Source organism: Emys orbicularis, chromosome 1 (assembly GCF_028017835.1).
Source record: "Emys orbicularis isolate rEmyOrb1 chromosome 1, rEmyOrb1.hap1, whole genome shotgun sequence".
Lineage (NCBI taxonomy): Eukaryota > Metazoa > Chordata > Testudines > Emydidae > Emys > Emys orbicularis.
Window position 1 is genome coordinate 12,126,727 of NC_088683.1, and position 60,948 is coordinate 12,187,674.

The window sequence follows — 60,948 nt, forward strand, 5'->3', positions numbered from 1 at the left end:
GTGGGAACCAGACAGTAAGATCCCTGGAGCGGAATTGTTTAGATACTTTCTTAAAGCCCAGCTCCCCTGTGGCTGTGAGCGGCAGCCAGATTCGTGAGCCAGCTCTTGAGAGGAACCTGGGCGTGGAGTTTGCAAACCGGCCAACTTCTCTGAAAGAAAGATGGTGATAGTTAACCTTGGGTGGGGGAGATGTGCCCCTCCATTTCCCGTCCTCTCTGTCCCCCACCCCACGCTGCCCCCATAGCATTCCTCCTACGGCCCCATATCCGGGTGGGAAGGAGAGGAATCTAGGGGGCAGGGCGAGAAGAGAAGCACTGCGCACCCTCTGGTGCTGACCCTGTACGCCCTCATAGAAGGCTCCAGAATTGCCTTGGGGTGGGTGGGTGCCTGTGTCTCAGCCCACCTCACACTGCGCTGTTCCTAGTCCCCATTCATTCACCCGTCTCCCCTGCCTCAGTGCTCCCTGGACACCACTTAGCTCCCCCTGCCCCACCCAAAGAGATTCTCCTGATGCCCAAACTTTGCCAGGCTGCCTTTCCAACTGTCCAGGTGATGTGCTCATGTAGCCTCCCTCCCTGCACTACCTAAGCCCCCTGTGAGCTGCGTCTAGATCTCATTTTATATTGGGTGGAGTGATGCTAGGCCCTCCATCTTCCATGAAAGCTAGAATCTCGCAGTGCAAAACTGCATCATTAAAATCCAGCATCTGCCCAGGAACCCACTAGCACCAAACTTGGGTGCTGGATTCCCTCATGAACGCGACTGCCTGGAACCCTTCCCAACTGCTGTGTGCAGTTGCCCTGTATGTTTCATTCCTCTGATGACTCATGACAACAGGGCAGGCAAGCTGGAAGGAAGATGCCATTCAGGAGCCAAACACAGCAGCGAAGTCTTATTTTTAGGTTCCTCCGCCTTGTCAGAGTCACAGTTAATTGAATAATTAAAACAATGGCTGATTCCTGGGTAGGATCTATCTTGGTAGACGATTCAACATTTTTATTGGGCCATTATTCTGGCCTGTTGGTAGGCAAAGAATGAATTAGCAGCCTCTTCCTCCTTCCCCACTACCTGTTGTGCAGCCCAAACCAAGACCCTCGTGGTCTATAAGCAGCAGACCAATCGGATGAGTCAGAAAGGCTCATCGTTGTACCTCTGGCTTGTCTCAGCTGGAAGCCCCTCTCTGCACCTCTCGCAGGGGAGGCGAAAGGCATCAACAGGCAGCAGAGGCTGTTCAGAGCAAGAACCTGTGTGATTCTAGGCTCCTGGGTTTTATACTTGCTTCTGCCACTGATCTTGGTGTGACCTTTGGCAAGTCACCTAACTTCTAGCACTTACCCGCCTTTGTAAAGTACTTTGAGGTTCTTGGATGAAAGGTGCTGCATGTGTAAAATATGGATAATGATGCTGACCTTCTTTGTAAATCGCTTCGAGAGCTACTGATGAAAAGCATTACCTGAGAGCTAGGGATTATTATAATTCATATATAGTGCAGTAAACCTGCCCTGAAGGCACACCCCAAATTATCCCCAAATGCACTGAGTACAATTCTGAGCCACCTTTATTAGGACCCCACCTCTGTTAAACACCCAGTTTTTCTCGAGCCTTTAAGTGGTTGCTTAAAACAGGTTTCACTCTGCACATTGCTACTGCTGATCAGGTCCGTCTGAGCATGAATATTCTGGGCCTGTGTTTACCAAGGCTGCTGTCACAGCCCTAAAGCACCGCGGCAGCTTCTCTGTAGGGTGTACAAAGCAAGGAAGGGGAGCAATTGTTTGGGAGGACGGGATCTGCCAAAATGCAGTAGCCTCCTGTCACAGTTCCTGAGTTAACTGCCCCTCGCTGATCCCTTTGTGGCCTCTTAAAGAGCACCAGATTTAGGTCTCCGGCTTTTAGCCATCACCTTTCTTGGGGTTGGGACCTCTCTCTCCAAACTAGGGACTTCAGCTGCAGACTCCTGCAGTTGACTGATTATCTGTGCAGGTCTGACTTGAGCTCAGCACCTGCAGTCCTGATCTCTCCAGGGCAATGACAGGGTTAACCAGTGACCGGCCAGTCTTCATAAAGCAAAGTACTATTTATTCAGAACAAAAGTCTTGCAAAGAAAACCTCTTTAAAACTATACATGTCTAGCATACCAGGCAGTCACCCCTCTTCCACATGGAGACCCCATAGGAGTTACAGACCCGTCTCTCTTGGTCACAGTTTCATGTCCGTTGTGGATCGAGTGTGAGTGACCCTCTTAGCTGGTCGGGGTGGATATTTTAGACCGTTTCAAGTTCTTTCTCTGCCAGGCCTCTTGAACCAAGTCAAACCAAATCTCTGCTCTTTCCTCATGGGACAAAACTTTCACAGACTTTGTGACCTGCCTTGTTTCAGCATTAGGGATTTGCAGTAATTACCCCACACGACTGGCGCTCACCCATCAAGCCAAGAATACAATCCTCAGCCAGCCCATCAAGATGTATCCAACATTTATAAAGTTGACATCATAATCTTAGAATATTCCAAAGCACTGCATCTGTCACGTGGCCTAAGAGATTGTTTTATTAATGATTTGTATTTCAGTAGCACCTAACCAAGATTGAGGCCCCATTGTGCTAGGTGCTGTACTAACACATAGTGAGAGATAGTTCCTGCCCCCCATACGCTTACAGTCTAATTAAACAAGACATTATCTCTCTCCCCCCCCCCTTTGTACTGATGGGGCACTGGGGCACACGGGGAGAGGTTAAGTGACTTACCCAAGGCCTTACAGGAGTTCTGTGGCAGAGTTGGGAACTGAGCCCAAACCCTAGTTCAGTGCCTTTACCACAAGACCATCCTTGCTCTTTTGGGGTAGGTGGCGGTTGCCCCTTCACTTGTGATATTTGTACATAGGCTGGAGAAAACACTGGATGATATTGTCATGCTGTCTGGAGTGCTTCATGGCCATGAATGCCTACCTCAGGGCATACTGTCAAAAACAGGGCAGACACCCCAGACTGGTGGTATGTTCTGTAATTAGATTTCACCAATCCAATAACATGAATTCCTGGATCACTATATCAGTCTTACCACAGACTCAGAAACAGTCCCCTTGGGCTCTCCAGTTGATCTTGCCACCCAGGCAAGTTGGGCTTAGTGATAAATGGTCACTTACACCAAAAATCACAAAATATTCAGGTTGCGCCCAGTCCTAAGAGACCAATCACTTGGTACCCAGGATCTTACACCAAAGACAACGCCTGTAGCCAATCCTGTAATAAACTATCTAAAGGTTTATTAACTAGGAAAAAGAAATGAGTTATTTACAGGTTCAAGCAAGCAAACTTATATACAGCAACGAGTTGCAATCTAAATCCGAAGAGTGTCGGAGTTGTAGTGATGTGTCAATTCAAAATCAGTATTGCCAACTTCAAGTGATCAAAAATCATGAGCCGGACCCCCTAAAATCATGAGATTCTAAAAAGATGATATTGTGTTTTTGGGTCAGTCTCTTGATATTTGAAGTCCCGCTGCCTGTCCCCAGGGTGTGTGCATGTAGGTGTCGCCCGCTCTCCCATATGTACTGGATAAGGTGATTCTGGCCCCAGCTGCAGGAGCGCTCATCCCCACATCTGCCTGTCTCCTGCCCAGCAATTAATCCTGCCCCCCAGACCCCCATCAGGTCTGTCCTCACCCAGCCTCCGTCAATTCAGCCCCCCTCAGTTCAGTCCCCCAGCCCTCATCATCACCACCCCATCAGTTCAGCCCCCCTGACCCCATTGACTCCCACCGCCCTCGGTTCACCCTCCCCGCACCGCCCCGCCCCATCTGCTTAGAACCCACCATCAATACAGCCCCCGATCCCTCTCACTTCAGCCCCTTGCCATCGCCAGGCATAGTTCAGCCCTGCTGGCCTCACCTCTGCTCCTTTTAGGGTTCTTCACAGTCCCCAAGTTTTGGGGGGCTGAAGTGGGGTTCCCACTTCCCAGGCTGGCAGGGTAGCCCTGGGGCTGACAGCAGCCGCCCCAGCCACCCGGGGCCTCAGGCCGACAGGGGCAGCCCCACCTCCCCTGAGGCTGGGGCTGAGAGTGGGAGCCACTGCCCCTTGGACTGGGTCTGAGAGCAGGAGACCAGCAGCTGAAAAATAAATCCTGACATTTAAGAGTTCTATCACAAGATCATGAGTTGGGCTTAATTTTACTTAGAAATTGCATCTCTGGCGATTAATTCAGAAGAGCTGGCATGTCTGCAAACTGTTTCAGGGCAAACCCAGGGATAACCCTAGGGGATCTCTGAGTCTCTGGACCTGTCACAGGTCCAAACAGCAAAGAGATGAAAAATTCTTCTGTGACCCTGTTTTAGCTTTTACATTAAGGCCAGGCCTACACTGCCACTTACCTGGGTATAATGTACATCGCTCAGGGGTGTGAATAATGGCTCATTTAGTCTGTGTCTACACTACAGACTACACATATGCTGCTGTAAGGTCTCCCATGTAGCTGCTGAACTTCTCCTGCCGACAGAGCAGCACTTTTCTGGTGAAACTTACGTTGGTCAGGGGTGTGGTGTGGTTTTTTTCACACCCCGACTGGCAAAAGTTTTACCGACAAAAGTGCAGTGTAGACAAAGCCTGAATCTTGATAGGCCTCCTGAATGGGCAGCGGGGACGATTCCCGTACCTGGGTTCACAAGTTCAGAACAAACATTTTCAAAGTTATAATGCAAAACTGACATATTTCCTTATAGTCTGGAATACAGAAATTATGGGTGGGATTAAAGAGCCGAGGTGGGTGAGATAACATCATTTATTGGACCAACTTTTCTTCAGGTCAGGAAGAGGGACTCTGAGCCTCACAGCTAAATGCAAGGTGGAACAGATTGTTTAGCATAAACAGTTAGCACATATTCTAAGACAGTGGCTCTCAACCTTTCCAGACTACTGTACCCCTCTCAGGAGTCTGATTTATCTTGCGTACCCCCAAGTTTCACCTCACTTAAAAACTACGTGCTTACAAAATCAGACCTAAAAATACAAAAGGGTCACAGCACACTATTACTGAAAAATTGCTCACTTTCTCATATTTACCATATAATTATAAAAGAAATCAATTGGAATATAAATATTGTACTTACATTTCAGTGTATAGTGGATAGAGCAGTATAAACAAGTCATTGTCTGTATGAAATTTTAGTTTGTACTGACTTTGCCAGTGCTTTTTATGTAACCTGTTGTAAAACTAGGCAAATGTCTAGCCGAGTTGAGGTACCCCGGAAGACCTCTGCGTACCCCCAGGGGTACACGTACCCCTGGTTGAGATCCACTGCTCTAAGAGACCATTCAAGGTAGAGTGGCTTGTTAACACCTCTGCAGCCGTAGCACAAAAAGAGGGGCCGAGGGGGTTATAGACTTGTAATAAGTCCACAGCCCAAAAATAGGGGTTTCCTATTTCTGGAATGTCTATCACAAGAGTTAAATAATGAAGCCATTATGAATTTGCCAACAATAGAAGTTGATCTGATTACGCAGATTTAAAGCGAGATGGTCACTGGAGCCATTCATTGGGAAGGGACTTTTGTGCCAGACAGTCTTTAAATAGTTTTGAATAGGAGGGAGAGTTAGCTGTGTCCTTCCCTTCCCCACCTAAAGAATGGTCTCTTGCCAAGCCAACTGTGTCCTGTCAATGCCTGAAGGTTCAGCATGCATAGCCTTTAAATATATAGCTATCAAAACCGCCCGGGTAAAGCCCACTGCGAGGGAGTGGTGGGTGGGGGACTAAAGGCAAAAAGGTGGGACCTTAAATAGCATCCACAGACAAAAGACTGCACGGAAACGTACAGCCCTCTTTGAGACACTAACAGGAAATCTCCAGGCTTCTGGCTGAGTAACCCCCAGCTACCAAAGGTCATTAAACAATGTGACTGTAGCAAAGGGCCTGATCCTGTGGATCCAAGCAGGCAAAGCTCCCATTGACATTTGGCTGCAGGGTCAGGCGTGGTAGTTTACGTTTGGGTAGAACACCTTCAGTCGTAGCATATCCTGAAGAGCTTCGTAAACTCTCTGCGGGGAAACCTGTCTCAAGTGACTGCAGCAAAAATAGGTGGCCTAGTAGAGCTGGTATTTTGCTCGGAATTAAACAACATTTGACTGAGAGCCTTTGAGGTACTTTGAAATGATCACTTTGCACAAAGATGTCTATCCGATGTAGTTCCTACAATATCTGTCACGCTGTGTATCTTTATTAATCACTGCACCCACCACGGAAATGCAGCCGCCTCTGGGGTAGAGCACAGCAGCTATTTAACAGTGCACCCCGCAGCACTACACAACAATGCAGGGCAGGAAGTGAATTGTTCTGTATCCAGTCGGAACTACAGGAATTTAAAGTAAATACACCAACATTAGAATATGGCCAGGACACCAGAGATCCTGCCTCTTAATCACAGGACTTCCTTAGTGTTGTGGAAATGCCATGGAGTTTTAATGACCAAAGAGGAACAACCTTCCCAGGGAAACAGTGGGGGTGAAAGACCTCTCTGGCTTTAAGATTAAGCTTGATAAGTTTATGGAGGGGATGGTTTGATGGGATAATGTGATTTTAGTCAATAGGTCAATAACGTGCCATCGCTGGTAATTGGTAACAATGGTCAATGAGGGTCTGGCTGGAGAATCTTGCCCGCATGCTCGGGGTTCTACTGATCGCCATATTTGGGGTCGGGAAGGAATTTTCCTCCAGGGTAGATTGGCAGAGGCCCTGGAGGTTTTTCGCCTTCCTCCGCAGCATGGGGCAGGGGTTGCTTGCTGGAGGATTCTCTGCAACTTGAAGTCTTCAAATCATGATTTGGGGACTTCAACAGCTGAGTCAAGGGAGAGAATTATTCCAGGAGTGGGAAGGTCAGCTTTTGTGGCCTGCATCATGCGGGAGGTCAGACTAGATGATCATAATGGTCCCTTCTGACCTTAAAGTCTATGAGTCTATGAGGATCAGTTTGATTTTTAACTCCAAAAGACAGTGGGGGCATGACAACACCCTCTGCCTTAGGACCTGACTCAGGGGACAGAGCACAACCTACTGAATCACCCACGCCACTTCCTGCAGGACCCGAGTTAGCAAGCAGCATGTGCAGACAAAGATGAGAGGGGAAGGCAGAAATGTTTCCCATTCAAGCCTACTGCGGGGAGAAGGCTACGAAAGCATTTTCTGGCCGTAGCTGAAGGCTGGGGAAAGCACAGAACTATTGTGCGTAATTTGTAGAAGAGAAACGCTAAGGTGAAGTCTCACGTAGGGACAGGGCCCTCGGCTGGTTTAAACCAGCGTAACTCCATTGAAGTCAATGTACTCCACCCATTGACATCAGCGTTCACCAGGAAGATGGATGAGATCAGTGTGAGAACGCTAGGGGGGCCAGCGTCATTCATCAGGGCTCAAAACAAAGCCAGACGGTGGGTGTGACGGATAATGGGCTGAGTGGCTCGAGTTGAGGATGACAGCACTGTTAGTCAGAGGCAAAGTGCGTATTGGTGTATGGAGGTCAGGCCCTTTCTACCTCCCTTCCCTCAGCCAGGGGTGACAGAAGGTCTCTAAAAGTGGGGGGGCCACCGGCAGCTGAACTGTGGCCCCGCACCCTCACCCCACTCCTTCCCCCTGAGTCCCCGCCCCTGCAGCGGGGTGAGGGCGGGGCCAAAGCAAGTACAGGAAGGCAGCGGAGAGTCAGGTCCCTTGGATGCCAAACCACTGCAAAGTGACCCTGCTTTGTCACGGACACTGGCCAGCTGACGGTAGACGTGTAGCTCACCTCAGCATTTAGGTCCCTGCTGAATTTCACCCAGACACGTCAACGGGCGTTTTACCTGCCTATGGCGCTCTAGATCCAGACTCTTCTCCTTTTCCTCTTGTGCGATATGATCAGGCAGCTGGGAGTTGTGAAGGGAACGGCTGCTGCTGGGGAGCGATCCCTGCCCATAAATCTGCGGGCTCAGGGAAGGAAGGTACGAAGGGCCGGACCTGTACACAGAGTTACATACACATGCTCGGCTCGGAAGACAAGTGGGTTTTATTCCATGCTAGGATCTGCTAATCTCAGTGAAGCTCTCCCCCCCACCTCGGATTTTTTTTCTGCGTTTGCGCTACTAGCGATAGGGCATAGCTGTGCCGGCTTTATATGTGTATTGTAACTCTCCAGTCGTGTGTGGTCATTTCCGCCTCATCCGTGTGCTGGAGCTCAGCTCTCCTTTGTGCCAGGCCATGTTGCCTCCCCCCACCCCCACTGTAAATTCTGGACATCAGCAACACTGAATCTGGGACGCTTACAGACAAACGCTTCCTGTATGAAGCCAGTCCCAGCGTGTGACGTTTCCTGCACCGTTGTTTTCCAGCGCTGATTGAAAATGAAGAATTCCCTTTTGCGAAAAATTCTGAGGTTGTGGGTGAGACCTTTTGAAATTTGTCGCAAAGAGAGAGAGAGAGAGAAACAGACACACCCACCTGCCCAGCCAGTAACCCAGTGGCTGGGGCACTTACCTGAGATGTGGGTTCAAGTTCGTGGTCTGCCTTAGTCAGCGTAGGGAGTTGAAGCTGGGTCTTGCTCCTTCACTCTAAGCAGAAATTCCATCCTAGGCTCCAATTCCCTTCATTTATTTTCTCTGTTGTTCCCTCATCTCACAGATGAGCCGTTAAGCAGAGGTCCCCTCTGCCTTTCCGCAGTGACTGCTGTCCAGAGTCCAGGATGGCTTTTGGAAGGGAGACAGCGCTAATTCCAGTGCCATTACCTCCTCCATCCCTCTTGGTCTAACCTCCCAGGCTGCGTGTGGGCGTTGTCTTGCTGTGTTTTCTTCCATGGTCTCAGCTCTGCCAGTGCCTATTGCAGTGTAAAGCACTCTGGGATAGTGCATGGTAGGAGAAGCACTCAGTGTACAAACCCAGCCTTGGAATCTCTCCGTGGCATGGGAGTTGTAAATGTCCTTTAGGATGAACTTGCCCCATAGGAAAAACCTCATGGCAAGTGGGAGGGAAGTACATTGAAGACGGGAAGAGGGAGCCTGAATACAGGGGAAAGACAGGCAAAATGCATGCTATACGGGTAGGTTTGTACAGCCCTGCATTTCCCCATCCCATCTAGCTAGTTGCATCCTGAGTACAGGAATATACAGTATACTCTCCAGGCCAGATCCTCCACTTGCTTACATTAATGGAACTCTGTGCCCCAGCTGCTTTGCTTCTTGAGACAGCAGCAGGACAGTTGGGAGTTTCCCTAAAGAGGCAGCCAAAAGCAGGCAAAGCTGCCTGGCTGACCCCCCACCTCCCACTTTCAAGGCTAGGTACAGGGAGGGGTTAGGACAGAGCATATTGCACTTACCTGCCTCCTCCTCTAGCTGTAGCTCATGTAACTTAGAGCAACCCAACAGCTGCTCTAAAGTCTGCTAGGGGCCGTTTCAGTCAGGCGTTGGCCCAGGATTCGGAGAGAGGAAAAGTAGCTTAGAGCCACCTTCCTTAGCCTGGCTGAATATAAACTTGGCCCATCTGAGGGTTGAGTTCAGTGAGTTACCCTGGTGTCAATGAGGAGTGAGACCAGATTTGGTCTCTTTCTCTGTATGTAGGAGTAGGTCTCTGCAGGTGCAGAGCTGAGGAAGTATGGTGCATTTAGCTCGAAAACGCGTTCGCTTTTCATTTTCTTTTCTTTTCTTTAGAAAAACAAACCAGGACATTAAAACACTGCACAATTGGTTAATGTGACATTGAGACCACTGTTTCAACACACAAGAGCCAGGAACTGCCAGCGTTAATTACAGAGTGCAGAATCCTTAACAAAGGGTACGTCTACACTTACCTCCGGGTCCGACGGCAGGCAATCGGTGTTCTGGGATCGATTTATCGCGTCTTGTCTAGACGCGATAAATCGATCCCGGAAGTGCTCGCCGTCGACGCCGGTACTCCAGCTCGGCGAGAGGAGTACGCGGCATCGACGGGGGAGCCTGCCTGCTGCGTCTGGACCCGCGGTAAGTTCGGACTAAGGTACTTCGAATTCAGCTACGTTATTAACGTAGCTGAATTTGCGTACCTTAGTCCGAAGTGGGGGGGTAGTGTGGACCAGGCCAAAGAGACCTTTCCTCCCAGGCGTTTGAGTTAAATAGGTGTTAGCAGAAACAAACCCTGAGTTTGCAGGGGTTGCAAATCAGGGTAGAACTTGGCATTTCAGCCAGTCTGAATGAAAATTGCTTCCCATCTCAGTTAATCTGGTCAGGCTTCAATGGTGACTCTGTATGTCCTATCCCTACGTCTTCGGTCTTCCATAGAGTCCTCTAGGCCACTGGTTCTCAAACTGTGGGGGGAGGGATAGCTCAGTGGTTTGAGCATTGGCCTGCTAAACCCAGGGTTGTGAGTTCAATCCTTGAGGGGGCCACTTGGGGATCTGGGGCAAAATCAGTACTTGGTCCTGCTAGTGAAGGCAGGGGGCTGGACTCAATGACCTTTCAAGGTCCCTTCCAGTTCTAGGAGATGGGATATCTCCATTAAAAAAAAAACAAAAAAACTTTTGTACTGGTGACCCTTTCACATAGCAAGCCTCTGAATGCGACCCCCTCTTTTATATTAAAAACACATTTTTATATATTTAACATCATTATAAATGCTGGAGGCAAAACAAGGTTTGGGGTGGAGGCTGACTGCTCGCAACCCCCATATAATAACCTCGCGCCTCCCTGAGGGGTCCCGACCCCCAGTTTGAGAACCCCTGCTCTAGGCAAAGCAGGATAGAGAGGAGTTCACTTTCTAACATAAAACCAAGCAGAAAAACCCACCCAACTGCCTCATTTTTAAACAGATCAACCTTTCAGGCCTTTCTTGTGTATCATGAAGAAGTTCCGTCATATAGTGAGTGGAACTGGAGAAAGAGGGTCAGGTTTCCGGAGAGGCCCAGTTTGGTGTGACACCCCAGAATGCAAACTGGTGGCCGGGTTGCTACCGGATAAACACAGGTCTAGGAGCGTGTAACATTGGCCTCTGCATGCTTAGCACAGATCTCTTTCCCACCACTTGGCCTGCCTGCCTGCAGCATAACCTATTGCTACTGAAACAGGCACGAACTCAATTGCCTCTCCCCCTTTGGCTGGTCTCTGTTAAGCCTGGGGCAGGAAGAGGCAATGAGGCTGAAGCCGTTGGCCTGCGGAGCCGAGACAGTTTTATTATTTGTATCACTGTAGCGCCAATCTCCTGATTTTGGGGGCCTGACTCATGATTACTGTAGAGGGAACCTGGGTGATGGAAGTAGCCCGGCTCTACTCTGGTGCACTGAGTCTTTTTCTGATCTAAGTTCTCAATAATATTTTGGTTTACTTGAAAACTCTCTCGTTGGCCCAGTGTAGCACTTGCAGGACTCCAAGGGTTTCAGAGATCATTACACCAGCATCATCGTCACAAACTTCAATGGCAAAACTCCTCGGAGGGCTTGTTTACATGAGGGATATTTTGCACCAGTTTGAAACGGGGATACATTGCATCAGCACCAGCCCTGATTATATGATCTAATCGTAGATGCAAGGGTCATCTGGTCCCATGACTCTCAACCTTTCCAGACGACTGTACCCCTTTCCGGAGTCTGATTTGTCTTGTGCACCCTCAAGTTTCACCTCACTTAAAAACTACTTGCTTACAAAATCAGACATAAAAATACAGAAGCGGCACAGCCCACTAGTACTGAAAAATTGCTGACTTTCTCATTTTTACCATGTAATTATCAAATAAATCAGTTGGAATATAAATATTGTACTTGCATTTCAGTGTATAGTGGATAGAGCAGTATAAGCAAGTCATTGTCTGTATGAAATTTTAGTTTGTACTGACTTCGCTAGTGCTTTTTATGTAGCCTATTGTAAAACTAGGCAACTATCTAGATGAGGTGATGTACCCCCTGGGAGACCTCTGTGTACCCCCAGGGGTACACGTACCCCTGGTTGAGAACCACTGCTCTAGTCCAACCCAAAATGGTCACTTCTGGCCTCAGACTGTGAAATTATGAGAGGCTGGCACTGCTCTGGCTACATGGGGGAAAACCCCTTAAAATGACAAGCTCTCAGAAGGGTTTCAAGCCTGGGTCACTTGTCTTTACGGAGCTGCAGTGAGAGCAGTAGGATCAGTAGGGACATGCTGGTTTGTTGGCCGGCAGTCCCTGCTTTTCCGGTCCCAGCAGTTCCGCTGTCATTTCCTGAGCGGTGCAGTTTTAGGTAGACAGGATTTTTATTGTGAGCGCGCAGCATCCCTTACTGTTTTGTTTAGCAGCCTGGGAATGGCGATGGGCTGGAATGGGGGAAGCTGGATCAACTCGGAAATCGAATCACAGCACCGTGGAAGCTTTAAAAGCAAGCTCCCACCACATTATCCCCCCAGGATCCCTCAACTCTGACCTGAGGTTCAGTTCTTGGTCATGCCACTGAGGCTGCCATCAAGGGGGCCAGGTGAGACACCTGTCATATGGACCCTGGTCCATCAGCTTCTGAACAGAGACCTACACGTGACTGAACAGCCGTCTGAGGATGATGCTATCCAGTCCCTGCCCATCTGGGACGTGTCACAAGGCAGGGACCTTCCCCCAGCTTGCTAAGGCCTCACTGCCACATCCCCAGGCTCTTTCATGCATTTTTATTGTCCAAACTTAGCCTAGGTCAACAAAACCCAGTTCCTCAATTGCCCCAGGCTACAGCTCCCAGGGCATTCCCCCTGCCCTTCTGCACCCACTCCAAGCGCACTCTGGCAATCTCACTACACCTGCCCCCCCCAGGGTGGGGAGGGGGACTCAGGCATTCCTGCTCTCTAGGGCTCCCAGGGAGCAGGCAGTGAGAGCCCCATGCCCCCCTTTCTGTGCCCCTTTCCTGGCTGGCTCTCAGCCTGTCTTACCCAGTCAGGCAGAGCCTCTCTCTAAACCCGGGTGCCCTCTTTTAAAGCTCAGCTGGGGTCAGCTGACCAGTCACAGGTGCACCGGCCCTGCTCCCTTTTAAAGGGTCACTATCGCCCTGTGACAGGCAGGATTTGAATCCACAACTGAAGAGCGAATGGCTCCGTTTTCCATTAACAATCACCTGACTCTAGCGAAATCGGAGAAAGGTCAAGCTTGATATTAAAGAAAATTGAATTGCCTTTTTGTGGGGAGGGAGGGAGAGAACTGAGACCAGCTTTCCCAGGCGCAGAGAAGCCAAGCTAGGCACAACGCCCCCCCTATTTTGCAAATGTAAAAGCAGGATTACCTTTAAATGGCCTGTGCTGAGGTACCCCATCAGCCTAGTATACGGGCACCTCACCGTACTGCTGCAAGGCAGGGAAGCGCTATTCCCATTGGAGAAGCCGACCCAGAGGGGCGAGTTGACTCACCCAAGGTCACACACAGAGTTGTAGTGGAGCAGCGACTCCAACCCTGGTTTTCTAAGTCCTAGGCTACAGCCTTTAGCACTGGGCTGTCCTTCCTCTGCCTACAGCTGCAGTCTCTGCCCCCTGGGTGCTGAGTGGTTTTCATAGGACCCGCTGGTCAGAGCTATTGCCACACTAAGCAGACTCTGTGCGAAGGGGACTCGGGAAGCTAGGAACACTTCTCCCACAGAAGTACCAGAGAATTGGTGCGATGAGGGGAGGCGTCCGGCTGAAGGTGTAAAGTCTATTTCTTTTGGAGCAGTGTTTGGCTCGGGGAATCGGTGATGGGCGTGTAGCTCTGGGTCATTGACCTGAATGCAGCCCAGCTTGGGGGTGACCGAAAGTCCCTGCCGTCTGATAGGGGTTTGGTGACGATAAAAATAGTTCACACTTACACAGTGCTTTATAAGCTCACGGTGCTGCATAAACATGAATGCATCAGGTCACCCAGCATCCCTGAGAGCGCGCTATTATGAGCCCCATGTTACACAGAGGGAAGCTAAAGTACATTGACTTTGAGTTGCCCAGTGCCACACAGAACTCATACAGCGGAGTTCCTGGCTCCCGGTCCCACGCTCCGTCCACGCTGCGACCCTCTGTCAAACAAGCTGAGGGTCTAAGTCTGGTTTAGGGCCCACACGTTCACCCAACAAAACCCACCATTGCAAGCCAGCCCACAGGTACCGACGCCAACTCTGTGGGGGGCTGGAGCACCCACAGGGAAAAATTAGCGGGTGCTCCGCACCCACTGGCAGCCAAGCTCCCCCCTCCTCGCCTCCTTCTCCCACTCCCCCAGCGTGCCGCGTCCCCGCTCCTCCCCCTCCCTCCCAGCGCTTCCCACCCCCCCTGCCGCCTAGCAGGTGTTTGGCGGCGCTTAGGACTTTCCGGGAGGGAAGGGGAGGAGCAGGGATGTGGCGCGCTCAGGGGAGAAGGCGGAGAAGAGGCAGGGCAGGGACGGGGACTTGGGGGAAGGGGGCGGTGCTGGGGTGGGGCCGGGGGGGGGGGGGGGAGTCGGCGCCTATGAGCCAGCACCTTGTTGCAGTCTTGCAGGGTGACAGGGACTAAAGTCCCCAGTCCATCCTAGCAGAGACATCGCTGTTGATCATAGAATCATAGGGTTAGAAGGGTCCTTTAGTCTAACCCCCCGCAAGATGCTAGATTTAACCCTGATGTTGGTTCACAGTAGCGCACTGTGCTAAGGACTGTACAAACACGTGGCGAGAGACAGTCCCTGCTTCCCAAGAGCTTGCGGTGCAACTAGACAGGACAGGCACCGGGAGCAAGGAAGGATGCTTAGCCCCATTTTACAGATGGGAACTGCGGCACTGGGAGACAAAGTGACTTTCCAAGCTCACAGAAGAAGTCAGTGGCGAGGCTGGGAATTGAAGCCCTCTGAGTCCCAGTCTAGTGCCTTAACCACAAGGCCACCCTCTAGGGAGCGACTTCTCTTTTGCACATGTGGAGATTGATTGGGGAGGGCTGGCCGTGCGGCTGCTTCCTGTGGATAAATGTCCCTTCTCGTGATTGTGGACATCGCTGGTTTAAATCATTCCCGCGGTGGCCTGGAGCATCCATCAACCTGTTTGGGGGCGGGGGGGCAAAAAGAAGGGAGACAGTCACTGCAGCTGGTGCCCATTGAAATCCGACCCACTGAGAGCCCTTGCCAGGCTCTCCATCTGAACTAGGGCGATAAGAACAGGACATTTTAGGATCGGAAGAATGCCCTGCCTTTATCTCTCCCTTGATTCAGACAGTCAGGTCTTATCAGATGGGACCTTCTGGGCACAAGCTTTGGACAGAATGCACTCCCCCCCACACGCACACTTGTTCCTATCTGATAACAGAGACGACGCAGCGTGTTTTATTGCTTTGATTTGATTGTCTCTGTGTCACTCACACACTAGCTCTAAACAGCTCCGACTCAAAAGCCAGTTCCATAACAATGAGTCCTTGTCACAGTTGGGGGGGAGGGGTAAACAGACCCCCCCCCCCCCGAAACCAAGCCCCATTGCACTAAATCTGAATCCAAGCATGGTAGCTTCCTTCCCAGAGATGTTGTACTTCTCATTCTATCTGGGTGCCAGGCCCTGTCTTTAATATTGTAAAATGCAATGATTGGACGGATGAACGACTGTCTGTAAAGTGCTTTGACAGTGGTTGCTGTGAGTGGCCAAGTATCATTGCTTGGAGGACCTCACATGCTGTGATTTCTCTTTGGGGCAGAGTAGAAGAGGTGAGGGGATCAGTTCATTCTCCATGGTCTAGCCACCTCTTAATCGCCGCTCGTGAGGCCAGCCGCAAAGGGATCCATTAATGCCAATTAGTGAGTGGTTTTTTGTCATGTGGACACCTGCTTTTCCATGGGGTAAATGGCACTGGGTTATCGTCTGCACCCATTGTTTGGCTTAGAGCCCTGATATTCAGGAACGAAATGAGCGATCGACGTTACCTCAAAGAGCCACAGCAAAACGACTGACCAAGTATTATTATTTTATCAACTGGTTAATAACATAGTAAAAACATCCTGATTGGTTAATAATTACATCACGCCGTGTTTGAATGTCATGTGCTGCAAAGGAGACACATTACAGAGCCACTTGCGGCTCCCGAGCCTCAGTTTGAGTGTCACTGGCTTAGCGCATGACTAATAGAACTACCGTGACCAGTGTGCTAGCAGGTCAGTAGGGGGCGCTGTGCTAGATACGCCGTCTTTCCACAATGCCATAAAACTGCGGCCCTGCCCACACGTGATCAGTAAATATCCTGACTCGTTAGTCAGCAGTTGGAGCACTTGCCCAGGTCGCCTGACCGCATTCCAGCGTGAGGGATTATTTTCTGTCTAATTTCCCTCCCGGTTTCAATGGGAGATGATGTTCTTCCTCACTTCCCTGCCCAGCTGCTGCCCAGCAGCGGCTGCTTTTCAGTGGCAGCTGGAGTGACTCTTTGTAACTAATGTTTGCAAAGCACTTTGGGATCTTGCCTGATGAAAGGGAAAGAATTGAAGACTCTTGACTCCCACCTCCCTGTTCTAGGCTACACTCTCTCCCCTAGTAAATGCTACGCCTGGGTTCCCAAATCCCATCTTCCCTGTAATGATGTCAACCCTTTTCCCTTATTTAAGCAGGAAAGGCTGCAAAGGGGGAAATAGGCATTTCCAAAGGCCTGTTCAGCCCCAGTTTGTCTCTCCCCTCCCACTAACTGCACGACCTCATGTCCCTCGGTTTCCCATCAGATCTCAAGAGAAGCAGGGGCTCTTGGCCAGCGACTCTGTGAGCGGGACTCAGCCACTGCTTGACAGGCTGAGTGGGGTGTTGCCCACAGTTTCCTAGGTTATTCTTCTGTGTTTCCTTTTCCCACTATTAATAGACTTGGAGCCAGTCTGAGCTCTTTCGAGAGGTGATTGGGGGGAGGGGGAGTTACAGAGATAGGAAATGAAAGGGCTTGGACAGGGAGTGAACCTAGCAGCAGGAGCTGCGAGGGGGGTGGGGAGAGGTGGCTTTAGATGGTGTTGGGGGAGGAAGAAGAGGGACGTTCCTTTTCTAGGCACTTTGCTCTGGTGTGTTTTTTCTCTTCCCGCACCCAGAGCCGGGGGCCCTCCTCTTCCCGCACCCAGAGCCGGGGCCCCACCTCTTCTCAGAGCCAGGGGCCCTTCTTTTCCCATGGCCAGAGCCGGGGGCCCTCCTCTTCCCGCGCCCGGAGTCGGGGGACCCTCCTCTTCTCAGAGCCAGGGACCCTTCTTTTCCCATGGCCAGAGCCAAGGGCCCTCCTCTTCCCGCGCCCGGAGCCGGGGGCCCTCCTCTTCCCGCGCCCAGAACCGGGGGCCCTCCTCTTCTCAGAGCCAGGGACCCTTCTTTTCCCGTGCCCGGACCCAGGGGCCCTTTCCGAATAAATCCTGCCACAGTTTCTCCTCCTGCCCCTCCACCAATCTGGAGCTTCAGTTTTAAAACTCTGGGCCAGATCCTCAGTTGGTGTACATTAGCATCACTCTGTGGACCTTAGTGTAGCTATGCCGATTTACAGCAGCCGATGATGTGGCCCTCGGTTGGGTTTGGATAAACGGAACAAGCCCTAACAACGTGAAGCGCAGAGGAGCAGGTTCTCCATTGCCCAGCCCCTCAGATGGTCGTTCATGCCACTGCCAAGTCCGATCAGATCAGAACAGGAGCGTTTCACATCCACTTTGTGCTGACAGGAATGACTACACAAGACAAGGGGCAATAGAGAATCAGGCTCAGTCATCAACGAGGATTGACCCTGGCACTTTCAGCCTTGCAACCACAGACCTGCCTCATTTGCTGTGAGGGGGTAACTCCTGTTGCTAGCAGTTGGTATGAGGCTCTTATCCACGCTAGGGCTTCCCTCGAGGGAGGCAAACAATCTCACATGCACACTGACATGATTGTGTTATGCTCTTATTCAGGGCTCTTATTCCTCCCAGACTATTTAACCTCAAACTGGTGCGTGTGTGTGTGTGAATTTTTAATTGCCTTTTCAAAGCGTCCCATGCAACATGCCTTTGCTTTCAGGATTTGGATTCGTTGCAACTGCCTGACAATTCCTCCTCCGAGATACTGTCTTCCAGCAAACCTGGGGACTAGCGGGGTACCTCTTAGTTTTCCCTGGCATGCTACAAGAGATGAAAGCCCAGTTAACGCAGTGTTACTAACTTCACCCTGATGCTACCACCCCGGAATGGGGGGAGTTAGATAATTTTCCACCTTACCAAAAATTGGGTGTGGGGAGCGTGACCCTAGTTGAAACCCCAGGTGAACTTTCCTCCTCAGACTTTCAGGAAGAGTCTTTCCCTAGGGAGATGATGGGAATCATTTAGCATTGCGTTCCTGCAAAAATATATTCTTCCCCTTAGATGAACCCAGTGTCCTTGGGGATAATTTGTTCCCTGACAGGGCGAGGGATGGTGAAATCTGTTTGTTCCTCTCTTCAGTAAAATCGTGCTCTCGTTACTATGGGAGGAGGCAGGGAAGGGACCCTGAGCAAACAGGGACCCCTGGGAGTGCAGTTGCAGAAAGTTGTCCAGCCTGGCCCCCTTAGCAATGTCTGTGAAACAGCAGCGGAAGGACTGTTTAACCTGGTCGCATGGTGGCAGTGAGGTGCGTCCTCACTGGCAGTCCATCAGTTGAACTAACAGTGATAGATAGGAGCTTCCTTGCCCCGGCTGGGCATCAGGGTAACTTTCTCCAATAGACGGATGGCAAAAAGTAAATTAGCGCAAACGTGGGTATGGACACGCTGGCTTCCTACCAGTGCAAGGACTCGGCCACCGGCTGGTCTTTCTAGCCGAGGCTTAGCCTAAGCCGCACTTTGCTGGCAATACGAGTGTAGTGATAAGAGAGCCCACGACGTGGTGTGTGTCAACTGAGATGGGGAGAAGCGACGGGGTTGAGGACTTCCTCTCCCCTGGAAGCTTAAGGACCTGCATACCAGTTAGGGCATCTGCTCCATTCCAGCTGCCAAAAATTGCTCTTTAGAAGAATCTGCCTGAGGCCCAGAAAAAAGTTGTCTTTGGATGGGGGTGGGGTGGATGCCAGGGCTGAGCTGAGCTCCATCAGAGGTTTAAAAAAAAAAAAAATCACCCCCACCTTCTGATGAATTTGGGGGGAGGGGTGTTTAACAACGGGCTTCCCAAGGGTCCTCACCATCCCGTGACTGCATTACAGGGTTTGTGCTGAAACAATGGCCTTTTGTCAGGGTTGACGGTCCCACCTAACAGGTGCCTCTTAGATAGATCGCTCCTGCCAGGGGCTCCGAGTGGGCGGGAGATCTCGATCTCCGCTCTCTCTGTCTCTGTTATGCCTTTTGATATCAGCTGCAACATGGGGGGGGGGGGGATTCCATTGCTTCCATTCCAGCCCGCGTCTCTCTTGAGCCTGCTGGCCCTGTGTGAGGGAGCCTGGATACGTAGGATGGGCAGTGGGAGTGAGAACTGCAGCTCTCATCCATCCAGGAAAAGTCACAGGTTGCAGATTTTTGTGGCTGGGAATTAATTAATGGAAGCTCCCCTCTGTGGAGGAGCATGCGAGGGGGTGGAGGGTATGAAATCGCTGCAGCTGGAGGTGACACGGACACAGGCCATTTGGGATCCAGGCGGACACCTAATTGGCTCTGGCAGGGTCAACAACCACAGCTTTGGGAGAAATCAGATCCCCAACATATTATTATTCTTTAATAACACTGCTCTACAGCCAAAATGCTTCTGAAATAAATGTAGTCAAACTTTACTAATTCTGGGTCACTGAGAATGAAAATGATGCTTAAAATTGTTGATTGGCTCTAGTTTTCAAGATATGCTATTGGGTCAGTATATACGACCCTTGACTTGGGAATGGCGGAGGATAAGTGAGTTATAAAGGGAAGGGATCTCAATTTAAACCAGAAATGACTAAAATACATCTTTGACTGGATCTATGAATAAATCTATGACTGGGTTTGGACAGTACTTGCTTTTTAGGCAAAACAATGAATGATGCAATCTGAAGCTGGTATTGCGTCATACATGATATGAATTGCATCATGTTATTCCTAGAAGTCATGGATGATGCAATCATAATGAAGCTTACATCACTCTGCTGAACAAATTGCCCTATATCAGCTCTAGAAATCAGACAGTGTCGTGCTCTCTTATTTGTCAGTGTTTGATTTGCAAAGGGACACATTTCTGTTTAGCCAAAGTGAGCAGAGATGCCTCGTACTTGTGTGAACAGTGCAGATAACTTCTGCTATGTTTGTGGTGAAGTGACTTTTGCATCACAAAAGCGCAGTATAACCACTATGGTTAAGAAAGCCTATCACCTTTATTTTGGCTGCAAAATTGGAGATCAGGACAAGAGGTGGGCCCCAAACATATGCTGCAACACTTGTGCAACAAATCTTCGCCAGTGGTTGAACAGGAAAAGGAAATCTATGACTTTTGAGGTGCCAATGATTTGGAGAGAGCCAACAGATCATACCAGCAATTGTTACTTCTGCATGGTGCCTCCAGTTGGGAAAGGTGTGTCAAAGAAGAAAAAGTGGACTGTGCATTATCCAAACATTCCATCAGCTATACGCCCAGTACCCCACGGAGAAGGACTGCCAGTTCCTGATGCACCAGAATCATTCTCACTTGAGTCAGACGAGGAAGAGGATGAAACTTCTGGTCCTGAACCATCAATGTCACAGGACCCACATTTTCTCCCATCCTCCTCCTCTGAACCACACCTCATAACACAAGGTGAACTCAATGACCTTGTCAGGGATTTGGAACTACCCAAGAGTAAGGCAGAGCTGTTGGGCTCCAGACTACAGCAGTGGAATCTCCTGACAGGTGATGTTAGGGTTTCCATGTTCCGTGACCGTCAAAAGGATCTTGTCCCATTCTTCTTCATGGAAGGTGATCTTGTAGCCTGCAACAACATCGATGGTGTGATGGCAGCCCTCAACATCGTTCACGATCCAGATGAGTGGAGACTGTTCATTGATTCATCGAAGACAAGTCTTAAAGCTGTTTTACTGCATAATGGCAATGTTTTGCCATCAATTCCAGTTGGTCATGCAGTCCATATGAAGGAAACCTATGACAACATGAAACAACTTTTGAGGTGCATAAACTATGACCAACATCGGTGGCAGCTTTGTGGCGATTTGAAGGTTGTTGCTCTCTTGCTTGGTCTGCAGACTGGATACACAAAGTACTGCTGTTTTCTCTGCGAATGGGATAGTCGTGCAAGAGATTCCCACTACATCAAGAAAGATTGGCCACTCCGACAGTCATTGGAGCCTGGGAGGAAAAGTGTTCAGCATCCACCACTTGTTGAATCAAGGAAGATTTTGTTACCACCCTTACACATCAAGCTGGGTCTGATGAAGAACTTTGTCAAGGCCATTGACAAAACACAAGCAGCTTTTAAGTACCTCCGTGGAAAATTTCCAAGGTTAAGTGAAGCTAAGATAAAGGAAGGTGTCTTTGTTGGTCCTCAGATTCGTGAACTTCTTCGAGATGATGCATTTGACCATGCACTGCGTGGCAAGGAAAAGACGGCATGGAAAGCCTTCCAGTTAGTGGCAATAAATTTTCTCAGAAACAACAAGGCAGACAACTACAGGTTGTTGGTGGAAAACCTCCTCAAGGCATACAAAAGCCTTGGTTGCAACATGTCACTAAAGATACATTTTTTGCACTCTCATCTAGATTTTTTTCCACTGAACTGCAGAGCAGTGAGCGACGAGCATGGCGAGCGATTTCACCAGGACATTGCAACAATGGAGAAACGCTATCAGGGCAAATGGAGCCCATCAATGCTTGCAGACTATTGCTGGACAGTGACAAGAGATGCTCCATTTAATGAATACAAGAGACAAGCCAAGAAGTGACGAGTAGACACTGAATAGGACTAAACTATGTACAGAATAGTTTTTTGCCTTTTGTTTCATAATAAATTTTGTTTATATAACCCTTTTGCTGATTTTTAAAGTGTTACATAAACAGGACAGGTGAAATATTATCATGTAACGCAACCATAAACACATGAAAAGACCTAGGTTTACAATTTATGATTAAAACTCTACTATCTACACAATATACATAGACATAAAATGTAAAAACTTAAATATCTTAGAAACAGTAGCCAATCAGTTGTTTTAATTGTCATATTTGAAGTCAGCACATCAAAATACATAATAAATAGCACATTTTATCTCTGAAGCAGACGACTTCTCAAAAATTGTAGACCAGTGTAATTATATAATACCTAGAGGCCCCCAGCGGAGATCAGGACCTCATTGTGCTTGGCACTTCACATACACGTCATGTCCCAGCCCCAAAGAGCTAACAAGACAAGTCAGACAGAAAGCTGGGATGGGGAACAGAGGTGGCACAGGGAGGTGAAGTGACTTGCCCAAGGACACTCAGCAGGCCAGCTGGGAACTCAACCCAGGCCCTAATCCATGAAAGGATGAGAGTGAGCAGGACTGATGGCTTGGAGGGTGGCGCTTTTACTGGTGGGGAGGCTTTTAGTGAGACCCAAGCCAGCAAACTGTCTGGGCGTGAGCCTATGTGTAAAGCCAATTGGCTAAGAAGGCTGTCAGTCAAGTAGAGAGCTAAGGGAGGGACTTCCTTTCTCTCCATATAAAACACCCTGACTGACTGTCCCCCAGCTGGAAGACTGGGGATGTCTGTGTTTAGAGTTGGGGTGCAATTCCTAGCTAGCGTGCTAAAAATACATTATATCCGTGGCAGCGTGAGTGGGGCTAGCCAGCCCCTATGTATTTGGGATGGGCAGCACCTCGCAACACCGCGACTCCACTCCGCTTTCAGCATGGGTATGCCTACGTGAGCTGGGAATCACACCCCCAGCTCGAAAGTGTAGACATACCCTAAGTCAGGCAGTTGGAAGCATAGGTGCTGGAACGAGAGGTGTGGGGGTGCTGCCGCACCCCCTGGCTTGAAGTGGTTTCCATCATATACAGGGTGTACAGTTTGGTTCAATGGCTCTCAGCACCCCCACTACACAAATTGTTCCAGCACCCCTGGTTGGCAGAGGAGAATGGGTCACCTGCAGGAACCATTAGTGAATGTATAATATGCAAGGTACCCTGTCTGGTTTGCTGCTTGGTTTTTTGTTTTTTGTTTTTTTTTAATTTAAATCAATTTTGGTGTTATTCTTTTGCTCACCCCTCTGAACTGGGTTTTTGTGGTTTTGAGCTGTCTTGCTGCTGCCCTCTGCCACAGATCCTCTCTATAGACTCAGTCTTCAACTGGGTACTTTTGAAGATTGGGTTGGAGGTGACGTGGGAACAAAATGCGGAGGGGTGGCAAGAGGGAAGGAGCCTTCGGGGCAAGTCTCACATGCTCCTCCATTGGCTCGTTACGTGGTTTTTCATGTATCACAGTCTAGATGATAATATGAAAGGACTCAATGCTTGTAAAATTCAACAGTTCAGTAAGAACTATTTACAGAGATGCTGTGTCTGCACCTAGGATTGTGGCCATGTGCACACAGACTGACTTCCTGGTGCCTCCTCCACACTCTTCCCTCCTGCAACCTGTGCTCCTCCCTCCAAGATCCATGCAGTTTACCACACTTGTGCCCATTAGACTTGCTTCTTCACTCCTTTTCCTTACCTCGTCCTCAGCCCTCCCCTCTGCCACGCTGCTCCTCGGGGCATTTTCTGAAAATCCCCCACAGTGAGCTGGTCCTATAGGGGCTGCAGGGGAAGTGCTGAGCGAGTGTTCTCAGCAGTGGGCAGGGGCTGGTTCCCACACATTAGCTATTTACACAAGTGTCCGCGCTGGACATGGTGCATATGAAGAGCAGGTGGAGGGGGGGGGGGGAGGGGGCTGGATGGAAGCCAGGAAACCTTTCCTCTGATTTTGTAACCATTTGGCCCTTTGTGTTTTTTAGGAGATGTCATTGCACAAAGTGACACGACTGCAGCTTCCACCACAAGTGCCCCGTCTGCCGATGCCTCCTCCCAGAGCAGCCAACCCCGCACTGAGACTATGGGTGCCCCGACCCCCACTCAAACCTTGACCCCCACCAAAGCTGACACCTCACCCTCCACTGGCACTGGCATCCTGCCTGCTGCCTCGACTTCCACCAACGCCCTGTCTGGTGCCAGCACCCTGCTCCCCACCACCTCTGATACACCAGGCGGTGCCAGCGTCCCATCCTTCACTGGTGCTGGAACATCACCTGGCACCGTCCCTCCATCCCCCGCTGGTGCCCCATCCCACACTAATGCCACCACTCTGACCCCTGCCACCACTCTGACCCCTGCTGACACCGGCACCCTGCCTACTAAAGCTAGTGCTACCTCTCAGAGCACAGCGGCGATCAACACCACCACCGGCTCTGCAGACTCCCTCACCGTCGGTGCCCCCAGCTCCCCGGCCGCCCCTGTTGTCCATACTCTCAGCTCCGCAGCCACCCTCAGCTCCGTGGCCACCCCAGCTGCTCACACGGCTGTTACCCCGAGCTCTACCATCGCCGCTGACGTCCCCAGCTCTGCAGACACTGGTCCGGCAGCCGTGTCTCCATCTCAGAAGCCCCAAACAACAGAAACCACTACAGGTATGAGCAGGACTGTGTGCAGTTTTTGGAGGCTGGGGGAATGCTGGCTGACTCTGGAATAGAAAACGGGTTATGGAGTCTTTCCGGTCTAGGTCTTGGGTTCGTGTCGAGCTCAGCCTGGCCATGGCTGACAGTTGCTGCCACCCAGCCGCTGTTCAGCGGCCTGCGTGAGATCACCTGGTGGCTCGCAGGCCAGTGGCCAGGGGTCCCTATCACAAAAGCCACCCTAGCAAGTGGCCCCTTTGTTGGCAGCCTTGGCAAAAGAGGCTCAGGACCAAATGGAGCATAGAGGCCGAACTCCTCGCTTGTCCCTAGCAGGGCCCTGTCTGTGCTGGTTTGAAAATTTAGCAGGTAGGCCATGGAGGCCAGCTTATGTTTGACACGATGGAGAAGGGGGAGGCAGGGGAGGTATGGGCTAGGAAAATGATCGTTGCAGAAGCATTCTGGATACGAACGGGGCAAGGCTGTATTTGTCAAGGCCAGAAAGAAGGACGTTGCTCTAATCAAGGTGAGAGATGATGAGAGCCTGGATGGGAGTTGTAGTTGTGTGGATGGACAGAAAAAGCTGCAACTTAGCGAGGTTCTACAGAAAGAACATAAGAACAGCCACACTGGGTTAGATCAAAGGTCCATCTAGCCAGGGCCATCCCTAGCCATTTTGGTGCCCTCCACAGCCCCTCCGCGGGGGGGCTGTGTGGGGCCCCAGGCCTTGGCGGGGCGGGGGGGGGGGGGGGAAGCTGGCCACAGCAGCGTGGCTGGGAGCCAGGGGAGCGGAGCAGGCTGGGGCCGGGTCGCTGTACTTACCGGTGAGTGCAGGGAGCCCGACCCCTCCTGCGGTCCTCAGGGGAAGGGCTGGCTGGAGTGGGGGAGGGACTGGGGCGGATCAGGGGCAGGAGCCATGGGGAAGCGACGGAGCAGGGGCTGGAGCAGGACGCAGCTGCGCAGGGCACCAGGAAATTTGGCGCCCTATGCAGCTGCGTACTTTGCGTATGGGTAGGGACGGCCCTGCATCTAGCCCAGTGTCCTGTCTTCTGACAGTGGCCACTGGCCAATGCCAGGTGCCCCAGAGGGAATGAACAGAACAGGTAATCATCAAGTGATCCATCCCCTGTCGCCCATTCCCAGCTTCTGGCAAACAGACTAGGGACACCATCCCTGCCCATCCTGGCTAATAGCCATTGATGGACCTATCCTCCATGAACTTATCTAGTTCTTTTTTGAAGAATCAGCAAGCTTTAGACATAGCCTGGATTTGAAGACCTAGACCAGGGGTCGGCAACCTATGGCATGCGTGCCAAACACGGCACGCGAGCCGATTTTGAGTGGCACGCAGCTCCCTGCCACGGTCCCGGCCCCCAGCCCCACTCAGCACCTCCGCCCACCGCTCTCCCCTGCGGGGGCAGGAGGCAGAAGCTTGGTTCTGCGGCAGCCAAGCTTCCCCCCTCCCCCGCTTTTCCCCCCAGCGTGGTGCTTTCCTGCCCCTCCTCCTCTCCGTCCCTGCGCCAATCAGCTGATGGCCCTAGCGAGGGGGAGGGGGAAGAGCGACAGCGTGCCCACAGCTCCGTAGAGGAGACAGAGAGAGGTAGGGACGGAGCCTGGGGGAAGGGGGTGGAACAGGGCATATCCCTTCCAGCCCCCTGCTATGAGCCGCTCAGGGCAGGGGGCTGGGAGCACTCCCATGAGCCGAGCACCCCAGCCTTCTGCCCTGACCCCCCCCCCACACACTCAGCCTTCTGCCCTGAACCCACCCCACCCCAACACACACCCAGCCTTCTGCCCTGCACCCGCACAGCCCCATCCCTCTGCCCTGAACCCCCCCCCACTCAGCCTTCTGCCCTGCACCCCCATACCCCCAGCCCTCTGCCCTGAACCCCCCACACCCCAACACACACCCAGCCTTCTGCCCTGCACCCGCACAGCCCCATCCCTCTGCCCTGAACCCCCCCACACACCCAGCCCTCTGCCCTGAACCCCCCACACCCCAACACACACCCAGCCTTCTGCCCTGCACCCCCACAGCCCCCAGCCCTCTGACCTGAACCCCCCCCACACTCAGCCTTCTGCCCTGCACCCCCATACCCCCAGCCCTCTGCCCTGAACCCCCCACACCCCAACACACACCCAGCCTTCTGCCCTGAACCCCCCCACACACCCAGCCCTCTGCCCTGAACCCCCCACACCCCAACACACACCCAGCCTTCTGCCCTGCACCCCCACAGCCCCCAGCCCTCTGACCTGAACCCCCCCACACACACTCAGCCTTCTGCCCTGAACCCCCCCCCCACCCCAACACACACCCGGCCTTCTGCCCTGAACACCCCACACACACTCAGCCTTCTGCCCTGATTCTTGAACTCCCCCCCACACACCCCAGCTTTCTGCCCTGAACCCCTCCCCCAGCCCTCTGCCCTGACCCCTGAAACACCCCCCCCACCCCCCCCCAGGTCTGGGGTCCCGGCCATAGGCCCTGCTCAGCCCGCTGCCGGCCTAGGTGAACAGAACCCCAGGCTGGCAGCGAGCTGAGCAGGCTGGTGGCATAAGATCAGCATTTTAATTTAATTTTAAATGACACTTCTTAAACATTTTGAAAACCTTGTTTACTTTACATACAATAGTTTAGTTATATAATATAGACTTATAGAAAGCGACCTTCTAAAAACGTTAAAATGTATTACCGGCACGCGAAACCTTAAATTAGAGTGAATAAATGAAGACTCGGCACACCACTTCTGAAAGGTTGCCTACCCCTGACCTAGACAGAGATCTGAATCAAAGATGATACCCAGGTTACAGGCCTGTGATCAAGAGAGGAGGTTACGAGGAGATTTTCTCTTTTGGGGGGGGGGGGGGAGTTTAAGAGTTCTTTTAGCCATGTTGAGCTTGAGCTGAAGGCTAGACATCCACAAAGCATCAGAAAGGCAGGCTGAGATTTGAGTTTGAATAGAAGGAGACAGGTCTGGAGTAGAGAGGTAGAGAGCACAGAGACGGTGGTTGAATTTGTGTTTACGGATAACTTACCCAGGGATAAGGTATAGAGGGAGAAGAGAAGAGGACCCGGGACAGAGCCTTGTAGAGCCCTTGTAGAAAGTCGGAGGGGGACACACTTAAGGAGTGATTAGAGAGAACCAGGAGAGGACAGAGGCATAGAAGCCAAGGGAGGACAAGATCTCAAGAAGAGCATGACTGACTGTGTCGAAGGCTGCTGACTGCTCCAGGAGGGTGAGGATGGAGAACTGACTGGTTCTGAGCTTTGGCTAAGAACAGGTCATTAGAGACTTCGTCAAGAGCGATTTCAGTGGATTGCAAGAGGCAGAAGCCAGACTGGTGAGGGTCTGGGGTGGAACTGAAGGAGAGGAACTCCAGACAGCGCCTGTGGACAGCGCATTCAATGAGCTTCGTGATGAAAGGGAGAAGGGAAATGGGGGGGAGTGGGTTGTTGGAGCAGCAAGTGGGGGCAGAGGTGGTGGTTATTTTAAAAAAATGGAGAGACCAAAGCATGTTTGTGTTGTGATCGGAAGGAGTCGGAGGAGAGAGGTTAAGGAGAAGCATAAGGGAGAGGATGAGAATAGACTTGAGGGAGATCAGGAGATAAAGTGGGAGGAAGCCACTGGGGCAAGTGAAGAGGTTAGGGGAGGAGAACAGATGAGAAACTGCTGTGTCTGTGACAGGGGAGAAGGAGGAGAGGGTTGTAGGAGGGGAGGTGAGCTGAGGGGACGGGGAAGGTCACGTGTTTTATCAGTTTTGTCTTGGAAGAAATCAGCGAGATCCTTCTATAAGTGGGATCTGTGGGGGCATTCAGCTGGCACCCTCCCCCCATCACAGCCCCTGGCATAGGCGCCTACTTTTCGCAGCGCCAGTGGGTGCTCAACCCCCCCCGGCCCCACCCCGACTCCACCCCTGCCCCGCCCCCTCCTGCCCCTGCCCCGCCCCCATTCCAGCCCCTTCCCAAAAGTCCCCGCCCCAACTCCGCCCCCTCCCTGCCCCTATTGGACTCCTTCCCCAAATCCCCGCCCCAGCCCCGCCTCTTCCCCCCCGTGTTCCCCCTCCTCCCCTCTCCCTCCCAGCACTTGCCGCCGCAAAACAGGTGTTTCGCGGCAGCAAGCGCTGGGAGCGAGGGGGAGAAGCGGAGCCGTGGGGCGCTCAGGGGAGGAGGCGGAGGTGGAGCGGCGGCGGAGGTGAGCTGGGGCAGGGGGGCGGGGAGCTGCCGGTGGGTGCAGAGCACCCACCAATTTTTCCCCGTGGGTGCTCCAGTCCCAGAGCACCCATGGAGTTGGCATCTATGGCCCCTGGGAAATCCCCTCAGAGCGTGGCTTTAGCCTGGCATAAAGCAGGGCAGCCTTCAGGCCCCGGTGTGGTGAGGTTTCATCTCAAGGAAATATAACTATCTACAGCAAGTTTTTACATATCCGTATTCTCTAACCTGCCCCCACCCTGCCCACCCCTTTTCTTTTATTTTAATAAACACCACTAAGGAAATTCCTCGGCAAAAAACTTCAGGATACAGGTAGGGCTGCCAATAAATGTCATGTAAAGTTTAGGCGAAAGCTTCCTTTTGCAGTTCACCGTTCATCGCTCCTCGTGGCGCCTGTCTGCTCTTCACATGTTGATGAGGCTTCACTATAACTTATCAATGTCTTGTTTGTTTGTGTTCTGATGTCTAGGAAGCAGCTTAGGTGTTAATACAGACAAGGAACGTACCACCCAGAACCAGCCAGTGAAACCTGTGGCAACTACGGAAAGTGCTACCAAACCTACGGAAGCTGCAGTTGCAACCACACAGCAGTCTGGTGTTGTATCACAGCCACCAGCCTCAAGCTCTGGAACTGTGATCTCCATTATAGCCAGCACTTCACCGAGCCGCCACACTCCAGCTCCTAGCAGGGAATCCAAGCCCAGTGATTCTCTGCCCCAAAATAAGGTAACAGGGGCCTGGGTGTAGGTGAGCAGGCCCAAAGCCAGCAGGAGAGAAGGCTCATTCCTCTCGGGCAGCCTAAGCCTGTCAAGCCTTGTGGCACTGGGACATGCCAGGTTCAATATGTGTGATCAGGTCTCCCTCTGGTGGCTGGACCACGGAAAAGATACAAGCCCTACTACTGCTGCTGACAGCAAATAGAGATCCTGTTTCTGCTCAAGGAGCAGAGGCTTGTGTTTTATTCCTAAAGCAGCTTATTCATTTGAAGCAGCACCCAGTGTGTGCATAGGTCAGGGGTTCCTTACAGCATGTGTCATTGCTTATGTATCTCTGTCGTCGTCAGAGGGTGATCTCTTGCAGGGGAAGCCTCTACAAAGCCTCTTGAGCCTGCAAGACAGGAATGGACAAACCCTCCCAGTGTATAGATTTGGAGAGAGGGGCGAAGGAGGACTACTGTTGGGAAGCTGTTCAGGAAAGACGTCTCGTTTCAGGGGTGGGATGGGGAGTATAATGGAGGGCGCGAGGGCTGGAGTCACAAAGGTCCTTAGGCTTTGTGACACCAAGCAACTCAGTGCTGAGAAAATCACAGGAGGTAGGTGCCCAGGGTCTCTATACAATGAATGGGGACAGACAGGCGCCTTAGACTGCCATTCACAAAAGCCAGCGTGCTAGGCATGGAGCCGCCTAAGCTAGCTGCCAACCAGAGGGGTGTGTGCTAAGCCCCACCCCTGCGTCAGAGCTAAGTCTGGGCTGCCGGGAGGTGCCTAGCTCCGCTTGTGAGTCCCAGCTGTGGGGTTAGCTACCTATGTTTTTTGCAAGAAGCCAGGCAGCAGAGGGGAAGGTCTTACCTCACTCATTACTCAGCCCAGCAGTTGGAACACTCCTCTGGGATGTGGGAGACCCCCTGGTTCAAGTCCCCCCTCTGCCTGAGTGGGAGACTCCCACATCCCAGGTGAGTGCCACTAACTATTAGATCATAGAATAGAATCATAGAATATCAGGATTGGAAGGGACCTCAGGAGGTCATCTAATCCAACCCCCTGCTCAAAGCAGGACCAATCCCCAGACAGATTTTTACCCCAGTTCCCTAAATGGCCCCCTCAAGGATTGAACTCACAACCCTGGGTTTAGCAGGCCAGTGCTCAAATCACTGAGCTCTCCCATCAGATACTCTGATTTGGGGATCCCTCAATCTCTCCTGTTGCAGCTGTTACGTGGGAGCTCTTCCTTTTCCTTCTCCTTCCTCCGCTGAACTCACCTGATGGGCCCAGTCTGGTAGGCGATCTCTGAGCACACCTCTCGGGTTGGCCCTACAGATGACGTAGACAGCCAAACGCCTGCCTTCCCCTGGTTTGTGAATTGCTCTGGGGTTTAAGTGGGAGATAGGGGTCCAGGTGCCTAGGATGAGGCATCAGTGCCAAGGCCCAGAGGCAGGAACATAGGCACGGAGGCCATTTTTAAGACAAACACAGGTGCCGAGGGAGGTTTGGCATCTCCTGGGTTCAGCGGGAGTTTTGAGGATTGCAGTGGAGCCAAAACTGGGACTTAGGTTTGTAAATCTGGGGTTTAGGCACCTAGGTACTTTTGTGAATCCAGCCCTGACTGACTTGGAGAGGAATTAGATTGTTATGGCTTTGGACAGAGGCCATATCTGGTGTTTCTGTTTGCTCTAGTAATTGGGCATGCTATAAACAACAACAGAAATTAGATGATGGGGCTAGGACATGAGCTGCATCAAGCACAGGAGAGGGGGCCGTGGTAACAGGAAGCCGGGAGAGGGAACTATTTTGGAGGTTTGTTTTCACAGTGGGTGGGCGTGCATCATGGCTGACTCCCATAAATCACGTGACGGAGTGTCTGACTCCAACCATTTATTGGCAGGAACACGCTGGTGAGACCCAGCTCTCTCCCGCTGACCCCTTGCTCTAGGTCCTAAGCCCGTTTTGGCACATGCGCTAGCAAATACAGGTCAGACAACAGTTTCCTGGTTAGAAGTGCCCAGACTGTTCAGGAGACTTATCTATAAAGGGTTGGGAGATGGGCCCTGGAGACCTGTCAGGCCTTTGCCATCTCTGCCTCTTGATTCATATTCGTGGATTCTAAGGCCAGAAGAGACCATTAGATCATCTAGTCTGACCTGCCTAACACAGTCTATAGAACTGATTGGAGTGTTTGCAATCCTGTGTCTCTGATCAATCTGCTGTATCAACGACCAGCTGTCCTTCCACCATGCAGAAATGACTTGGGTTGGGTTTTTTTTTTTTTTTCCAGATCCTTTGTGAGGACCAGAACCTGTCCAACGACTCAGCAATCATTCTAACCCTGAACAAGCCTATACACTGTGTGAGTACCCTCCTTTGCATACAACACCCCGTTGTCCTTGGCTACAACAGCAACTTCCCTGCAGCTTTTAACCCACGGATCTCAAAGCGCTTGACAAGCTGTAGGCACAGGAATGATTTCACCAGCTATTGAAATGCAATCGCTTCTGGGGTGGAAAATGGCAACTGCTTAACAGTACACTGCAATACTACCCAATAAGGCAAGAGACCGTATCCAGCTGAAACTGTTGCAGGAGTTAAAGATAGGCAGACTATAATTACCAGAGTAGGAAGATGGTCAGAAAACAAGCATTAACCAACCCAAGTTGGTTGGGAAAAGTGCAGATGGAGCTTTAAAGTCCAGGGTGAAATCCTGCCTCCGTTAAAGTCCGTTGGAGTTTTGCCATTAACTTAATTGGGGCCAGAATTTCATCCCAGAAGTGGTCAGGACCTTGGATTTAGATCTCATCTACGAGATGATATTTCCAGGGGCGCACTGCCCTCCAATAGCATGCTGGGGTGCTCGCTCAATATTGAGTGAACAGCGGCCCCTGCTGACTCACCAGCACCATTCAGCACAGCAGCGAGGTGGTTTGTTGGTTGGTTTTTGAAGATCTCCCATCCAAGTACTAGCACAGACAGACTTGCTTATTTTATGAGACCTAGCAACGCCACAGCAGAAGGTAGCATGACTGCTCATCATACAGCAAATGACCTGCAATCTGGGGACTCTCTATATTAAGGTCAAAAAAGCCCTATTAGACCAAGGGGCCGGGCACAATGTTACAGTCCTGTATCTTGCAGACAATTAGAACTAGGCACACATGCCTTACAGCTCTGGAAAACTAGGGTTCCAGTAGGAGATGAGATTCATTTCTGGCCATGGCAGGTTGTGAGAGTGGACCTGTAAACCACGTCATTCTGATTACCTTCTCGCTCCCTCTGCCTCCACTTCAGTTCTGACATGATTTTAACAGCCAATTTCTGAGAAAACCCTAGAGGGAGAGAGAAAAGTCCCCATTCTCTTCTTGCTTGCACTGGGGAAGATCGGGAGCAGCTCCACAAAAGTGAGTGGAGTTACCAGCTGTAAAACTGGTTTAGGTGGAAAGGAGAACCTGGCACTTATCTTTTCTACCAGGAGTACTCAGACTCTTTCTGAATGTGGCCCACACCACAGCTCAGGGACCCCTCACTTGTCATTCACTGTCACATAACATCCTACCACAGCAGTTGCTTATCTGGGGAAGTATTTAGTTTATTCCTCGCTGTCTGTAATATGATGTAGCACCTGGGAAATGAGGAGGAGGAGCCAGCATTATTTGACCAGCTGACTCGCCACAGAACATGAGCGCCTGCTTCAGATTTGGAGCACAGTTCCGATTCGGAGTTGCTCTAGGACAGTATAAAGCTCTAGTTTCTGGCGCCGGTGGGGCTCATGATAGTATAAATACCGAGTCAGAGGGGGTCAGGACTTCTGGGTCCTTTCCGTGGCTCTCCCTGCTTGGTCTCAGAGAGGTCAGTTAAACTTCTTGTGCGGCGTCTGTTACCTGTAAAATGGAATAACCCTAACTTCACTGGAATGCAGGAAGCCGCGATTCCCCAATATGTCTGTAAAATGCGTTGAGATCCTCTGATGAAATACATCTGTTAGTCTTAAAGGTGCCACAGGACTCTCTGTTGCTTTTTTCTGATGAAAGAGTCTGTTGTGCAGTGCACAGCGATATTCATACAGATCACGGCAGTTCTGAAGCTGCCAGGACCGAGAGGGAAGCAGACCTTCCCCCTTCTGTTTGTCAGCCTGTTAATCCCTGTCTATCACTCCCTCTCCTGTGTGTGTGTGTGTTTGTTTGGTGGGGGGCGGGGAGTGCTTGGTTTGAGAGGTGAAGATGTGCCTGTCCGGGTCCAGCTTGACCCCCTGGCTCTGGGGATGGATGTTAGGGATGGACTCAGACAGTCAATCCCCTTTCCCACCATGCAGGCTTAAAAAACATACATAAGCGAGAGCCTGAAAATGGCTGGGACTCTGTGAGTGGCAGCCCTGCGCGTTTCTGAGAGGCAGGGCCTCTGAGCCACTTCTGGCCTCTCAAGCAATACAATGGCTTGATGGCTGGCCAGCGGGCCCCTTGAAAGCACTCTTGTGGGGTTGGTGCAAGCTTGCACCTAAATCGCAGCCTGATAGGCAACATCTGAGATGGGAAATGACTCGCTGCTGCCACCACCTGGTCATCAGTCACCCCTTCTCTTTCTTGCCGCTATTGGGGGGAAATTAGCTCCTTAAATGGACGCTGTCAGACTAAAAACCCCATCTGTGTCTTTATCTGCGTCACTGATAACACCTCTGATGACTTAATTGCTTAGGATTCCAAAAAGTATTAGGCATTAACATGGATAATATGGATAAAGCATCCACAGTTAAAGAGGATTTAAAATCATAGAATCATAGAAGGTTAGGGTTGGAAGAGACCTCAGGAGGTCATCTAGTCCAATCTCCTGCTCAAAGCAGGACCAACCCCAACTAAATCAGCCCACCCAGGGCTTTGTCAAGCCGGGCCTTAAAAACGTCTAAGGATGGAGATTCCACCACCTCCCTAGGTAACCCATTCCAGGGCTTCACCACCCTCCTAGTGAAAGTGTTTTCTAATATCCAACCTAGACCTTCCCCACTGCAACTTGAAACCATTGCTCCTTGTTCTGTCATGTCAAAATAACAATGCATGTCTGGAACGGATAAACTCATATGTTTTAGGCCATAAGCCAGCCTCTCACTGCGGAGGTCAGGAGGAAACTTCTGCTTTGGGTGGGATAGTCCAGAACTGCCCACTTTAGTGTTTCTTGCACCTTCCTCTCTAACAACTCGTACTGGCCACTGCCAGAGACAGGATCCTGGATTGAATGGACCTCAGGGCTGATCCAGTCTGGCTCGTCCTACGTTCCTCTTTACTTTTCCCCACTGGTACATTTCACTTGGACTGGAGGATGAAGACACACTGGCCTGTTTCGCTGGTGTTTCTAGTTAGTTTCATTTCCATGTTGTCAGTCAGTAGCAAGAGACAGGTTTGCAGGGGGCTGTTTAACATAGTTTGTCAGACTGAATCAGAACCAAGGTCCATCTGCTTCAGTACCCTGTCTGATGCTGGCCAGATTCAGGTGCTTCAGTGGAAGCTGTAAGAACTCTGCTGTCGGCAGGCGTGGGATAGTCTGTTCCCCACATTAGGTCCCGTCCCGATCTCTGTTAAATCTCTAAATCTGATCTTTAAATCCAGACCAAAAATAACCCCTAGTTTTCAACCACCCTGGGTACATATTCATTCATGAAAATGTTTCTCCTGTATTTTATTTACAACCCCTAAAATTTGCACCTAAACTGGGTGTCACTTTTTTTAATCTTGTTTGTCTAACACGCTGGCTGTAGCCTGGGATTCTCTTCTCCCTGCAGCAGGCCCCAGCGACTGGCGCACAGCTCAAGGAGTAAATTCCTCCTTTCGCCTAAGTGGCAGGGTTTGTGCTGTGGGTGCTGACAGTGCTGGGCTTGATCCCTGCTGAGACCCCGTGGTGTCTGTCTGTATACACATCTTTGTCACAAAATCACACCCTCGATGGGACGTGAACTCCCATCGACCTCAGATGGTCAGAAGGGGTGTGTGTGCAGAGAACGGATACTGTACTACACTAGCTTAGTGTGTGTGAGCGTGACGGTAACAGCCTGCTACTCACAGCTAAAGGAGGTTAGCGGCAGGGACTTGTGCTTCGTTCTGAAGGTCGTGTGCTCAGTCCTCTCCTGATGGTGGTGTCTGTCTCTACACGGCCAGGGCTCATGCTGGTGGCACCACTCCAAACCAACCATGGGTTTTGTTTACATTTTTAAAATAAAACCGAGAAATGCCCCTTTGTGCTGAAATGACCCTGGTTAAGTTCCGCTCCCCGGCCCTCCCCTCCGGCTCATTTTCCGAGTCGGGTAGTCGGCATGTGAACATCATAGGTTAGCCTTGTCCACGTCTCCGGTATGCTTATGGGAGCTGCACTTTCGCACCTTCTGGCAGGCTCGTCAGGAAGTCTGCAACTCCAATTTCTTAGAGACATAATTATCTGAAATGTTGTTAACACAACATGCTAATTAAATATTTAAGCAGCTGCAGTAAGATCTTGATTATGCATCCCACCAGCATTCGAAGGTCCCTGCCTCACCAGCTCCTGGAATGCTCGCGCTCAGCTACCTTTAACTCCCCATGATAGGAACTCCTGAAAATCAGAACAATTTGTATGTCTCCCAAGCTAAGCAGATAACTGAGAACCTGCCGCATCTGCTTCCCCCTTCTGACAATCTGGTAAACAAGTTTCTAGCCAAACCTTGACAGTCAGGTGAAAGAATCTCACGCACTTCGTAACACAAGGGAAAGCAGCACACCGAGAGCTACCAAAGAGGACTGTTTTGTTCCATGATTGAGTCAATGATTGTTCCATGATTACAGGCCCCAACCCAGATCGGGGTTCCAGCGTGCTAGGTGCTGTACATGCACATAGTGAGAGACAGGCCCTGCTCAAAAGAGTTTGTGATTTAACTAGGCAAGCCAGACAAAGGGTGGAAGAGGAAAACAGTATCACATAAAGATATTTAGGTACTGCACTCCTGTTGAAACGAATCAGGTACCTGGATATGTTGAGGATTTGGGGCAGAGTGACTTACCCCTGGGTGGGTAGCAGCAGAGGTGGTACTAGAACTCAGGTCGCCTGACTCCCAGTGCAGGACTCTGTCTGTTCTCACCTCGGTCTGTTCTGCTGAGGCAATAATTGACTAAGCAAACGGCATGGCCTTGTGATGTGGGCACAGGGTTAGGAGCCAAGGAGTCCCGAAGTCTAATCAGTGGCTTCTCCTGTGTGACTTGGGGCACATCACCTCTCTGAACCTCAGACTCCCCAGCTGTCAAAGGAGGGAATAACATCAGAGAACGGGGTTGGCAGCTTGCTGCGTGAACGGCTATGAAGTTCTTTGAAGATGGAAAGCTCCCACACAAGAGCAAATGTATTGACTCTGTGCTTCATCCATCCCTAAAACCTTCCATCTGTGGATCTCTAAGCACTTGATAAATACGAATGAAATCTGCCTCAACGCACCCTTGTTAATTAGGTCAGGATCAATATCCTCATTTTAAGGATGGGGAAACTAAGGCACAGAATGGTGCCGTGCCGAAGGCACCGCAAGCTTGTGGCGGAGCCAGGGAGAGAAGATATTCTGACGGCTGGTCAGCTTTTCATCACAAGACCATCCTACCCTGTAAGAGCACATATGGTGGCTCTCTGACATGGAGCTCTCTTACCCGGGGTTGCAGCTGCATAAACCCCATTATATCCCATCTCCTTATGGTCCAGCTGCCATTGAAGTCGAGGTTCAGTGATGCAGGATCAAGCTTTATGCCCCTGAATTACTTGGCTCTTAGGAAGGGGGTGTGAGCAGGTGCCGTGAGCGTTGAAGGGGGGTCGTCCGTGTAGTGCTGCAGGGAAGCTGCCTTGGCCAAACGTGCTCACTGGGAGTTCTGCCACTGCCCGTTCAGCAAGGACTGCAAAGCGAAGGTGGCCAGCTCCTCACGTCACAGCGGGCCGGGGACGTGGTGGTGAACCAGGGCTGGCCTTACCATGAGGCGAACTGAGGCGGCCGCCTCAGGTGCCAGACTGTGGGGGGGCGCCACTAGGACCCAGAGTGTAGAAAATGGTGTCTGCTGCTGGTGCATATGTATTCTCTCTGCTCTAGATGCACAGAGATGGTGGAGTGCTGGGCTGGAGGAAGGAGGGCACAAGAGACATAACAGGAAGGCAGGAGAAAAGGTGAGAGGGAATAACAGAAAGCATCAGGAGCTGCAGGGGGAGAGAGGAGGAGGAGCCTCTTATGTACCTCTCTGGCACCCCCAGGAGCCTGGACTGATTCACACCAGCTTCTCAGGGAGCTTCCTGTTTCCTGCTGCTTCCCTGAACCCACTTGAGGAGAACAGGCAGTCAACTGAAGTAGTAGGAGCCAGTTAGGCCCTTAAGACGCTGATATCTTCCCTCACTCAGGGCCTACTTATTTGTCCCCTTCAATTGAGTGTTGAGAGCCACTATAGCTGGCACAGAACAGCAGTCATGAGTGAAAGAAGAAAACGCCCCTCTGGGGCAGCATTCAGAAAAAGAAAGAAAGCAAAGGAAGCTTTTCTATCTAAGCAGGAAGGAGCTCTCCTGAGATACATAGATACAAATGTTCACGGTGAGCCTTCCGGCCCCAATGAGGATGTGAGTGGTGAGGAGATGCCTGATCTTCCAGTTAGTCAGAGTGCAGGTGACCTGGCAGCTACTGCAGCATCCATATCTCCATCTCAAATGGATGTAACCATGCACATTCCTGAAGAAAAGTGTAGATCAGAGAAGAGTGTGGTGGAGGCGCAAGAAACAGTTGCTGCTGAGTTTAGTTCCTTAAGTCTAGATGATCCAGGACTGTGGACCCACTTGATCTGTAGCCTGAGGGACTTCCTTGTACTGCATGGGCCACAGCAAGTGAAAAACTTCATGTTCCTCAAAGACAATGAAAATAGAAGTTTCCATGCAACACATTACTGGCGTGAAATCCCCAATGGTGACAAAGTGGAGAGACCATGGCTTATGTACTCAAAAACCCAGAATGCTGCATACTGTTTTTGTTGCAAACTCTTCCGGTCTAATGTTCCAGCCACATTGGAAAAATCTGGCATGCCGTGAGAAGGCTGCAAATCGCCAGAGAGCATTCCATAGGTGGAAAGAGCTTGAGATGAGACTAAGGTTAAAGGCCACCATAGATGATCAGCATCAAGAGAAGATTGCATCAGAGTCTCTTTACTGGCAAAATGTTCTGAAAAGGCTCATTGCCTTTGTGAGAATGCTTGCTACCCAAAACCTAGCACTGCGTGGCACTTCAGATCAGCTGTATGCGCCAAACAATGGAAACTTCCTTAAAATTGTGGAGCCTATCAAACAGCTATCAAAAATCAAATTGGGAAGATAGATGATGCCATAGTTGCCATTATGGAGGATAATGCTATGACAGGAACTGTTCGTGGGAGAACAGTGGCAGGGGGAAATGGAATCACGAGAAACATACATAACTTCAAATTTCTGTGTGGCTTAGTGTTGTGGCATGACATACTGTTTGAAATAAATGTTGTAAGCAAGAGACTCCAAGGTGTTGACCTTGATATATCTGGAGCAATGGAACAACTGGACAAAGCAAAGTCATACCTACAGTCTTACCGGTCAGATGAAGGATTTCAAAACGTTCTGAAGAGTGCACAGAAGTTGGCAGAGGAACTTCACACTGAAGCTATTTTCCCACCCATTCAAGAATACAAGAGTCACCAAAGAAGAAGACATTTTGATTGTGAGGCATGGGATAATCCCATAAGAGACCCCAAACAACAATTCAAAGTTGAATTCTTTAACCAGGTGCTAGATTGTACAATACTGTCAGTTGAAGAACATTTCATGCAGCTCAAGGAACACAGCAGTATATTTGGGAAGTTGTATGATATTCCAAAACTCCTCACTATACCTGAAGAAGACCTACACCAACAATGCACTAGAGACAGTGTTGACACATGATGACATGCGCAATATTGATGCGAGTGATTTAGGTGATGAACTGAAAGCCCTTTCAAGATACATTTCAGCAGGATCAACTCCAAAGGCTGTTCTGGAATATATGTGCACAAATAAGATGACTGCCCTCTTTCCAAATGCTTTTGTTGCTCTGCACATACTTCTAACACTTGCTGTAACAGTTGCCAGTGGAGAACGCAGCTTCCCAAACTGAAGTTAATAAAAACACATTTACGCTCTACAATGACACAGGATGGTCGGCCTTGCAACCATCTCAATAGAGCGTGAGTTGGCCCAGACTGTGGACCTTCAGGAAGCAGTTCAAATCTTTGCAACCAAGAAGGCACGAAAAGCACCACTTTGATTATTCAAACAGATAAAAATGCCAGTGTTTACTATGCAGACAAGAAAAGTAACATTTGCTGTTCAGGCATTTGAAAGTTGTGTCACTTAACATTTTTGAACAAGGCATTTGAAGTTGTTAGTTCTCCTTTATTGGGGTAGGTAGCAGAGCAGTACCATGAGAGGAGTAGAACAGGAAGAAGGCAGAATTGAGACCTTTCAAAGTTTTGGCCCAAGTGAGGGGGTATGGTGGCATCATTTGAGCTCCCCGCCTCAGGTGCCAAAATATTGTGGGCCGGCCCTGTGGTGAACTCTGCTCCGCCAGCCTGCGCGGACAACGCAGAGTGTTCTGCTAGCCTGCAGGCTGGAGGTGTCTATAGCACAGGAAACACATCTGCACCATATGGGTGGGGCTCAGAGACTCTCAAAGCACTCTGCAAACAGGCACAGAGAGCTACAAGCAATTTGCCCACAATTCATGCAACAGAGGCAAGCTGAGAACCTAAGAGTCCCGGTTTCTAGTCTCCTGCGCTAGCCTCCATGTCTGTCCTGTGGTGGCAGAGTTCACTTTAAACTGAGATGCTCTAGTCTATTTTCTGTAGGTTCACAATAGGATCTGCCACCTTCCAATCGTGCATTAAGCAACATGGCGAATATCTGTTATTTGGGGTTTGTTCTCATTCCTCTTTGCCCCAGGGGGAGAGCTGTCTGTGCAATGGAGTGGCTTGTTTTGGTAGGGTTTTATTTTGAGGGTGGGGTTTTTTGTAATGTACATGGCCGCTCTGTGTTTATATTAGAGGAGGCTGAGCTGAGAAGTTCCCCTTGCACCTGAAGTGGAAGCTGATGAGGTTACTTCTTGGGGGAGTTCATTCCATAGTCCCAATCCGGCCCCTGAGAAAGCTGTCTCCTGCATAGCCCATGCTTTGTGCCAGTGCCATGGCGTGGCCCCCTTTCTAGACCCTCTCTTGGACTCAGCTCATTGGCTTACCGTGTCGTGAGGCAAATGCCATTGCAACGTCCCCGCATGATGATACTGAGGCAGTCATGACAGTATTCGGGGCCTTTTAGTGTGCTCTTCTAGGCTGGGGAGAAGCCAAGACAGTCCTGGTGGTATCTGCACTTCAGCATCATCTTACAGCGAAGGATCTCAAAGAGCTGAGAGAGGTTAGTCAATTAAGCCTCACAAGACCTCCCCTTTGAAGCCACTAATGAGCAGCAAAACTGCTCTGTGATGTGATCCTGGTAGGTCTCCCACGCTCAGCAGTGTGGCACTGGGTCAGTACTTGGGTGGGAGACCTGGAGGCAGTGCTGTTGATTCAGTAGGTAGCACTCTTCCCTTTAAGTGAGATCTAAACCATTGCCCCACCATGCAGCTAGGTGCTGGGCTGCAGCCGGGGCTGTCTTGCAGATGAGACGTGGTTCCGCCCCCTTTGTGACTATTTAAGAGGTGGTGGTGGTTTTGGTGAGGGTCTCAACTCTGGAGTCCCAATTCCAATTTTCATGACTGCACCAGGGATTTAGAGAGGCAGAACATAGTTCCAGCTGGATAGAGTATTCTGCTGTTTTTATGCGGTAGCATTGCAGTGTTCAGTTAAAGAGCTGCTGCCCGCCACCCCAGAGCTGGCTGCATTTCAGTAGCTAGTAAAGTGGGCCTTACTGTCTACTTTTCCTACCTCCATAGAGTCATCGTGAGGCACAATTAAAATTGGTAAAAGGCTTTTGGAGTCTCTGGAGTAGAGCCCAGGTCCCCTGAGACCCAGTCCCATGCCTCTCCCCTAAATCACCAGGTTCAGTCTGCTGGGTTCACCTCACACTCTGTCTCACAGCCACTTTGAAGCAAGAAGAATTTTTAAAGGGGAAGCCCCTTGCTCAGTATAATGTCGCCAGAGCAGGGCTGGTTTCCCTAGGCAGGGAAACCTGTTGCTGGGCCTCTCAGACACACCATATCATTCATCTCATTGATTTGATTTATTGTTTAAAGGGCCCGTGACAACTTGTTTCCCTCGCCACCAGAAAAGGAAAGGATTCGGGCTGGGAGGACAGGCCTTTACTTCCTGGAGATCTGCGCAGCGTCGCAGCCTGGCGGCTTTGCCCCCACAGCGACTGACATGGGAAAGCAGGCCTCCGACTGGGGCAGGCGCAGGCCAAGCTTGCTCTGCTATAAACCCTGCCTTGAAGCCTGGATTTTCCCACGTCAGCCGTGCTCAGGGCCGAGCTGAGGTACTTCACTGAGCTGGAGAGTGGCGGCCGGGGGAAATCTCTGTTCTCTCTCCCTGTCCATCTGTTTAGGGCGGTTTGTTGATTCAAGTGCTGTTACCTCATTTGGGGATGTTAGTTTTAGATTCCCGCCAGTGTGGGAACCAGATTAGCTCAGCCCGTCAGGCCCTGTCAACTCCAGCCAAAGAATGTAAAATACTCCGAGGGGCAGGGAGGTATTGGAGCAGATGGAAACCATGGGGGACCGGCAGGTTCAAGAGGCTGGGAATGAGGAATAGAGATGTTCGCCTCCGAGGGCAGCAGACCCACCCCAGCGCACGTCAGGAGGGACTGAAAGTTGTCCCATGGCTCTTTGGGAGCCTGTAGGTGGTGAGCCTGGGGGTTTCTAGTGGAGAGGCATCCATAGCCACCGGCAGTCATTGGAGAGGCAGCAATGACCAAATGGGCCATGGAGGTAGGACCATCCTCTTGCCCATCCAGGCAGCCATTCCAGGGCACGTTAGAGCAGAGTGATTAAATGACACTTGCAGATGACCAGAGCCCTTTGGTCTCCTGGGCTGACCCATCCATGGCCCCACAAAGTCCTGAGGCTTCCTTGTCAGACGCCTGGCATTGGCCAGATCGGCCACACATCAAAGCAGGACAGGGAAGTCGTGTTCCTGTGACTTGAGGCCTGTTTGCCAGTCCCTCGTCTGTGCAGAGTTCCTTGGCTGGCATCAGCCGACTGGGAGCAGTGGACTCTGTGTGGCGTTCTGTGCGTGGGGTCCCTCTCTGGGCCCCTCAATTTGACCTGTGAGCTGCACCCTATCCCTGTTTCTCATTCTTTACCCTCCATTTTCAGTTCAGTTCTGGATTCTGTGGGCCCCCTCTTCACCTGAGGGGGCCAGGCCTTCCATTGCTTTGGTGAGTCCCACGCAGGGTTTAAATAGGCCAGCGCCCTTCATCAGTGCTAAGTCACATTGTTTCTAAAGCCTTTTGCTTCATGACTCTCGAAAAGGCCCACTAAGTGCTGCAGAATTAGCCAGCTGCTAGGGAGACCCATTCCTGCGGCATTCAGCATCGTGTCGACAGGCCTCTGGGAATGTTGCTGGGAACTTCAAGAGATCAAACCCCAACAAGGCAGGAGGACAGCCCACAATATCATGAGATTTTTTTTAGAAGACGGTATTGTGGTTTTTTGATCTGTCTTTTGATTTTTGAACTCCCCTTGCCCAGCCCCAGCGTGGGTCTGAGAGACATCTAGGGCCGCTCACTCTCCCAAATGGACTGGATAAGGGGATTTGCCCCCCCACTGCAGGAACTCTCACCCCAACATCTCCCCATCCCCTGCCCTGCAATTAATTCTGCCCCTGACCTCCAAATCAGTCCTGTCCCATCCTACTTCACCCCATCAGTTCTGCCCCGAGCCCTCGCCCCATCAGTTCATCCCACCCAGCCCCCTCTGCTCCTCCTGTAGCTCTTCACCCCCTCTCCCAGGCCTGGGGGGCTGCAGTGGGGCCCCCTCTCCTCCTTCCAGGCTGGGTGCTTCCTGGGACTCTTCACCCCTCCCTAGGGAGCTGCTGCAGGGAAGGGGAGGAGCAGAGGCACCGTCCTGTCCTGGTTGCTCACAGGAGGAAGGAGAGGAGCTGAGCTGCTGGGGTCTTTAGCTCCCTCCTCCCTTGGGGTTGCCCGTTGCCCTGGGGAAGGGGAGAGAGCTCTTTCTGCAGCAGCTCTGATGGGTCACTAGAGGACGGGAGCTTCTCGCATCAGCGGAAGCCCGGCTCCGGCCCCAACCAAAATCCCGTCATTCCCGAAAAAAATCGTAAGAGTTGGCAACACGGATGTTAGCGCGGCTGCGCTTGCTGCTCCGTCCCAGCCAGCAATGGCTCTGCAGGCCCAGGCTCATTCGTAGCAGCCAGGGCGGGGAGAGACCAAGCCTAGAGAGTGGGTTCAGTTCCCAGCTCTGCTACAAGTTGCCCATGTGACCTGGGGCAAGCCACTTCGGCCCAGCTCCTCAGCAGCATGTGGGTGCCTATGGCCACTAGGTAGGTGCCTGCGGCCACTTTTTAAACACCGCTGACATTTTCAAAACTGCCGCCTCGCTGCCATCTAACCCTGTAGGCTCCTAAATCCCTATGTGCACCTACGTCTCTGCCAGTCGGCTTTCACAAAGCCGCCCGAGCCCTGCCCCTGCCCCACAGCCAAGGAGCTGCTCAGAGACCTCGCTCAAGCCAAACCCCTCAGAGGCCCCAAAGTGAGAATCTCAAACTAGGTGGGGGAACGCCGAGCTCACCAGCAGGGCTCCATCCTGTCGGCATGCTCTGAGCCTGCCTAAGACCTGTGAGATCCCACAGCAGGAGGTGCCAGAGGCAGGCACGGCTCTGCCTGTCCTCACGCCTTTCCCCAGGCTGGCGTCCTCTTTGCTGTCTGTCCCTCAGCAGGAGGGGACCTTGATTTCCTTTGTCCCATTGCCAGGGGACTGCATGGGGCAGGACTCAGCTCACGGGGTGTCTGAGAAAGCAGATCTCGGAGCAGCACTGATTTCCTCAGCATGTTCAGCTGAACACGCCAGGTCACGGACAGGAGGGATGGGAAAGATCCCTTCGAACATAGAGCCTGAAAGGATTCAGTTCCCCTTGGGAGCCGGGAGCCAGCATCCAGCAGGCTGATACTCACTGATCTCCTCTAACAGTCACAGGGTCCCCCCAGGGATGGAGCAGGCCCCACTGATTACAGTGACATCATTGTCACGTAGAGAGTCGGATACAAGCAAGTCAGTGCCACCTACTCTACTTCACGTTCTTATCTGAACCCCCTCCCCTGGGTAGCTGAGTGCCTCATGGCCTGTAGTGGATTTCCCCTCACAACGTGCCTGGGAGCTAGGGCAGTGCTAGGAGCTGGGGAGCGGAGGCACACTGCCACTAAGGGGAGAAGGTTTGCAAAAGCACCAGTGGCAATGAGCTGCCTGGTCCTACGGCGTTAGGTGCCTAACAGGTGTCTTTGGAAAACCTTCCCCTGAGCCACTCATCCAAGGGCCCACAGAAAGCTGCAGTCAAACAGGGACTTGGAGCCAGAACTCCTAAGTCCCAGGCTAGCACCCCAAGCCCTGGAGCAGCCACGTCCCTAGTAATGCCAGGTGGGAGAGGGAGAAGGCAGCCAATGCTAGTCTCCTCCCCCCATCCCCACCCACCCACACACTAGCATACCAAGCCGAGGCCCTTTTCAGGGTGAGGCAGAGGCAAATGTTAAGGGAGCACAAAGGGTTGTGGTTTGAGAGGGAATTTTCAAAGGGGTCATTAGAAATTAAAAAAAGATAATTAAATGATTAGCCGCGTCCCATTGTGCGTGTCGTTAGCCAACGTGGGGACCTCCCGAGCGCCCTGCCTCCGCTTTGCTGGTTCCGCTCACTGCTTGCGCCTTGTCTTTGCGTTGTCAGCGCTCAGGACAGGGTGCCCGGCCCTCCTGCGTGTGCTGCGCCTGGCCCCCCGGGAGTGTGCTAGGGCCCTGCTTCGACCAGTGGGCAGGGCTGGCTGGGTCAGAGGAAAGTGGGAGGAGGAGCTCGCTGTGCGATTGAAGAGCGAAAGGGCAGGAGAAGGGCAGCACCTGTAGTCTCATGGAGCTGAGGCCAAGGCCCCTCGTCCCCACTGGGGGGCTAACAATGCAGGCCAACTCCCTCACGCAGGCGGCTGGGGAACGTTCCTTCCTCCGGAGCATGTGCATCCTGTCACTGCCACGGGCGCCTCCTCAGCCGCTTCGCAAATATTTAGACAAGGAGGGGCGAGGTTGTTCCTTGGGAGGTCAGGGGTGCAGAGGACAGGAATAAAGCAACTGTGCTCTTGGTGGCTGCGAGCCCAGAGGCTTAGCAGAGAGACTGGGCTCGCCTCTCCACGGGAGCGGGCTGAGGACTCAGGGAAAGGAAGCATCAGGTCCTGGGCCACTGCTGTGTGGCTAGGCCCGGCTCCTTCTAGCCCAGGAGTTAAAGGGAGGCCGAGTGAGACGGCTAAAGAGAATTAATTAAGAAGTGAGGGGTTAGGGAGCGCGCCTCTTCTGGGCTCACACTGGCTGCCCCCTTCCCACCTCACTGTCCCCTGTGCTCCAGTCCCCAGCAGCATCACAGGAGCTCATCTGCTTCCCCGACTGCCCTAGTAGAGTGTGTTTTGTGGTAGCACCTAGATGGCAGGGCCCCGTTGTGCTGGGCTGTGTGTGTGCAAAGAACAGAGGGACGGTCCCTACCCCAGAGAGCTACGGTGGGAGCGTAAGGTCAGGCAGTGGCTGGAGACAGACAGACTGGGGAGCAGGACGTAACAGACAGATGATGGGGCTTAGTGAACTGAACCGCAGTCACAGCACACAGCTGCCAAACCGGTGTTTGTGATCCACTCCCCACCTCAGCCCCCCACCGCACCGTTCCGGGTGCTCCCAGGCGCCCCCTTCTCCCCCCCGGCTCAGTCCCCCCTGCACCATTCCGGGAACTCTGGGGCGCCCCCTTCTCTTCTGGGCTCTGCCCCCCAGCTCTGCCCTGCCCTGCACCGTTCCGGGAGCTCCCGGGCGCCCCCTTCTCCCCTGGGCTCTGCTCCCCAGCCCTGCCCGGCACCATTCCAGGCCAGGCTCGCTGGCATTCCTAACGCTCTCCACATGCTGCGCCCCAGCTCAGAAGTCCCCCTGCCACGTCCCGCCCCGTTGCTGCCGCACTGTCTCAGCTAGGCCCTCTCCAAAGGGGACGGTCTCTGCTGGGGTTTCCGTGGGGGCTGACGGCGCCGTGGGTTATAACCCTGGGGTGCAGGGCAGCCCCCCTCACAAGGCAGGGGGAGGGTGGTGGTAACCAGAGTACGTTGCCAGTGACGGGCCGGAGCACGCTGCAGGCTCGCTGGCGGGGCTGGCTCTTTGCTTGGCTGTTCATTCGCCTGGGACTGGGGAGGCGGGGGATTGTCTGGCCGGCCTGGCACAGCTCAGTACCGGGTACCTGCACTGCACATGCTTAGTGTCACAAGTCCAGCCATTTGCTCACAAATCCCTGTGGGATGGGAGCTGACCGGGGCCCTGCTCGCCTCTGGGGCTTGGGGCTCTTCATACAACATCTGTCGGGCCTGCTCTCTCGCAGGGCCCTGTTGACCCTGCCCCATCCTATCCCCTGGCTCCCCTCTCGGTAATGGCACAGCCCAGCTCGTTTGAAGCCGCGGCCAGGGACGTGCAAGCATGATCTGGCTCCCCGCAGCCCTCCGGGGAGTTGCTATTTCTGTAACTCCAAAAGCTGCAGCCCTCAGATAAGGCCGGCCATGCCCTGGCGAAGAACTCCGGCCAACTGGATTTGGCTTGTGATAAAGAAACTACTTCGAAACTCTTCCTGGCCTTGGGGGCTGAGGCACAAGGCGGATGAAGAGGGGAGGCTGCGGAGGCCGCGGCCAGGAGGGACGCTCATGGGCCCCATGTGTGCAGCCTGAGCAGCTGGGGCATCTGGGCTCAGCAGAGAAAAAGCCCCAGGCAGGAAGCCCACTGCTGCTCAACGAGCCGGTGGGGTGGTGCCCGTCAGCGCTCAGTCTCCTCTGGGGTTATTAGGCGAGACCAGAGGGAGACTGGTCCCATGTTTACATGGGGAGGGAAGCAGCCAATGTGGGTCATTGCCTGCTTTGCAGAAGCTGGAGGTGGAGGTGGGGGGCTAGAAAGGGAGGCAACCCTGTGATGCCTCTTGGGGCACCTGGGCCTGAGAGCCGCCTTGTTACCCCCTGCCTGCCACGGGCGGGCGTCTCAGCAAAACGTGCAGGGGATCGCTGCCATCACCAGCTTAGCAAGCCCTCTCTGGCCTCTGCCAGCACTGGCTTCTCCTTGGCAGTAGGGATGTCCCAGTTCCTGAGTCCCTGCGAATCGTTCTCCTGTGTTATCCAGCCCTGGCGGCTCGCAGAGATCCCAGATGCTGTGCCGCCCAAAGGAGCCATGGGCCCAAGTTTTCCCTTAAATCCCCGTTCCCGTAAACCCCGCAGCACGTGCCATGAAGTAAAAGACGGTTTATTTAAGAAAGAACCGAGAGTCAGCGAGAAACAACGAGAGTGGTGGAAACATGTCTACAATACAAAACAAAATCATAACAACCCAGACTTGGGGCTACACCCTTTCCTAGTTAATAAAGTAGGTGTCCGTCCGTCCCCCGTCCCCCCCCTACACTGAATTAGTCTTTTGTCTTTATTCCCAGCCAGGGCCATCAACTGCCTGCTATAATGCTTCTTTTTACCTCCAAGTGGTTTCAGTTGTTTGCAGCTGACTCTGGGGGTTTTCCATTGACCATCTTGGGATGGAGCGGGAGGGGTCGACAAATACCTTGCTGGCTGAGCAGGGCTGAGTGACACCTGCCTTCTGCCCAGATACATTATCCTCAGGTGACTAACTTTTACGCCAAGTCCATAAAGCATACGTTCAATAGCAAGTCCTTATTAACTAGCGTACGTACAGCTCACCCTGATTACGCATCCAGACCCGTTAGGAGCATCTCCTTTATGGGTAAATACCCTGTGAGACCATTTGGTGTAGTGAGTTTCTCAGTTCTGAGGGGAGAGGTGGTTGCAAAGAACAGGGCACTCTTTGCCAAGGGGTTGCTGTGTCACAAACACCTTATTGGTGGCGAGACCATCCGCAGGATTCCCCAGGCAGGAAACTGTTGCTGCTATTTTAGCGTCTCAAAAGCAAGCCCCCGACCATATTCTTTTAATGCAGCGGAAGCTGGCCCAGTGGTTAGGGCTCTAGCATGGGGTGTGGGAGACTTGGGGTCATTCCTTGCTGGCCCGCAGACCTTGGACAAGTCGCTTAGCCTCTCTGTGCCTCGTTCCCATCCACGTTGTGAGGCTAAAATCTCAACGCGGGGGAGGATAACAGCATTAAGGACTGGGAGATGCTCAGGTACTACAGTGATGGGGGTGGGGAGGTGTATAAGTACCATAGAGCGATAAATTAAATCTGGCCTGGCCTCCATTTCAAAGGCGTCTGGTCACGGTAGCACTGCCTCCATCTCTGACCTGGAGGTACCACCTCTTGGGACAAGAGGGTTGTTCACACTCCGCTGAGGCCACCCACAAAGGGACCAGGTCGTGCCCAGTGCTGGTGTGGTGCTGTGATGTAGACACCTGCCCTCTCCCCCCAGACCAGGGCTGAGAACCGTCACGCTCATTGCACTACAGTGCTGGGTTGGACCTGGGGACCAGAAGGTTGGTTGGAAGCTGTCTCTGCCGGCTTAGCTGATGTGCGCTTTCTGTCCCTGCAGGGCAGCCCTGTGGATCCCTCCCTGCACAACATGCTCTGCAAAGCCGTGAAGGCCACGTTCAACCGGAGCCGAGATATCTGCACCGTGCACCTGACCGCCACTGGGAACCCCCCCAACAGGATTGCTGTGCTCGGTGTTTCTGTGCAAAGTGAGGCCTGCTCACTACCCAAGGGCTTTGCAGGAGGGGAGGGGGCGGGGGCGGGGGCGGCTCACTGCTGAAGACCTTTTAGCCTAGTGGTCCCAAAACTGGTGTGCCCCTCTACAGTGGCATGGAGGAATGTCTGGTGTGGGGGGGAGGCAGCGGCCTGGGCCAGCCCCCCACGGGGGGTGGAGGGCAGGGAGGGGCACCACCCAGCCCTGCTCTGGCCCTGGCCTCAGCCATAGCTGTGGTCCCAGTTCCACTCCCAGCACCCAGCTGCGGCCCTGCTCCAGGCCCTGGCTCAGCCGCCAGCCCCTGCTGTCAGCCCCGAGCCCGCATGCTTGGCCTCAGGCCTCCGCTCTTGGCCCCAGCCTGGCCACAACTCCGCTCCAGGCCTGGGGAGGGGTGGGGGGTGCAGACACATTCCATTACTGGGGGGAGGCGAGAGGAAGTTTGGGCTCCACTATTTTAGCGTCTTCAGGAAGCCTGGTGGAAATCATGGAGCTGTGTAATCAGCCTTACTGGGGACTCCAGTACTTCCCATTAAGGGCTGGTTTGGGGCTCCATTGTTCCCGCTGTCATCCTTTGGGCTGTGACGGAAGCCCAGTGGCCCCAGCAATTAGTAAACCGCTAGGCCACCACTCTGGTTCCAAACCTAGTTGCCAGGTGGATCAGTTCAATTTCATCTTCCAGTAGGGTTACGACTCATTAGCCAATATCAACAAGGGACTGGAGCCCAGGCCAGGGAGAGAAAAGCCTCACCCTACGGAGGCTCAGGAGAGTAGCTGGGCAATGATCTCTCACTTCAAGGGCCCCAGTTCAAATCCAGCCAGCTCAGGTGTGACCGAACATCAATTTGATGGCTGTTGGGTTGCTGATGTGAAATGAGGTGGTAGGTTTCAGTCCAGCTTCCAGGCTGCAGGTGCTTCCATGGTTAAAGGGTCCCACAAGGACTGACCTCCTTTGGGCACCCACAGAGGAGAGGACAGTGTTTACAGGGCCTGAAGATGGACTCCCTTTCTTTCAGCGAGGCCAGGCACTTAGAGCCAGTTTACACGAGCAGGACAGGCCAGAGCTCTCATGCTTCAGGGCAGAAGCTAACTGCTAGCTGCCTGGGGTCAGGAAGAGATCTCCCCTCGGGGCAGGATATTCTGTAGCTGCCCCCTACAGGGGCTCTTTCACTTTCTTCTGAGGCAGCTGGTACTGGAGCGGGGACTTGCTCTCACAGCCGAGGAGGGTAGCACCTGCCTCTCTGTTTAATGCCACTCCTGGCGTGGGGGGGAAGGGAGAGAAAGTGAGAGCAGTGCATGGTCTTCCCCCTCTACCCACCAGGGAGAGCTGCTGGTACCAGGCCTGCCAGTGGGCTCATGTGGGCGAGTGTGGGGAGAGGGGATCTCAAAGCTCAGGCGGACCTAGGTAACCCAAGCTGGTGCTCCGGGCACACACCCTGCTACAGCCTCTCCCAGCCCCCCCTGCGCTGCCTGATCACCTCAGTAACAGCCCCACCTGCTGGGGAGATGTAGGAGCCCGCTGCTTGGCAGAGGCCGTTTGCCACACTGCCGGGAACAATCCGATCCCTCCCGTGCTCCATGAAGGACGCCTGCCCTTGGGGGCAGGGAAGTGACTCCTGGCCTGTGAGCTGCTCTTCGACCACCAGCCTCCCTGTCTCACCTTCCCCCGTGCTGTCTGCTTCCACTGCACACCGCACTGCCTGATGGCCAGGTGTAACAGCCCTCCCGCGGCGTGGGCACAGGGTAGGCAGGGGCTGGGATTCGGAGCTGCCCTTTTGCGCTATGGGTATGTCTACACCGCAGTGAGGCACCCACACCTGGCCTCCGGCTAAGGGTCTGTTTAATTGCAGTATAGACACTGGGGCTCAGACTGCAGCCTGAGCTCTGGGATCCCCCCAGCACGGTCCTAGAGGGTCCTAGAGCCCGGGGCTCCAGCCCGAGCCCGAACGTCTACACTGCAATTACACAGCCCCTTAGCCTGAGTCAGCTGGCACAGGCCAGCCACGGGGATTCAGTTGTAGTGTAGACATTCTCTCGGGGACTCAAGTACATGCTTAGGGCGATTGTTTGAAACACTTGATGCTTATGAGGCCGGAAACCAATCCCCAAAGCCCATCTCGCTAGTGAAAAGAGCCCCAGGGCTGCATCCGCTCCCCACGTGGCCCTAACCCGCTGCACAAACAGGATGGCCGGAGTGGACAGAGGGCTGTGGAGGGACCAGCCCAGCCCAGGCGGGGCAGGGACTAGCTGTCCTGCGAGGTTTGCTCCTGCTTTGATTGCTGTTCTTGCCACACTCTGCAGCACGTGTGTCATAACGCCCCATGCAGGGCCCAGGCAGCCCCTCCCCAGCTGGAGCTCCGGCACCAAAAATCTCCCTGGGTAAATGTTCCTTTTGCTTTGGGCCTGGGTGTCGCGCTGCTGAAAGGTATTAGAGTTACGGCCCTGGGCTCCAACCCAGCGAGCATCGAGGCAAAGCACAGCCAGCAGCACGGCCTCCTCGGGCCCACGGACTCCTTAACCCAATAGAATCTCAGGGTTGGACGGGACCTCAGGTGGCCATGCACCAAGCCTGACACGCAGAGAGGGCTGGGCAGTCTCCCTCCCCCGTTTAATCCTTGGCTTCTCTGCAGAGGCCCACGGCACTGATGATGGGGGCACCGGGGGGAGGCTGCCATTTATTCACTGCAGGGCCAGGGCAAGTTGCCCCGTTTCCTCATGTGTGAGATGGAGGCTGAAGGCCCCGAGCTCCGCATGGGGCAGGCCGCGTGGCGTAGCCGCTATGCAGGGGGCCGCCCTTCACCTCTGGCTCGTTTCTCCCTACAGCCAACGCCGCGCCCAAGGAGCTGTTTGAACTGCTGGGGACGAAGAAGGGAGAGCTCCAGCAGGTGAGTGAGTCTCGCCCCCCTCCCCCCGGACAAACCCCACTTCCCATTCCTGGGGAGGAGGCTTTGGGCAAACGCTGCTCAGGGCCAGCTGCCGAGATGACGTTGGTTGGAGCTCTGGGGCTGGAAGGCGATGGAGACAGTCCCACTGCTCCCTGCCATGCCAGCCCCAGGGCAATCAGCGTCTCCATTTCTAAAGGTCTTTAGACTGTGACTAAGAGGATCAGCAGAGGACGGGAACATGGGGGTGGCGTTCTCACTCAGCCCGGCTGCTGTCCTTGGACATCCCTCCTTCCCCTCTGCGCAGGCTGCCTGGAGCCCCTGCCAGGGCAGGACAGCATAGTTCCCCCTGCTGGGTGGCGTACGCCACAGTTGTATGCACCCAGCTGATTGGGCAGCTGGCTGTTCTGTGCAGGCCCAGGCTGGGGAGAGCGGGCAGGAGCTGGGCCGCTTGCCGTGCCATGGAAAGAGGACTGCAGGGGGGGGGTCGGGGAAGCGGGTGCTCTGTCAGCGCAGGCTAGGCACCGAGGGCAGGGAGTGCAGGTGCTACTGGATCTGCCCCCTCACCCTTCCTGCCCTTGGCAGCTTGGCATTGGCAACGTCACCTATGCCGACAAGCGGATGGAGGAGGAGAACGAAGACCGGTTCAGCATGCCCTTGATCATCACCATCGTGTGCATGGCCTGCTCCCTGCTGCTCGTCGCTGCCATCTACGGCTGCTGCCACCAGCGGGTCGCCCGTAGGAAGGATCAGGTAAGCGACTCCCACCGTCCGTGCACCCGCAGGGGCTTCCCGTTATGTCCCCAGCCCCCTGCATGGTAGTCAATCAGCAGCCAGAAGGCTGGGGTGACCTGCGTGGCGGGGGAGAAGGGAGCTGTGTCCCAATGTGGACTGGGCTACTGGTCTGTCCTGGGATCAGACCACTGCCAGCCACCCTGAATTCCTTGGGGACGTGTGGGGCTGGCTGCTCGGCTCTGTCAGCATGGCTGGGCTGGGAGGACTGATATGGAGAAGTCCCCCTTCCCCTCCCATTACATTAGACAGGCAAGAGCTGGTCAGAATTTTGTCCCAGGGAAACCTAGTTGTGATGCAAATTGCTTTTGGTCGAGCACAGAAAATGCTTTGGGGGAATCGCTCTGTTGGCAAGGAAACTGGTTTTCTGATAGAAAAACAAAAATGGGTAAAAATTTTGGTTATCAAAAAACAGGTTTTTTGGGATTTTTATTTTTTTTTTTCAAAATTTCCCCTGAATTTTTTTTGATGAAAACCCACCCCCCAAAGCGATTTGATTTCTTTCAAAAATTTTAAAATTTCCTGTGAAAAATAATTGGCATTTTCCAACCAGCTGTAACCCAGACTCTGCCCCCTCAGGAAATCAACCAGGAGACGCCCCCAGGGGAAAGTTATGGAACAATCTGTCCGTTACACAGTTTCTGTAACGGATCTAACACTCGCCTCTATCAGAGACAGGATACAGGACAAGATGGGCTGACAGTTCCCACACGCCCAACATTTTTAAGTGGGTGGCAAGTTTTTTCCTCGGGCCCTCATCCAAATTAAATCCCTGGCTAACACAGCAAGCACAGGGACAGTCACCGAGCACGCAGCCCTTGACTGTGGTTTTGAAATGATGGGCAGCTTGGCTTCCTGCCCCGAGCCTGCATTCCATTCCTCTAAATTCTCATAGCGTAGCTAAGGTAGCAGAGGATCAAAGCCCCAGTTTGAGTTACACACCTAAATACCTTCGGGCCTGAGCGCCTCCTTAGAAGCCGATGGGTGAGTCTATTGTGCTCAGAACAGTAAAGTTTACAATAGGCTAATTTGACAGGGCATCATACGTTTCTCCTGTTCATGTCCCTTTGAGTTTCCTTGGGAGGATCAGGCTCACAGCAAAACAGGCTGGATTGTTGCTCCCAAAGGTTCCCTACCAATCTGAATATTGGCCTGTACTGATTTACTCCTGCTATCCCCTCACTTAGGGTGACTGGATAGCAAGTGTGAAAAATCGGGATGGGGGTGGGGGATAATAGGTGCCTATATAAGAAAAAGCCCCCAAAATCGGGACATCTGGTCACCCTACCCTCACTGGCACTGCTGGACAGTCATTGCATCGCTCTGTGCTGTAGGAAATGCAGATGTGACTTGCAGACACAGCTGATGTCCACAGGAGGGCGCAGGCACTACACACTTCAGATCTAAGAGCGCCAGGAGTGATGTTTGCTGCCGCAGCAATTTAACCCTTTAGTTTAGCAGTGCTAGGGAAATCCCTTTGCTCTGCCTGGGCAGAGTCCGGTCTCAAACCTAACAGATAAAAGTAACATCTGGTGCCAAGCTTACGAGCAAAAAGGCTGGCTGTAGAATCAGTGTAAAGAGCGAAAAGATACCAAAGTACAAGTCACTGCTCCCTAGGTTTACACAGCTCCAATTGCTACTGATAAAAGTTTGGATCCAACGGAGAAGGAATTTGACAATGTCATATGGAAGAATCCTATGATAGGGCAAAACCACTAGAGGTCTTCACAAGTTCTCCTGAGGGCAGTGTGGGATTTGTCAGAGAATTAAAATCCTCTTTTCAATTGGCTTAGAAACATCTATAGAAGGTGATCACTCAGGGCTGGTCTACACTGAAAAGTGAGGTCAACCCAGTTATGACGTGTAGGGGTGTGAAAAATCCACACGACGTCGTGAAGTTGACCTAAGCCCCAGCGTAGACAGCACTAGGTTGGCGGAAGAATTCTTCCAGTGACCTAGCTACCGCCTCTCGGGAGGTGGATTAATAACAGCGAGGGCTACCGCCCCAACTTCCTACCCTCGGGGCTGCTTCTCATGTGCCCCACCTCTGCGATCAGGAGCGAAAAGACAGGCTGGTCTTTAGGTCCATTTCATTTTTGGTCACTATGCCGAGACCATAACCAGGGTCACTGTCAGCTTGAAATTAACTATATACATATATATTAAAAAAAAAGCATTCGAAGTGGTTACAGACTCTACCTGGGCTGCAGCCCCCCATCAGTGTGAATTCCTTGTATTGCTGTAGTGCTTAGGAGCCCTAATCCTGGCCCAGGACTGCAGTGTGCTAGGCGCTGTACACACACAACTAGAGCGTACGTGTTTCTCTCACCCTTCTTGCTCTGTGAGAGGCCCAGCAACAGGTGCAACTCGCTGTATGGGGGAAGGAGTGACACTGATTATACACCACGAGCTGTCAGCGCTGGGTGTTGGCTACGGCCAGTTACAGATTGAAACACATTTTCAGGTAGACGTGTGATTTTTAGGTCCCTTTCACTGCAAGGTGGAATTGGACTGCAGCTCAGCACACTCACGTCCCAAAAGGCCGCTGGCCAGGCACAGACAGTAACAGGTATCCATAATCGTGGGCCTGGGCTGGAGTCAGGCTGGCGTCCTTGAGAAGAAAGGCTCTCTCTGCCCTGAGGAAGACAGGCCTTAGCGGTGACTCGGAAGGCTAGCTAAGAAACTGGAACAGCCCAGCTGCTCTTCCTGGGTTTTGCTGGAGGACTGGGGCGCTGATGGGTGTTGTGGGTTCTTACACCTGAAGGGGCTGGCGGCTCCAGCCTTCGCTCACTTTGTCCCAAGTGCGCATTGGAGCAGAGGAGCTCTTAGCAGAGACAAAAAGCAATGGCTGTGGAGCACCCGGACTTGAAAATCCCTTCCCTTGTGAGGAGTTCTGAGGCAGTGCAGCTACATCGGGGTAAACAGCAGCTTACGCTGCTGCAGTTACCCCTCTTCGAAACCATTGCCGGTCAGCTGAGGAGCCGTAGGCCGGGGGTTTCCACCAGTGCAGCTGCATCAGAGCAAACCCTTCCCGTGTCGCTGAGCGTCACGGCTCAGCTCTCAACCTCCTGGGACTGGAGGGACGAGACCACAGGTGTCTTCCGGGGCAGATGAGGCCTGAAGTTCTAATGTATAAGACAAGCAGATGATTTCTCTTCTCCCCTCTCCCTCCGGCAAATACATTTCAGGCCTTCTTTATACATCGTCAGAGCAAAAATGGGCACACGCCCTTTTCCCCTCCCCTGTCCCCGTTGCAGGTCCTTGCTAGCACGGAGCCAGGTCGTCCCTCCACCTCCAAATTTCCTTCCAAGCTTACTTAATTTGCCATGATTATTTAATCTACAAACACGAGAGAAAAGCTGCAGTCGAGTCACCAAACAGGAAGTGGCAGCATCCTGTCTAGACACTGAAGGACTCGCTCCTCGGCCTGTTTGTCAAGCCCTGAGGAACCAGCCACAGACTAGATTGAAGATTAAGAGCGGGATGAAAGTGAGGCTGCATTTGGACCTGAAAAGACCAGGGCCCTGCTTCAGAGCCGGCAAGGCTGCTCCAATGCAGGGCTGAGTTTTAAATAGACGTAGGGGTGATGTGCTTGGGGGAGCAGACTGGGAGAAGTCAGCTGTAGCAATTCCCTGCCATTGGCATTGGTTCATCTCTGTCCCTGCTGTCCTCAGTGTAGGCGCCTGAGGGCTGGGATACTCGAGTCTGATTCCGGTTGTTGGGCTTGGTGTGCGGGTGCTGGGTGGTGGTGGAGGCCTGGGCTATAGAGGAGATCAGACTAGACAGTCCGGGGGTCCCATCTAGCCTTAAACCCTAGTCCAGTGGTTCTCAACCTTTTGGGGCTCAGGACCCATTTGTCACTGTTTAGGGCCTGTCGCAACCCAGTAAATAATCTGGGGATGGAGGCCCGCAGGTGGATTTGCCCCTGTTCTGCCCCACAGTGGGGTTGGGTCCTGCCCGACACTCACCCCATAGTGGCAGCTCCTGTGGCTCCAGTGCTGTGGGGCTGGCTGGGCTTGGCTCTCCGTGCTGCTCAGGTTTGGCCCCACCCGACTGGACTAAATTTGTGTGAGTGGAGCTGTGACCTGGCTCATGGGGTGGCGGTGCCACTCACTCAAATTTGGCCTACCTGGACTCCTGTCGTCATGGCGGCTGGGCCAACCCTAAGCGGCGCTGGGACCCCAGAGGTTGCAGTGCCGGGAGCAGGGAGGTGAGCTCAGGCAGACTCGAGGGACAGGAGCTGCCACGTGACCCTTCAAAACATTCTGGCTACCCAATTTTGGGTCCCAACCCCTAGGTTGAGAAACCCTGGTCTGAGTGACGCGCTGCTAGAATCAACACCCACTTCAGCTCCCCATCTGTCTCCAGGGAAGCATTCAGAAGCGGGCGGTTTGCGGAGGCAGCGCCGAAGAGTCTCCCGCTGCAATATGTGAGTGATGGAAGTGAACGCAGCCGGGCTGAGATGCGTGAGCGCCCATCAGAGCCGCTGGCTTTCTTTACAAAGCAGCACTTCCAGCCGCTGGCTCCTGCGGTTGCCATGGCAGCAACCTGGCTTCTAATATTTCTAACAGCAACAGCTAGCCGGCCCTGTTTGTGCTAGGCGCTGTACGGCCATGTAACCAACGACAGGTCCGTGCCCTGAAGAGTTTATTGCCTACGGCCGTGGCTACACAGGAAAGTTGTACCAATTATGCCCATGTACTCAGACCAATATAAACTGCCCCCCCGTCCTCCAGTGTGCACACTCTGATTCTGGTATAAGAACAGCTTTTTTGGTTTAGCTTAAGCCCCTTCCCAGGTAACACAAGCTGAATCAAAAAAAGCCACTCATAGGAATGAGTGTCTGGAAGGGGCAGGTGTTATACCACTATATTAATAGTCATGCCTTCCACTTATAACTGCAGCAGCTTAAATTCACTCCTTGGGTTGTAGCAAAGCAAAAATCCCGCCCACACAACAACTCTCCCATGAAGACAAGGCCTTTATAGACAAGACAGACAGAGTGTGGGAGGTAGGCAAATCAGAGGCAGTAGCGCATGGTCTCACAGCAGGTCAGTGCCAGAGGTGGGAATAGAACCCACAACTCCGATATGTGCTCTGTTCCCTGGTCCCCCCTGTCGCTTTCATTGTAAAGGGCTGCATTACAAGGGACGGTTCAGCACCCACATTCAGCCTGGTAGAACAGTCATCCCGCGGGGCATTTGAGAGCCAGCTAGTTTGCTGTAGTTATTTTAGAAACGTCATAGACCACAGGGCAGGGGAGGAGGGATGGGGGAAGGGCAAGTACAAGCTAGTGCAGATTTCCCAAAAAATGAAGGTAGGGTGATCCTGGCAGTAATCAGCCCATAAGGCCAATTTCCACCCACAGTCAAACTGAGAAGGGGAACATCAAGTAACTATACAGAGCCACGAGCAATAAGCAGCATGATCGATGGGTTTCATAAAGAAGAAATCCTGCCAGAAACTTAATTGCTTTGCTTTCTGGACTGAGATGGGGACCAACTGGCTAAGCGGCAGTTCTGCAGAAAAAAGACCTGGGGATTACAGTGGACGAGAAGCTGGATATGAGTCAGCAGTGTGCCCTCATTGCCAAGAAGGCTAACGTCATATTGGGCTGTATTAGTAGGAGCATTGCCAGCAGATCGAGGGAAGTGATTATTCCCCTCTATTCGGCACTGGTGAGGCCACACCTGGCGTATTAAGTCCAGTTTTGGGCCCCCCACTGCAGAAGGGATGTGGACAAATTGGAGAGAGTCCAGCGGAGGGCAACAAAAATGATTAGGGTTCTGGGGCACATGACTTATGAGGAGAGGCTGAGGGAACTGGGCTTATTTAGTCTGCAGAAGAGAAGAGTGTGTGTGTGGGGGGGGGGGGGGGGGGGGTTGATAGCAGCTTTCAACTACCTGAAGGGGGGTTCCAAAGAGGATGGAGCTAGACTGTTCTCAGTGGTGGCAGATGACAGAACAAGGAGCAATGGTCTCAAGTTGCAGTGGGGGAGGTCTAGGTTGGATATTAGGAAACACTATTTCACTAGGAGGGTGGTGAAGCACTGGAATGGGTTACCTAGGGAGGTGGTGAAATCTCCATCCTTAGAGGTTTTTAAGGCCCGGCTTGACAAAGCCCTGGCTGGGATGATTTAGTTGGGAATTGGTCCTGCTTTGAGCAGGGGATTGGACTAGATGACCTCCTGAGGTCCCTTCCAACCCTGATATTCTATGATTCTATGTCAAATGGATTTTAGCAAAGCATTTGATGTAGAGTCTCTTGAAGTCTGATTTGAATGGGCTTGGATAGGAACACTCGAAGAACGATTAACAGGCTAAACCCCAGGTAATGGTAAACCAATGTAGCTGGGGCAGAAGTCTAGCCCCATTCTACAGTGATGGCTTGTTAGCTTCACAGCTGAGCTGGGAGCGTGGCTAGAACAACACATTCAGAACACAGACTGATGATACGAAACTGGAAGAAGTGGCAAGAACCAACCAGGACAGACAAATCCTCTAAAGAGCCCGAGAGAGATTGGAAACATGGGCAGAAAACAAAGATGCGCTGGGAAAGGCCCAGGTGAGGACATCTGGGGGATGCTCCCTCAGGCACCTGACCAGTGCAAGACACCTGCGAGGCGCAACAAGGCCCAAAGAGACAACAGAGGGAGCATGGACAGCAAGTTAGGCACGAGTGGGCGATGAGACACGGCTGCAAGATGAGCCAGCGTACTATCCAGCTCCACATGCTTGGGCGTCACGGCCAGAGCAGGGAACTAATCATCTCTCCAGCTCTGGTGTGACCGTTCCTAGAGCATCGGGTTTATTTCCAGGCACCGTATCACTAGAAAGAGGAGGTGTATCAGGCGTGAAATAGTGAAGCCCAATACCTTGGGACTGGCCTGGACAAGAAAGACAGCGGGGAGCGTAGAATGGAGAACAACCCTTCCTGGCTAAGGGGAGAGGGAGCGGATGAGCTATTTGTCCTTTCCCATCTCTGACTTCTGTCACAGAGGACTAAGGTGAGACTCCGTGGCATTATTTATAGAGGCACTTTGTGACCCTAAGTGCGCTGTAAACCAAGGGTGGTCCCAGTCAAAGAAGGTTCAGCCTGAACAGCAGGGTTTTTCCTGCCTTGGGAATGCCAGGAGGACAGGTGCAGAAAACAGAGCGTGGAGCAGGCTAGTTCTGAAGGACAATGTGCCACTGAGCTCAGGAAAGGCCTTGCTGAAGGAATCAGGAGCTGGTGAGGTGAGCCAGGGAGATTGCCCGTCTCTGGCCCTGGGCGTGAGGAGCTGAGGTAGAACCAAGCCACCAGCTGCATTACACTTCAGACTCTCTCTCTTTTTAAAATTCACTGATTGTGTAGTGTCAAAGGCTGGCAGATGCTTTGTAAGATTCTCCACAGCGCCCCGCCAAGGTACCTCAGTCCTGACCCACAGCACCCCTGCCTTGTCCAGTCCAGGCCCCTCCATCCTGACCTACAGCACCCCGGCTAGTCTAGTTTTGGTCATCACCAGGAAAGTCACACTAACATGTCTGGTTGTGAGATGACTGTGCAGTGTGGACAGATGCTGTGAGGATAAAGTTGGCAGCTGGGAAATACTGTACGTTTATCCACAGACCGATCACGCTCTTGTTTTCACCAAAGATTTCTGTGTTGTTTTTTTCTTGTCCCCCTCCAGCAACGCCTGACAGAAGAGCTACAGACCATGGAGAATGGCTACCATGACAACCCGACCCTGGAGGTGATGGAGACCTCCTCAGAGATGCAGGAGAAGAAGGTGAACCTAAACGGGGAGCTGGGAGACAGCTGGATAGTCCCCATGGACAACCTCACAAAAGAGGAGCTGGAGGGAGAGGAGGACACACATTTATAAGTGACATGAAACTCTACCAGCAGAACAAAACAAAACAAAAAAACCAACCCCAAAACGATCAGAGCCACAAGTGCCGTCGCTTGAAGCATCCTGTGGAGCAAGGAGCCACCCAGGTGCCTGAATGCCCCGTTGAGGCAGGAGACCATGACTGACGTTTGCTCTGGCCCAAACGTTGTTCAATCAAAACATATTCACAGTCCAGCCTAGGTTGTATTTT

At 52.4% G+C, this 60,948-nt stretch overlaps 1 protein-coding gene across 1 annotated transcript; it reads left to right on the plus strand.

Moving 5' to 3' along the window:
• Window positions 1-23,751: 23,751 nt before the first annotated feature.
• PODXL (podocalyxin like) lies at window positions 23,752-60,731 on the plus strand (the record flags this gene model as incomplete). The annotated part of the gene is made up of 7 exons (XM_065399547.1): window positions 23,752-24,427; window positions 29,089-29,345; window positions 31,611-31,682; window positions 49,044-49,191; window positions 52,017-52,078; window positions 52,661-52,828; window positions 60,537-60,731. Coding segments are annotated over 7 exons (1,578 nt in total), but the record flags the coding sequence as incomplete, so codon positions are not given.
• Window positions 60,732-60,948: the final 217 nt, after the last annotated feature.